The sequence below is a fragment of the Columba livia genome, chromosome 1 (assembly GCF_036013475.1).
Source record: "Columba livia isolate bColLiv1 breed racing homer chromosome 1, bColLiv1.pat.W.v2, whole genome shotgun sequence".
Classification (NCBI taxonomy): Eukaryota; Metazoa; Chordata; class Aves; order Columbiformes; family Columbidae; genus Columba; species Columba livia.
In genome coordinates, this window is record NC_088602.1 from 116396946 (window position 1) to 116457893 (window position 60948).

At 38.9% G+C, this 60948-nt stretch overlaps 2 long non-coding RNA genes across 4 annotated transcripts; one reads left to right on the forward strand and one right to left on the reverse strand.

The window, feature by feature from the left end:
• Nucleotides 1–28388: 28388 nt before the first annotated feature.
• LOC110358832 (uncharacterized) lies at nt 28389–45573 on the reverse strand. 3 transcript variants are annotated; one of them, XR_010474736.1, is made up of 3 exons: nt 43343–45573; nt 42625–42699; nt 28389–30468 (listed from the first exon to the last, which is right to left on the reverse strand). It is a non-coding gene; the product is annotated as an uncharacterized LOC110358832 (long non-coding RNA). The 3 variants fall into 3 exon arrangements; XR_010474737.1 differs by having other exon boundaries at nt 42605–42699; XR_010474735.1 differs by having other exon boundaries at nt 42625–45573.
• LOC110358833 (uncharacterized) lies at nt 35988–45696 on the forward strand. The gene is made up of 3 exons (XR_010474739.1): nt 35988–36060; nt 38283–38334; nt 45568–45696. It is a non-coding gene; the product is annotated as an uncharacterized LOC110358833 (long non-coding RNA).
• Nucleotides 45697–60948: the final 15252 nt, after the last annotated feature.

Here is a 60948-nt window from a genome sequence, read left to right on the forward strand (position 1 = left end):
TGCTATTGCAACATATTTCTATTCTATTGCATATTCTGAAATGCTGCCAAAGAAGAAAAATGGATAAATTGAGAAGTAGGCTGAAGGTATACTTCTGAGCATACTTGTGTGCTTAAAAATTGACATGAGAAAAACACAAACCCAGGAAAGAAAGTCCTTGATTCTCCTGAGACTTGTTTCCCCGTGAAGTATGCAAGAAGAGGTACTTGCAAACCCTGCAGCAGTGCTAAGATGCCAAGCATTTGATTTGAGATCATTACTTTGAACTGAGGAGGACTACACTGAAAAAAGGTAGTTTTGTGTAGCCCAGGAAATACGGTATTTCTTTTGCTAATAAAAGGCTAAAGGCCTTTTACTGGCTGTGTGAGCCCTCAGGACTGGGTTTTGTCAGGCTTGGTTAGCCTTGGCCAGAGCTTGCTTTTTTTATCTGTAACATCAGTTGTCTAATGATAAGGTAGCCGTCACCCAGTTACATTTAGTCTTGCTTAGCTTTGTGCAATTGTAACATGCCTATTATTACAATAAATCTGATATATTTCTGAAAGTGATGGTGATAACATGTAGCTACTCTATATAGCATGAACTGCTGATGACCCTGGAATAAGGATGCAGCATAGAGGACAAGCATGCAATGCTTGAAATTGTGAACACAGGCACAAAGGCTATAATCAAATCACCAGTGGTCGATCACTGATCATTAAACTAATGCATCCTTGGGAGCTAGGTAAAACCAGTTTTAGGGGTGACAAAGAAATCAAAGAACAAGTAGATTACACTATATGTAATGTACACTGTATTTAGTAAATTTGGATACAACGTGGAATTGGAGACTAATTAAGAAAAAAACAATGAATAAACTGCACTAGATTGTGTATTAAAATAGACACAAGTGGATGCCACTGTGAAGAGGAAGTAACTATCAATGTCATAGTCCTTTCAGCAAAGAGGAGGAAGAAGTCTCTCACTTCTAATATCATACTTCTCCAGCTGAGGGACTTAGGAGACTAATGGCTTTCTGCAACCCCCTCATTCAGACCAAAGCTGTCAGTCTTAAGACTCGGAGAAAGAGTGAGAATATAACAAAAAGTTTAATAGATATTGTGTCGTGCTATTAGACTTTTATGTATTTGATAGTTTAGAGTGATTTTTAGTGTCATCACTGAACTAATAACTATTCATTATACATTTATTAAATCCTAAAATATTTCAATTAGACTAATATAGAATTACCTGTTTCACAGATAAAGTATGTTTCCTTAGCCCACTTAAGCTGCATAGGATGTCATTGCAACATCATCACATTATTTCTTTCAAAATTCATGGCAGATGTGGGGTTTTCCTCTAAGTGAATCTTCCTGTTGAAACTGAAAGGGGTTCGTAGATTCAGTATTTTACAGGACAATCTATGGTATCAAACCATGTACTGGATGCACAAGATTTACATGGTTGAAACAGCAGAATCATATTTAGGCAATTCAGGTGCCTGATACCTGAGTTCAATGTATTTGTTTTCTTGCCCTGCTGATGACCTTTAGTCATAATCTGGCTTTTACTAGGGCTTCCTGGGTGAAACCTAGTCATGACTGGATCAATGTGACTGAGAATATCAGCATCAATGATCTCTTAATTTTTATTTTCTTTGCTAGATTTTTTCACCACCAATTGATTCAACTAGGAAAGTATTTTGGACTTTAGATAAGACACAAGACCTCAGCAAACAGCAGCTTTAACATGTTTTTCCAATGTTTCTTGATGCTTAAAATAATGAATAATTATGTATATAAGCAGGGAAATAAATAATAGTAAAGATGTGGCATTTTCACAGTAAGCTGCATCAGCATTATCATTACTAGACTACAATGTCCTACTCTGGCATAATATTTTAGATGTATATATTGTTAGCCAATATTTTGAAATTTAATCAGTTTTTTTGTCTGTCTGGCATTTTTTTTCTATACCACATACTTATGCCTGTTTATTTCCTTTTTGCAAGTTACTTTTTACCCAGTTAGTTGTCACACTGCTTTTCTTTTTTCTTATATTTAATGATAGTGTTTTGTAATAATCTAATTTAGTGGTAAATATTTGGCTTGGAACCAATATAATTGCTCTCCAGCTTTGGATAACTAGAGAGCATTTTGGGGAATAAGTTATGCATATAGCTTCAATTTAAGGAAACAGAAGAATCATTTGCAATGGATAATGACTGAAAAAGGCAAATTATATAAAAATAGACTTCAAACTTTCCTGTGAAATGGAACTGAAGCATTTAAAAAGAGCTATGACAGAAGAACACAGTATGTTATGAGAGGCATTATCAAATAAAACTAAGGTGTTAAAAGTGTTTTGGTTTTTTTTGTTTGGGGGGTTTTTTGATTGTTTGTTTGTTTTTGTGGTTTTTTTTTTTTTTTAGAACAAAAATTAACAGCACTGAAGCACTGGGCCTGCCATGGTGTTTGGCCACAGAAGGTGCTGCTTGAAATTACATTTTGGGGTGATGTCTTGGAGGTCTGGAGAGCTGAAACTGGCATCTATACCAAAAATGTATCAATAAAGCTGTTACATGTAGCGCATCCTAAAAGCCAAAGCCAGGAGCTTCTGAACAAAGGGAATAGCCTTTCATTATCTTGAAAAAAAATACATTAGCATGATTAAAACTTTGTGAGGTTGAGTAATAAAAGAGTAATTTCTTTTCCTTCCAGGGCAGCCTACCAGTGAGACGTCTCCCTTCTACAGTGCCACAAAAACAGTTACCTTCATGTAACCAAGGAAGATTTTGAAGGTTTAGAAGCCCATCAGACAGACATAAACTGACAGCTAGTGTTAGGGAACAGACAGACAGGAATAAAGTTATCATCTTTTTGCAGGGATAGAAGTGTAGTAACTGTAGTCAGGATGAGGAATCTCAAAATGCCACTTCAGAATCAGACCCTCACCCAGAGGGATGAAACAGCTGGTAGAAAACTAATGAGTTCCTGCTTTCAGACAAGACCTCACTGGAGACCAAAGGTCTGTTCTTTTTCTTTAGTTCAGCCTCAGTTAGTCTGTGATTTCCCTTTATTAGTTTTCCCTCAAAGTCTAACATGCTTCACAAGTACATTTCATGGGCCACATGCATAGCAGCTCATTAAACCTGGATCAATCATACCCATTCTTGCCTTTCCCAATCTCCATGATATCCACAGGCAAACATTTGGTGACTTTTTCCAGCATTACACTGTGCTTGGAGAGTAAAGTTCTTGAAAAAGTCAGCCTTTAGCTGGATTCAGCACAGGTGGCATTTAGGGCACAATACATCTCCTTGAAAAACATTAAGTTACAGTTACCTTGTAGTCAATACAGAACAGCAGTAAAAATTTCTGAAGTGTAATCTGTTATCCTAACAAAGACATTTACAGCAGATCAGATGAATCAAACTTTAGCAGCACTTGCAAAGGGTGCCTAGACTGGCTGCTCCACATGTGAATACACACTGTCAGAGGAATATTATCTTTTTGTCTGCAAAGACCCTTCTGCAGAGATTTCTCCTCATAACTGCAGAGGAAACAAAGGTGATCAACTCAGATTTGATGTTTAAAATTTAATTGTCGTGATTTAGGCAAATGAACCTCATTGAACTAGGTTTTGGGTCATAGACTATCCTTTGGCGACAAAAAATATGTGATTCTTTCTACTGACTGGAACACAGAATTTCACATAGGTAACTCATATTGCAGAGGTACATGCATAATTGGAAGAGGTCTGGCTTCACTGTCTCAATTATTTCTTCTGGTGAATCATAGGAACAAAAGTTTGGGATCATGTGACTTATTGACAAACCTTTTTAGAGATGTAGCACACACAGGTAATATTGTAGATGTTTCCACCTGCTGGTCAGTGTGCCAGATTTCATCTTTTCCAAACTTTCCAGCAGTACATTCTCATTTCTTTCTGTTCTATTACTTTATTATGTGAAATTGATTTCTAGTATTTCTTTCAAAGAAATGGTAAATAACTGCGACATAAAATTCTATGAACTTCAGCAGTAAGAGTAATCAATATTTAACTGATTTTGATTATTGAGTAATACTGATTATATTATTGATTACAGTAGTAGTAACAATGATTGCTGAGTAAAAAAAAAAACAAACTACAAATGTAGCCTATAGAGTAGCAAGGTCGTTCTTACTGCCAGAGGGTTTTAAATCACCATTTTTTCCTCAGTGTTTCAAACACATTCTGACATAATTTTCATTCAAATAATCCATCAATCTGTCATGTAGTTTTACAATATTCTAGTATATTTAGGGCTTTATCCACAGAAAACTATGATCTTCTAGATTTACCTAGAGCAAATGAGTTACAAAAAATCAAAAAGTCACAGTAATGAAAATAAAGATGAAAATTCTTACAAAGGAGAAACAGAGGAGACCATCAAGGGAACAATATGTTGGCCATACTCTCACATAAAACAAGTTGGCATGCAGAACACAATATGCATCTTACTGCAGAGTAACTTCTATTTCAGTAAGAGCAGCTTGAAAACCTGGACAGGGTTATTCAGTGACAGCACAGTCTGCAAAGCCGGTGTTTCACTGACATTGGTACTCTTGATGATGACATAGTTAGAGGTCTGCTGTCATCTCTCTTTTACTTTCTACTTTCAGCTGACAATCTTTCCCTAAAGAGAGTTGTGGTGTTTTGTTTTGTTTTGTTTTGTTTTTCCTAAATATCTTAATTCATTTGATATACTCCTCATTTAACTTCACAGGAGCTTACCTGATTTCCTTCAGAGGGGTGACAGAAGGAACTGCACACACTCTATGTTCAGTATCCCCTCCTTACCTAATTGTGCAGGGCAGTTTAGGACCCACAAAAACACAAGAATGATTATCCCAACTTGGCTTTTCTGACTAGAGTCAGGTTTTCATCTTGATTCCAGGCAAGATGAAGCATCATATCATACCTACTCCTAAATGGACTACACAAGGAAAACTGTTTCTATAAGGATGGTAGCTGTGCTTCCTACCTTTTTCTCCATACAACCTCACATGTGCACCTCAGTTGGACTCTCCAGTATGTAAAAGCAGTATGTAGAAGTCATGTAAAACAAGCTGTGATAAAAGGAGAATATACAAGAGCAGGATTTACAAACAGAAGAGCTGAAGAGGGATACATAATGGGGTAACATACCATTATGTGAGAAAAAAGCAGCTACAATAGCTTAGAAAAAGATGAGATAACCTGTTTCAGGTATATCATTGTAGAAGAAGATCCCCTACAGATAGAAAAAAAGAGGTTAAAGTAAGCTTCAGGAATTACCTACCTCTCTTTCTGCTGGAGAAAAGCAAACCTCAGACTGTTTTGCGATTTACAGATATCCATATTTCTGATGACTATTTCATAACTGTAAGGTATTTCAGATGGTTTGTATTCAGCAATACATATCAAATTACTCTAGTCCAACTAAAGACAAAGTGAAGTTATGTCCATCTATATAGTCAAAGTTGTTTATGAAAACCTGCAAATATCATCTTTTATTCGATTATATCTGTGTGACAAAATTCTAAACATACTTCAGCAACATGGTGATTATAAAAAACCCTACATTTGACCTGCATTTAGACTTATGTAATAAGTAGTTTTCTGACATATGCTCAAAGCTCTCAGGTAAGAATAATTTGCATGTCCCAGACAGAACTGCCTAAAAGTGGGCATGTCCACAACCCTGTAAGAAAAGTGGGACCAGATCAGTCCGAAGAGAACGACTCTGTGTACACCATGTAATCTTCTCTCTTACATTTTGAAATTCAGCATCTTCAGAAACCTATTTCACTCAGTCTGCTGCCTTCATCCGATAAAATGGTATAAAGGAAGACAAGAGGAAAATGTTGTTTCAGTCTCCCCAAGTTTTCCTATTTCCAAACGAATTCACCCAGTTCTTCCAAAAATGCATCTGAAGCTCACACTTGGTTGCAAGGGTTTTTGTGCTTTGTCCATTATCAGTTCTCAAAAGGTAATCCAAGTGGAGGGGAAAAAAAAAAAAAAAAAGGAAAAAAAAAGAACGAGGTAGGATTCCCGCTTCAGTGTTGACTGCAGCTCCAGACATTAATACAATTTGTTTCCAGAAGTGCTGAGCTCAGTGACCTTTTGCTTAGGGGTGAGGACAGAGCTGCTTCCCCAGACCAGCATCAATAAGGCTAAGGGTTTTCCAGTTTGTCTTCTGTATCCTACGCTAATACTTCTGACAGAAATGGAAGAGTAGGGCTAATTAAGTCAGCAAGACTGCATTAATCTAATGTTTCCTAATTGTCGTTTGACCAATCCGTGCCTGGCAGTTGAAACTCCACCCAAGGTGCAAGAAATAAAGGAAATTAAATAAAAAGCATTTATTCCATGCACCTGGTATTCTCGCATGTATTGCAGGCATTGTATTAAATGTTAGAACACAAAGGTGGTAAGGACCAGCAGAGGCTCTTACTTCAAAGTAACATGCATTGCTTCAGTTCATTATCAATATTTTAAAATAAAATTCCACAGGCTTAGATATCTTACCAGAGGTTTCATCATTTGGATACAGACCCCCCAATATTTTAATGCTATTGAATACACAAAAATAAGGTTATCTATCATTATAGTTTTGCATTATTCCATTTGTTTCCTGAGTTGTAGAAGATTTCAGATTCTGGAATGAGTAGTATAGAATGCCATTATGTTTCAAGAAAGCCAGTATCTGTAATATAAAGATCCAAGTTTTAATTACATATGACTACATTTAAATTAAAAAAAAAAAAAAAAAAAAAAAAAAAACCAAAAAAACATAAGTCCACTGTATTTAATAGAAATTGTGATTCCAGCAAGGTACAAAATCACCAATAAATCAAAAATTTTGGACAACGTCATATCTTTATCAGAAGTAAAGTCATAGGCCACTACTTTGAATACCAAAAAGGCATAGTTAAAAAGTATACATTTGAGATTATTTTTAATTTTGTTTGAATAAGTTTCATGTATTCAGCAGTATGGTAACTGTAGCTACTGATACACTTTTACAGAATGTAAAATTAAGTAATCTGCTTATCATGTGCAAGAAGATGAAAGGTGTGATAGAATTCAAAATAGAGGGATGTACAGATTGAGGGAGACTTTGTTTCCTTCCTCCAAATGGTTTTATTTTAGTGTTTTTACTTCTGATTTTCCTTTTGAAAAAAAAAAAAAAATAGAAATTGAAACCAATCCTTGTATGAAATTCATTTTTAAAGCTTGTATAGCAAACAAGCACATCTAGAATGGACAGAATGGAATAGTTAGTCACTGTAATGTAGGGATGAAAACACTGTTCTCTGTCTTATTTTTTGTTCTTAACATTTTTTGTAGTTCCTTATCTATTATTGTTGTTAACAGTTGAACCTATCTTGAAGTTTGTTGGGATTGTAACCCTACTACTAAGGAATCCCAGTTCAATAGATTGTCCTCTTTCAAAATGAATATGTGGACTGTCTCAAAGATAACTTAAAAGCAAATTTACACCTAAAGAAAGGGTTTGATAAAAAAAAAAATATGCACCTCACAATCTGAGGAAATTCCAGAATAAAGAGCACCCTTTTGTGTATATGAAAATGTTGACAATACACAAAAATTTAAAAATCTTATCATTTACAAGTACCTGGTATTCTGAACAATCTTAGAATAATTTAGAAAGTTACTGGATATAGGACAATTCGCCAAAAAGGGGAGACTAAATCCATCTCAACCTAGCAAATGTCTTATCTTGATTTTCCAGGAGACAACATCCTGAACCAGGAAAAAAATGACTGTGTATCCCTACTGTGCTTTGTAAATTACCGGCTTTAAAGGAAGGAAAAACCAAAACCAAAACACATGAAATGTAAAAGTGAATTTCTTTATTGTTCTCTTCTGAGATCAAATTTCACAGAATCCTGTGTTAACAATGTCTCATTTACTATTTTGAAACGGTGGGGTCTGCTAAGTATCTTGTTCTTAATTGTTTACTCAGTCCCATTTGTATTAATAATCAATAGATTCTAGAAAACAGTCATAAAGTCCAGCCCAAAATTGTCCCTTTTTTATGGTGCAAATTCTTCATGTGGATGATAGGAGACAAAAAACAACAACAACAACAACAACCAAAAAAACCCACCAAAACCTATTTTTGCAGGGGACAATGCCCAAATCTTTGCATTTTGCATGTATGAAAGGGAAAGTAACATGCAGTTTCATGGTGCTTTACCAAATGATAATCAAGCCCAGTTCCTCCAAAAAGTGGAACACCCTCTTTCCTCACCAGGAGGTGCATCCTTTGAAATCAGACCCACTGCCCAGGGTACTACAGCAAGCAGAAAGAACAAGCCACAGAATATGCAAGGTAAATAAACGTCTGCCAGGTGACACCGTTCTGCCTTTGAAGGTCTATTGCCCAGGGGGAGTTCCCCAAACGACACTGTCTTCTTCAGTCTTCCTCTCTCACACTTTCTCCCCAGCAAGAACAGCAAAAAATTTATTCGTAGAAGTAATGAATGAACCTGAAGTATGCCCTGCCGAGCTACGCAAAATTAAATAGGTCGAGGACTCGGGTGGCTGCAGGGTGACTGTGACACTGACATTTTTAAGCAGACTGTCTGTAGCACAGCAGCCCTGCCGTGCCATCCCAAAGATCAGCATTATGGGACGTCTTCATCAAATCACTGAGCATAATCGCATTTCCTTTTATAACTGCCATGGCTTCTTTCCTACATGCTCACTTGTCTCTCTTTTTCTTCTGCACTGTATTTATTGTTATTATTTTGCCTACAAGAAAGGAAAGGTTTCTGAAATACGGCTGTGTTGTGGGTTTTTTTCCTTTGCACAACAGCTCCCCCTAGTGTTCCTTCTCTTTTCCTCTATTTCCTGATGGAGGGGAAAAAATTTATATTCAATTTATACCTAGAATTTGATGAAAGGGCTTTCTTTGGACAGTCTTACGTGTTGTGAATACATGAATATCAAAGATCAATCTGACAAGAATTCTATCTAGAGACTTTATATTCGTTCAATGAATAAGCTTTATCGACAGTAACAAACAATTACAATGTGATTTAAAAGACAAATGTATTACTTAAACTGGCTTCCCTTAAAGAGATTCTTTGGGGGCTTTTCAATGCTTCAAAGAAATATATGTGATATTTTGGTAGAGACTGATTTACTGGTAGTTTATTTATTCGTCTTGTTCCACTAACAGCCATTACTGAGTATGCAAATACCTAAACAGACTAAATTTTGCTTGACCAGATTGGTTCATAGATATATGAGAAGACTAGGAATAGTAAAGTGTTGGATTAAGAAAATAAAACAACAACAACAACAACAACAACAACAAAACTAAAACACACACACACACACCTTGAACAAACTCCAGGCACAAACATACCAATTACTGGGACCATTAAGTAATGACAATCAAACAACAGAACAACACAGGCTATACAGGTATGGGAAAATGATTTAGGAAGAATTGTGAGAGATAGGAAGAAAGACAAAACAGCAGGTATAAGAGGCAAAATGTTAGAGAATGCACGATCAACCAGTTCAATAGACGTTAAAAGCAAGGAGGTCACTGCCATTACCCAGGTCAGTCTCTTGCACCAGGTACACCCTGGATCTGAAGGAGGTGGATTTCTTTGGTAAAGATCTTTAAAGTTCGTTGGACCTAAAGGATCAAGTTTTACATTCATTTCAATCGATTTAATCTTTTTTACACTTACTTTTCAAGTGTGTTATTAGAAAAAAAAAAAAAAAAAAGTCTTAGGAAGAGTTTCTCAAACTTAATCTTAAAAAAAATGTAAAAAGCACATCATATTCACTAGAACAGTGTTTAAGAATTATGGCCAAAATGTCTTACTTTTTTTTTTTTTTTGGCTACTTTTAGGAAATGTTGGGGATATTTTAACTACTAGATAAAAAGAAACCTAATGACTAATGCATTTTAATAAGATAACTTGTTTTAATTGTGGAAAATAAAAGCTTATTATTAAATCAAGATCTCTCCAAGTTCCTCAATTGCCAGTCAAAGCAACTAGTTCTTTTTACAAACTCCCATCACCATATATGCTGACATTTTGGGTCATGTCAATGTTGTTAGATCTTGCGATGTCGGTATGACATTTTAACATCACCCTGAAGAAAAATGCATGTGAGTCTTCAGAGACAGCTACACGAGAGCCTTTGAAATGAAATTTCTGGCCATCGTCTATCTGTAAACATAACTGCCTCCCAAAGATGCAAAGTCCTCAAAAAATGCTATTTAAATATATACATACACACACACATATCTCAGGACAGTCATTTTAGGGTAACTACAACTGTAAACTAAAATGCAAAAACAAACAAAAAAACAGACCTTGAAATGCCGGGAATTTGTGTATTTAGAGGATATAAAGTTAATGAGAAAATTCCCTGATGGTGGACACCATCAGGTTTTTGAGATTGGGTAGCACCCTGTCTTCCGGAACCAAAGACTTTGGTGAGCGACTTGCTGGTCCTTCTATGCTTTGAAACAGTACAAAAAAGGCAAGTTGACTACATTCAAAGATACATCTGCTCTAATGCAGAGGAGGGAAATTCAACCCACTATTTTTGAGAGAAGGAATCCCACTGCAATAAGGGGCACATCTGGAGTTTTTCAGTCTCCTTCAGAGCTACAACATTGCCAGATCTGTTGGTCTGTGGACAACATGGTACTGTGACACCACGCAGTACTGGCAGGGCAAGTGGGTGACTGCCTGCACCTGGGACAAGCCTTAGCAAAGAATTTGATTGTTTCTTCCATCTCTCCAAGCTCTGAGTAAGGAATATACCCCACAGTCAGAGTTTATATTGACTAAAAGTTTAAATTTAGATCTCAGTTCAAATCTACAGAAAAGATACAGATATTTGTAGCCGTATTAGAGAGATATATATAAACCTATGAAAAAAAAAAAAATATTGTTAGTTGTATTTTAGCAGTGAACTGAAAAAAATAAAATATATCCTCTATATATTTCGTTCTCTGCGGGGCTTCCCAGATGATATTTCTCCATCAGACAGGTTTCAGTTCTCACCAGGGACAAGAACACTTCTCAGTTCCTGTTTACATCTTTAGGTTTCTCACCTGCTTAGCTGCGTGCTGCAAATATGACTTTAGCTTGCACATTTTAATTACACAGGAAGCCAGTTCCCTCAGCACTTCATATTGCATCTGTCAGGCTGTGTGGTAAAAGGCTGATCCCCACACAGCATGATAGGGGGAAGACCCAGAGGCACAGAACTCTACGTGGTCAGCTGTATATATTTATATATATATACACACACATGCATATTATTCATGTGCGTATGCAGATGTGCCTGCTGGGGATACATGCTCAGCCTCAATGTTGGCTGGACCTGGGGACATGGGGCCGCAGCTGCCTCCCCTCTGCCAGACTACTGGCTTCAGCAGCCCCATGTCAGTATTTTATATTTTGCATCTTCAAAGCATTAACAGAGAAATCACATTCCTGTTAGGGAGGGTTTCTTATTTTACGGAGTCTTCAAATATCCACCAGCTTTCTTTTCCTGAGCAGATTTTGTTTGTATTCCTTTTCCACAGATTTGCCTCAGCCTTTTCAGTATGTACTTTAATACTAAGCTTAGCTGTGTGAGTGAAATAAAAATGGCTAACTTTGCACTTACTTTGTGAAGAGATCTATCTTCTTTTATTTTCTCTCATATTGGGATAGAAAAATCATTTTACATCAGTATATGAAAATGAGACATAGCAAAATAAGATCCAAGATGTCTGAGCAAGTTAACAAGTAAGACTATTCATTTCTTCATGCAGTGCTTAATCTACTAGACAGCAATTAATCCTGCAGTAAAAAATGAAAAAAAAAAAAAAGTTACCTATGTTGGAGTTCAACAAAAAACAGACTGTGTTTTGTTTTGTTTTTTTTTTAATGAATTATACTTTTTTACTGAGTTGCAGTGCATTTTGTGTAATCTTTTTATGAATCTGCATTTTCTGCAGTAGGAAAAAAGTTTGTTGAATTTACAACCAGCTGCAGCCAGAATAAATGCTGGTATGTGTCTCAGACCACCTAAGTAAACCAACACAACCAACACTTTTGCTTGCAGCTCCACATTTGGAAGTGTTCTGGCCATAACAATGTTGTGCAAAGTACTGCAAGAAGGATTTGTAAAAAATTTTGTGGACAATACCAAGATTCAAGAGAGCCTGACAACTGTACAGTTTGCTAGTGTTTCAGAGAAATTGTTTAAGCACAAATTGATTATTACCTTTCACCACACACAGCTTCTCATGGAACCAGTAATCATGAAGTAACACTCGCTGAAATGTGTTTTCAATATGATTTTGGACCTCTCTAAACTGAGTCTTGTCCCCATGAGTTCTGTTCTGGTAATACTGGAGGTTTCTGTGACACCATGAGCAACTGCTGGTGGGGTGTTTGCAGGGACTAACATCAGGCAGAGGTCTCAGGCTGTGTCTGCAACAGCAGCTGGGGCAGCATAGCAGGAACTGATCTGGTGTGTGAAAGTGTTGGCTCCCAGCATCTCTACCACCCTGCAGTTTGGAGGCTTTACTTCAGATCATTTCTAGTGTGCTTCTGTAGACTGAACACCTCCTGGCAGCTGGAGCACTCCTGGATCACATCTTTTGGGATAGTCTCAATTGAAGCCCTTTCCTTTCTGCAAAAGCATAGCAAGTAGGAATGATGAGGAAATGTATTTCCAAAGCATTCTGCTGACACAAACTACAATGCTTATGGAGACACAAGATTAAATGACCAGAATAGAGACATGAACAGGGAAAAGAAAAAAACTTATGTTAGTCTAGTTCCTCATACCATTGGAGGAGACTACAGAATCAGTCTCCTAATTTAGGAACTTAAACCAGATGCCCAAAGGTGATGCTGTAAGTATCCTTCCTGATCTCCCTGAGGGACCTGCTGTTCAATCAGGGTGAAAATACTTCCTTTTTTTCCCCTCTCTTTTTCTTTGTAGTCTGTTCACTTACTTGTTGGCATCATATTCTGAAGCTTCTAGGTAATACTTGTCACACATAAATGAGCCTAAAACAAAAGCAAAGTATTATCTCTCTTTCCTCTGTAGGTACATTAACACTCTTATATTTGATCATGGATACCTGCATTAGCTGTCAGCTGGGAACTTTTCTATCTTCAGAAAAGCATACCGCATCAGGTCTGGTTCAAATCTGATATCAACAAATCCCTGTAAACTTGCTTTTCTCTGAATGTAGAATTCTCCAAATCCCACTTCAGACAATATCCAGGATGAGCTGAGTAGAGCGAGGCTTTACACAGTTGGCTCCTATTGTTGCTAATGCTGCTGCTGGTGTTATCATCAGATGGGGCTTCTGGCTGAGCAGTTCCGTATTAGCTGCGTGAGTTTAATTTTACGTGTTCCCATAGACATCAAAGGACCAAAACTCACTTCTGGTTTTCAAACACATTATTTCATCAGGCAGCCAAGGATGGCACAGCAGTGTCCGTCTTGCAGCAGTTCGTGCAGTTCCACACACACTCACTGCATTGTCCACTTCATAATAAAAATAATAATTCCTGTGACATTTAAATAAGAAGATTTCTGCTGACAAGCTGCCTTGAGTATTTTCTGAAGGTGGGACTCTGTGTCCTACCCATGAGAAACGGACTAGTGCAAGGAAATGAGTCAGATGAAGCAGTACACACCAAAAAATGGTACAAGACGCTCCTGCATGCTTAGCACAGGTGCATGTTTCTGCCTTCATCTCACAGTAGGCAAGCATGCTGTGTGACTACTGGACTCAATACAAATAAGCAAAAATGATATCTGCAAAAATGATATCTACAAAAATGATCTGTAAAAAGAAGGCATCATTATATGAACAGGAAGCTAATAAACAATGTGCCAGTGAAAATGCATCAGAACAAACATCATTAAAACTAAGCTTTGTATAACCAATATTTTTGGGGATGTTTGTTGAATTGTTTCTAGATGCCTACCAACAGTGTCAGAATTAGGATATGTATACAAGAAAAACATGATGTCAGAATGATTTCACAGTAATTTCATGTATTTGAAGAGTAAAAATAACTGTAACTCTCATAACCTAAGAATTAAGAAAAAGCAAGGGAAGCTGTCTAGTACCTCATATAAATGTTTTGCTCCACCTAGAGAAATTAAACAGCAGCTGTAGCAAGCCAAATATCAGACAGATGTCTCTAGGATCTTCCTGAACTCTAACCTGCTGTTAAGTTTGGCACACCCAATAAAACTAAGGCATGACCAATGTGCAGCTATTTACCCTGAGAGAGTTATAAAAGACATAGCTGATTAATATAATTGTCTCATACCTCATTAGACAGCTAACTCTTTCTGTGCATTGAAGAATTTTTACAAAGTATGTTCTGGCACCACATCAGAGAATTACTTTCTAAATATAAAGCAGCATATAAACACAGTTAGCTTCCATTTTTATTGCTTCCCCCAAGGTCTGTTTTCAGTGTTTCTCCACACAATAAGAGGGAGTCATGGTACTTTACCTCTGCCCCTCTAATTGCCACTTCCTCCTCTAAACATACAAATTAACAATAGAACCAGAATAAAGGAGATGCTGTGTTTAAAATTGTGGCAGAATGCAACCCCCCTCCCTCCTCCAGTATGGCACATCTCCCTCTTTCTCTGCTACTTGAGGCTGACAGCTTCTTTTGTTTGGCCCAGAGCACCCTGGCTCCTGGGCCATTAGGAGAAGGGAGTGCCGAGGCACACTGAGCCGCGCCCAGTGTGGGGGATGTTTGGAGGCTTCAGGGGCACCCACAGCCAGTGTGGAGGGTGCAGAGAAGCTTCTAGAATGCCTACAGTCAGATCTGATCAGATAAAAACGGGACTCTCGTCGAGACTCCGCCCATTGCCGCGGGTCTCTCGGAGCACGAGCAAGATGCTGCCGCCGAGAGCCGCCCTCCCCAGGATGGAGACTCCACTTGCCTCGCCGCCACGGGTGTGAGTAAAACTTCTCACAGGAGTGCGAGTATATTTATACTTTTCGTGCACATATACACATATAACTTTCCGTGCTCCATATGAGCGCGTGTAAAATTAATCCTTGCAGAATCGCGGGTGTATTTTCTTTCTGTGCACATTTGCACAAGTACTTTATTTCCTCGCACAATCGCGAGTGGCCGCCGAGAGCCCCTCACACAATCGCAAGTGTATTTTCCTCCTGTGCTTCCACATAAGCACATGTAGGATTCCGTGCACGTTTGCACGTGTAAAATAACTCTCGCAGGACTGCGAGCGTATTATAAATTTACTCTCGCAGAATCGCGAGTGCACACTTTCCGTACTCACTACGAGTACGTGTATCTCTTTAAACATAATCCCGCACCGTGTTTAGGCAAGTGTGTACTCCTTCGGGACTCGGGGACGGCTCCGGCATTGTTTTGGGTGAAGCCACGTGCATGCACATTGTGGACCGCCTGTTGGTTATATCAGTGGCTGCCCCTCAAATAATTTTCCTCAACTGATATCCGAACCTGTATTTAAGTCACTTTTGGAGCGCTAAAACCCTGTTTTTCACCGGTTCAAGAAAAGTTGTTTTTGGACCTTGTTGTCCCTTAAATTGACCTGTGGGTTGCCTCCGTGACAAAAATGAAAACTGATTTTTATGTCCTGAATGAAAGAGGACACACTCAGTTTCAACACACAAAGAAAATATTTATTAAATCTAAGATTTTTAAAATAAAATTTTGAAATTTACAAATGAAGTCTCAAAACAAACTTGTACTATGGCATTTTTCTGTCTTTGGAATGAATTATTTACAAGTTTTTGTACAGATCTGGCAGACAAGTCTTTTGGAACATGTTATGAAACAAAGCCATGCATTAATATGAAAGAAAGAACTACAACAAGGATAACTTAGAGCCTTACTGGCTTATACCACCAAAATCACTTTTATCAACTCAACCTTTCCAAAAAAGTGTTCAAGTTAGATTTTGCTGAGAAAATTAAGATCACTGACGTCAATGATTTTTTCTGTAATTTGGCACTTAGTTTTCAATAGATGAAGTTGGGTAATCAGTGGATCTTGTCTAAAATAAGCTGCCATACACTTGAAATATGTCTTGAACTTATATTTTTAAAATTTAGAATAGTTAAGGATTTTCATAATCTGCACTGTTTTAAAGCTTTTTGTTCAAATTTAGCTGAATACTGAGCATCAAAAAATCAGTTCCTTTTGTACAGATGCAAACATCTTTTGCTGAATTTGCATAATGAGGTTTATTATTTCTGCATACGTTTTTTGGAAGCTTTTCTTGCCAGTGAAAGAAAATACCTACAAAATGTGAGAAAAAGCTTCATATTGTATAGACCGGACCTGAGTTATCCCACATTCTAGCTAAGTTTGTATTTGCATGTGCAGTTATGAGTTGGTACATAAAGGGATTTCAGCTTTGATATTCAGATAAGTACATCCTCTGTTGTTTTAAATTCAAGGAGATTTCAGTGAAATTCTGAGTTTTCCTAAAGGAGAAATAAACATATTGGACATACATGCTTCTGTGTTGCTGAACTTCCTAAAAAGTTTCATAAGTAGTCATGCAAAGTTATTATTTTTTTTTTTTTTACATCTATCTGCAGTCTTCTAAAATAGCAGACCCTAAATCTTAGCACTTCTCTGTGGGTCAGGACTCTGAACCATACTGCAACCTTTCAGTCTTGTCCATGAGTCTTCTGCAATTTTTCATTTAGTTACTGCAGGCGGTCTATCCTACCACAAGGGGGCACACAGGATACTGCTTGATAAATTTAAGAACTTGTGTAGATAATTAAAATTTCCTTTAGGCTGGTAAACTTGATTCTTAATGTTGAGTAGGTTAAAAGTAACATGGGGTTCAATTTAAAGAAAGCGGGCCACAAGTTATGATAGCCTTCCAATAGGTATCAGCTCCTTCACAGGAATACCAGAGGAAAAACCAAGAATCTAAATCTATATACTCCAGGAACGTTTCAGATTATATTTATTCAACTGCGAATAAGAAAGGCATTACTTTGTTAGAGACAATGGGCACATACTGGAACAAGACAATTTATTTTAAATAGTAGAAAAATCCTAGAGTGGCCAAACATTGCACCAGGTTGGCCCTGGAGGTTGTGGAATCTCCATGGTTGTAGATACTCAAACCCTGACTGGACAGAGGTCTGAGCAACCTGCTCCAGCAGACCCTGCTCTGAGGAGGGGGAAAAGAAAGAAATGATCCAATAGAAACATTAAAAAATTACATAATTTTGCTTTAATTTACAACTAAAATAGGTACGATGTTAAAAAATACTTCACCAAAAAAAAAAAAAAAAAAAATTGTGATTACATAATTTAAAATAGATAATTCCACCTGTTAAAATAGACACACTTTCAATTAAATTTAATCATGTCCTTTAATAATAAGTAATAAATATACAGACAGCAGCAGGAAAATAGTAGATATAATAATTTAATATTAATAAAATAATATAACTGTTGTGCTTACACACTTTTATATGGTCAGCTACAAATGGCTTCTCAGGCATTTGTAAAAAAAAAAAAAAAAAAAGAAAGAACTAAAGAACTAAAGAACCTAAGTCTTCTGTGTAAAATTAAATTGACCTGAAGATTTTAAGAGTAAGTATCATTGCCTGCTGTAGGTTTCCATTCTTATTTTGAATAACAGTCTTGTGCCTTAAATATTCTAGTGGCCTAAATATTCCTCTTTTATTAGAGGTGTGTAGCAGTAGGACAAGAGGTAAGAAGAATAGGTTTGACTTTCTGTCATGTTTCTGTTGGAAAAAATGTGTGATTCAATGTAACAAGAAAGAAGATGGATTAAATAAGTTATTTGCTTTTTTTTGAAGGTTCAGGACTACTGATGAGAGTAAGAAGCCCTCTGCTTTGGAAGAAATTTAAACTCTTGACTGAACTGCCAAATAAATTTTAAATACTTGAACTTATATGTTCTTTCCAGCTACCATATGGCTTTTCTTTCTGGAAGTGGGTAGTAAACTTGACTCTCACCGATGTTTTTGCAGCTTCATTAATCAAACAGGTCAATAGAATGGTATAATTTGTTTACATCCCCCTCAGGCAGTAACTACAGGTCAGTTCTCAAGCACTTCATCTAATTTCATTTATTTCAGTACTTTGGTTTTCTTTCTTTAAAACCGAGAAGAACAAACTGAAATTTAAAGTTTCCCCTCTTTTTTTTTTTTTTTTTCTGCCCCCATTCCGAACCCAGGGATTTCTACAGTTTCTTTCCTACGTCCAAAAATCTTCATTAGCAATTAAGCTATACACTAGTTTTTGGAGACTTAGGCAGACAACTAATGCCTGACATCCCTGGGAGACAGCTGATCAGGCACATAAAGGCTTGCTTTCCTCTGTGTGTGCCAGGCTTTATCAGATCAGGTGAGACCCGTGAAGCTTTGAAATTAGACTCTGTTACTCACACAGGCTTGTGCTATGCAGTTTAGGCATTCATTATAGTTCTAGCTGTCACCATCTGTCACTGCAAAGAGAGATAATATTTGACAAAACTCTTTACAATTCCAATTTTGATGATGCAGAAAATAGGAAGTAGATGGTATATCCCTCATATGATATATTAATTAAGCCATTTCCATTTAATTACAAGGTTTGTCTGTGTCTATATGCTTGTTTATACAATACATAGAATTTCGCTCTATTTGGGGACAATCTAATAAGATAAATTCACAAACTGGATCATTTCCATATCCAAAATTTTGCCATATGTTTCCGTTACAGTCAGATCCAAAGGCATTATTCAGTTCATTAAGGATCTTATTCCCCTTCTGCTTGGGAGGTATTTGCTTCCTTTACCCCCCTGGATCAGCAAAAACATTTATGCATTTTGTGTCTGCTGTCACCTAGTTCGGCTAGAGAGAGACATTTCTGTCATCCACCTTCCACATGCATTCCAAGCACTATAATTGATTAAGAAAATTATTTTCTTTCTTCTCATCATTTTAAAATATGAATAATAAGAAAAAGTTTGAATTTGTCACTTTATTTTCCTGATTTGCTGATGTTCTTGCTGCTTTATACATTGTCTCTTCATCTTACACCCTTAGATATGATTTAGCTAGATACTTTAGAATCCAAATACTCAAATTTTAAAATGCACTTGAATAAGAACAAAAAGAAATATAACAATCCTTTCTTTTTTTTAGTCCTAAGTGTGAATGCTCAGTATTTTGTCCTATATTAAATCTATCATGAATACAAATGTGTTTGTCACGAGAAGAAATTCTTGCAACACTTTACAAAGTGGCACGTATAAGGAAAATGTAGTAAAACTGCCCTCACATTGCTATTATAACCTCTATTTATTAAAAAGGTATAAAAATAACAGTCATATACATTAGCGTTTGAACACCAGTAAAAAGACAAATACTAGATGCCTAAATTATATTTTTCTCATTATAGTTTGTTGTATTTTTTCTCTCATATGGAAGAAAGGCAACTATAAAAGACAGAAACAACTGATACTATTTGACAGGTCTCTTCACATCCCCTGTTACATTAGTTTGGAAACAGAAGGTAGCTTTTGTAACTCAACTTCAGTAAAGCCCCTTACAGCTCCCAGCTGTACCGGTATGATCAAGCTTTCTGTGGGCAAGAAGGGGCTCCCTGGGCAATTGGTGGTGGCAACTGTGCTCTGCAGGTAAAGCTGGACCCACAGGAGAGCACAGCCGCATGTAGCGGACACGCTTTGTTTTAAATCACATATAATACATTATGTGCCTTCCACAGGGAACAATATTTCCTGAAAGCAATCCAATCAGACAAAGCAAGCAACTCCTAGATCAGGGGTATCAAACTCATTTTCACTGGGGCCACATCAGCCTTGCGGTTGCCTTCAAAGGGCCGAATGTAATTTTAGGGCTGTATATACAGGTGTTTGACACCCCTGCTCTAGATGAATCAGATCTCCTTATATTATCACACACTCAAGAAAGACTGAAGATACCAAGCTGCAGCTTTCAGCATATTGGGTTGAATTATTTGATCACAGGATATAGTCAAGGAAAAGCGCAGCTTCGACCAGTTTAATTCCAGCCTTAAGATGTTGTCAACCACTGTTTGGTGTTTATAACAATAAACTTGCAGAAACCAAGAAAAACGAAACTGAAAGATTCTGAGCGTTTTTTAGGTTTGAAGCAGGTTTTCTTTTTTGAAGACATTTGGCAGTGTTTAGTGACCTCTAGTGGACAGACTTACATTTGCATTTCTTCTAAATGAAAATTAGTGTTCTCTACGTATTTTCAGGAAAGACTGCAGTGCAATGTTATAAAAATCTGACCATTTGCCTAATTATTTCATAAACTAATCCCCAAATCCTGAACTTGCATGTCCCATTTGTGATTGTGAACCTGCTTAAACTGAAGAGTGAACACGAGCAAATTATTCTCCATAGACAGTCGACAAGATTAAAAAAAAACAAAAAACAAAAAACAAAAAACAAACATTAGACAGAATCATTAGCAAATGTAATAACAAAACCAGTTCATATGTGCTAAAAGAATGAAAAAACTCAGGCTTCTGGTCCCCAGTTTCTACAAATTGAAATGCATCATTGTAAAAATCCTGTTTTCTTAAATAAATTTTCTTTTCCAGGGTAAAAAAATCCATTTTGTAAGGAATTTCACCTTAAAAAATCATAGTCATCACACTGTCTTTGTCCCATGCGTATTTTTCTTCACTTATAGCACTAGCTGTAATGTAAACACTGTCAGTATAGCTTGGGAATGAATTATACAGTTTCCTTCAAATTCTTTTGTTAGAAATTACAGATTTTCCTTAGGCACTATATATATGGAGACTTCTACTCTCTACTCCTACTCCTTGATGGGTTTCTCTCCACCTCTTCCCAGGTGTAAGAAGTACCTTTCCTTCACCTGCAATCCACTACAGACACACCCTGGGGAGCTTGGGGTGAAAGATCAGGAAATTATCTCCCCTTTCTTCATTGTTATACCATAACCACTATATTATTGTTTGATTATTCAGGGTAGAAGCAATTATTCAGTTCCTATGGCTGATCTCAGAAGGTCACTTCTCTGATTGGGGGGTTTCATTTATTTCTTTATTATGACAGCCTGTGGTAGTTGGCAGAGTGCGCTTATAATTGTTGGAGTTAAGTTTAACTAGGAGCTGCAACTCTGAGAAAAAAAATAATATCATTCAGTCTTGGCAATATAATCAACAGTGGCAGTAAAATAATCAGCAAACCTAATTATCTCAAATTATCACTGTACTCTCTTAAGAAAGAAAAACGTGAGAGAGCAGAAAAGCAGATCAAAAATGACCACACTTTCTTCACAGAGGTGATAACAATGTTGTAGAGGCAATGGACAGCATACAGCAAGCAGTAAATTGTAAGGACCTCATAGTTAGTGAAGTCTGACTCATATTAGCCTCCTCATCACGCAATTCAGATCAGCACACTCTGGAGCATTTCTACCTCATTCAGCCATGGCTAGCTTCTTCTCAGATGTCTCTAGTCATTTGGCTTTCTTTGCTGAAAATAATAATTCTTTAAAAAAACCAATCTTTGATGCACCGCTTGACTGCAGCCTTTCCTGACAGGCCATGAAGGACCATTCAGAACATAAACTCCCCTGACAGGCAATAATCCAGGCTATTTCAGCAAGGGTAGGAGAGACGTTTTGATTCAGACTTCCAGTGAGCCATGCAGGGATGTCTCATTGTCTTTAATTCCTTCATTAAGACATCAGTCCAAGGTGGAAAAGCAGTGCAAATTTACAAGGTGAACCTTGCAAAACACCAAGTCACAAAACTGCTGCTGCACTACTTCTGGAAGTTTTCTGTGGAGAAGGAAGAGTTGTTGTAACAGCCTCCATCTACTCACTGGGTATCGAAGTAGGTGCTTTACACAGACCAGTTGCTTGTGTCTCTCCCATGTGCCCAGTGCTTTGAACTGTCCTCACCTTTGCTTCTGCTAAGCACTTCTGATGTTGAGGTGTTTTTCACTTTGGATGTAATACTAACGCAAGCAGTTTCCCTGCCAGCACAGCACTGTGACACTGAACCCTGCAACAATCTCTACCATTTTTTTCTCCCCAATAAACTCAGTCTATCCTGACATTGAGCAAAATATCTTCATATACACTTAATTTATCCAAACTTTTCTTTAGAGACTGTTTCGTGTTCAAGGACCCCTTATACCAGCATCACATAGGAAGACTAATTAACCCTTATGACGTTCTCAGGTGGAGACGATGCACAGTAGCATAGTAACAAATTTACTTCATTGGCAACAATGTGAAAATGTTGCAGTCTAACTAATATTCATTCTCTCCATTTATTTACTTCCATAGGTATATATAAAAATGCATGTACTACAAAGAACTGATTGCAAGTGTCTTCTTGATCTTTTACATCTGAGATTGCCCCAAATCTGAAGCAGGAATTTTAGCAGTAATTCCAAAGTTTCCCATATCTTTAACCGATATAAATTAAATCATTCACTGTTTAGAACTTACCAATCCTTTTGTGTTGGTAGCTCATCATATCTTTGGATTAAAGTAGATCGTTCAGTGGTTAATTTTGACCCATATTAGTTACTATTCATTTACTCCAACATTATTCTGTATTTCCTACCATATTCTGTAGCATTGTCCTTCCTCTCCTTTACTATAACAAACACTGGCTTTGCTCCTGCTGAGTCAGGCTTGCTAGTTAACCTTCTGGTCCCATATTGTGGAAACGGTAAGATCTCATGAATCACTGTTGATATTTGTTCCACTCAATAGGGTAAAAGGTTTCTTGAGTAAAGACGTGCCCTTGGCAGCCACAGACCAAATCACTGGGATGACCACTAGATCACTTTATTCCCTCCCTGGCAGGAGAGAACAAAAGGTTTGTAGCTCATCTTCCTGGGCTGTCTTGTTAACAAAGACAGGGTCGATATCTCCTATTGAAAAGACTTAGAAAAGAAAGTTGAGTACTCAGAATAATGCATCGAATGTATGGCTTGCTAGTAGCTGTAAGGTGAGGGTAGCTGGGCAAAACACATTGTAGTCTGTTTAATGTATAGAAAATCTGACAGGCAATAATCGATCTAACAACACTGATGTTAAACAGCAAATGGAAAAACATACCCACTATGACAAGTTAGGAAACACAGATGAAAATAAGACCATTATTTTCAGCACACAAATTAAGCCTGGTAAATGCATGCATACATTCTACAAGAAGACACTCTTCAGAGACTTGCAACAACCTACTCTACCCTCTGTGGACAGTTCAGAATTACTTTGATGACTGTATAGAATACTATGACTTTTAATTACTGTGACATTTGCCCATCCTGTGACTGAGCACTTAGAACTTATACATTTTAACGAAATAATGTGGAGACACTGGGGTCTAATAGATAGACCACTATACCAAGATTCTGAATTCAGTCCTCAGCTCTATCATTCCATCCACTCCTTTGAGTGGTCTTAGAAAATTTTCCTCACTTTTCCCTCTTTTACTTTCTCTGTTTATAAAAGCAAAATAATATTTATCTCCTCTGAAATGTCAGGCTTGCTGAGAGCCATGCATGCAATAACCTCAATGGAAGGCTGAACTAGCATATTGACAAGAATCACTTTGTGCTTTTTACCAAAAGGCTAAGGTATACTGTCATACAATCCAGTTCAGATCTATCCAGAGAGAAGGTCCAGAAGTGTTACCTACATCAAGCTGCTTGTCTAAAAGTTACAAAAGTGAAAAGAAGAGGTGTGAGAGTGCTGAGTGGTCTTAAAAATCAAACAAGAAGCTCCACACCCACACACCACCACCCCCCCAGAAAACAAACAAACAAACAAACAAACAAAAACAAAACCAAAACAAAACAAAATAAAAACTTATTTTACAAGCAGTCTATTTCTGTTACTATTTGCTGCATAATACCTGCAACATCTGCTGTAGGTCAATAGTGGTCTGTGTAGAGACACCCAAGGACAGGTTTTTGAAAGGGACAAAACACTCATAAGCAACACATTAGTCCTACAGTACTGCAGCTTCATGGGGCTGCCGAACCGGAATGAGTAGATGTAGTTTAAGAGCAGCAATAAAGCAAACCCAATACATGACAGCATTTCTGAGGACAACCTTGAGAAACAGTTTGTGTTTATGGATTCAAAAGACATTAACAGGGAATGCTTTTGGAGTGGTACAGTGCCATCAAGTCATCATTGGCTATGATGTCTGATCACACACACCTGGAAAGAAAGAGCCATTGCTGAATGCAACCACTTAAGTATAACATTTAGATCTCTGGAACAACTGATATAGTCTGACAAGATGTAAAAATCCCTTTACACTTCCAGAGGAAGACCTCACAAAATCTAATAAAGTGTTAGACAGTGCAGGCTTCTGAAGACATTAAAATAATAAATGTTCCCTAGCTAATCCAAACACAAGAAGCACGTGCACAGGAGACTGTTCACTCCTATGGCTGTCTGTGGAAAATGAGATTTTGCTTAAAGAAAAGGTAGCAGTTATTCCAATAGATTCAAGGTGTGACATCACGAGCAAATTTTATTCTACCAAACTTCAGATGCCAACATGAGAGAAATACGCACTTTAAGGGTGCAATTCATCTGAGCTGTTTTAAATGCCTGCCTAGATGAGATGAGAATATGTGAGATAAAGAGCACCCTGAAAGTGCATTTTTCTTTAACAGGTATTAAGGGAGTCTTGGGTGAGTTGCTCAGACTGCAGGTCTATATGGAAGACATCTGCATCTGATTAAGTAAATCTCACCCCATGAGACTGAACTTTAAGTAAAAAGACTTTTCTAAACCAAGCCAAGTGCAAAAGCACAATTCAAAAGAAACATCAAATAAACCAAAAGGTACAAATGATGTAGCAACATATAATAGATCCACTGTTCAAGCTCCCGAAATCCTGACATAACAGTTAACCACAGGAAAAGACTTGAAGAATTGTATGACAGCAAATAAGTGTTCTTCCATGTGTGTTAAGCAGGTTTTCTGAAGGATAGTTAAGTGACAGATGAAAACAGAAGACATATTTTGAAAAATATAGTATAGTAATACACTCTGCTCAGACAAGAGGCCAACTGCAAGCACTGCAAAAGAACCAAAAGTATTAAGTAACACGTTAATGATACTGCATAATAAATCAGGCACCTTTCTTTTAGTGACAACCCCTTTTCACAACTTTTCTGGGCGAACAGAGCCACCTGTATAAACAGTCAAAAACAACTGATAAACTGGGACACTGCATACCTGGTAATGTTTGGCCACTTCAACACATCTTCCTGGAGCCAGCAAAAGCACACCGCTAGGCTGAATGAAGGGTTATTTCTACTACCTGTGAAAATTGGACCAGCAGAGTGTTAACAGGAAAGACAGAGAACAGTTAAGATAATCCCAGAGTGAGCAGCTTTCTCGAACAGCTTGAAGGGAAGAGGAAAGATCGGAGGCTGTACACAGATGAGTAAGTGTGGGTCTAAGCAGCAAGCAGGCCTATAAATAAGAGCACAAACACTAAGGTTTTATGAGATGTCTTGTATGAGGCAGCTACAGCCACAAGCAGTAATGGAAATAAAATCAGAGACTTCATAGATAAAAGCAAACACCTGGTGTACATGTATAAGCAAAGCTAAAGCTAGAACTGTTAGGACACAGATGGGACAATAGGAGATCAGAACTGATGTACATAAACAACAGCAAGGACTGAGTCAGCAAGATCCCACTCAGTACAAGCATATGCAGTAACAGTGCAGACTAAGACTGTGTTTAACACCAGCAGTACAAACAGGAGAGGCCATACTGGCTAGAAAAAGCAGCACAGATGAAGGACTGTGCAGCAGACTAACATCTACACACCTCGCAACTTCTGCCCTCCCAAAAGTAACTAGTTGTTTGCAAACAAGCATTACTAAAAACAATAGCTGTCAATATGAAACAGAGAAATCATCGTGATGTGTAAAGATTGAATTCCCAGTAGTAGAAAGAAATCATTTCAAAGAGAAACCACGTGGCCATTCTGCATACATCAGTATAGCGGTCCATGGCATCAGTAATTTTCCTAAAATAAGTTGCTTTTGTGTTTATGGAGTTTTGTTTGTTTGTTTGTTTGTTTGTTTGTTTGTTTTGGTGGTTTTGTGTCATTTCGGGGGGGGGAGGAGGTGTTTTTTTGGTAGTGTTGTTCTGTTTTGCTTTGATTTGCTTTGTGGTTTTTTTGTTGGTTTGTTTTTGTGTGGTGTTTTTTTTTTTTTGGGGGGGGGGAAATTGTGTGTTTCATTGTTGTTGTTTGGTTTTGGTTTTGTGTTTTTTGGGGTTTTTTTTCCAGCATGGAATTGCCTCTTGCTTTAACCCAGAATGCAGTTCATGAGGCACAATGTAACAGTGAATCTTGCAGATCAAACAAACATGACTGTTTTCAATGTATAAACAACAGCATGCAAAAAGGAGGAATGTGAACTCAGGTCTCCCAGATGATCTGTTAAACTACTGAGCCTTTACTTTAAATAGGCCTGGAGGTCACATCAGTTCAGTTCATCCAGGACAGAGGAATGAGAACAGGCCACAACTACCAGCTAAAAGTGTTTAAAACAGTCAGAGAATTACTAATTATATTTTATTTCTGGCAGCAGCACCTTTCCTCCAGAGCAGACTGAGTTTGTCCACCTGTAGCCAGTAATTACAGCCTGTTTTCATTGCCTCACACTAAGCAACCTACAATGCTACAAGTCTCCTCAAGGAGTTTGCAACTCAATGTGTCTGCAACATCCCTTAGGGAAGTCGTGACACTGCTCAAGGCAATTAACATTATCTTCTTCCTTCAAGTTGCAACTCTTGGAAAGACATTTTGCTCTAACCATCTTTTCCTTTAGGAATCTAGACAAGAAGCAGCAAAAGCGATATTGGAAAAGAAAGGGGAGGGGTGTCCATGCCACACTAACAGGCTTGGTATAGGGTCAAATTGGCAATAACTTCAGATAAGAGCTTTTCTTCACAAGCAGTAGGGTTTCCTACCCTGCTTACTGGATCAAATAAATAACAATGGACTGGTAAAGTCTCATTAACCCTCTTTCTCCACAACAAATTCCACAACTGGACTGGTAGGAGAAACAGATGTTCAAATACTAAATCTCTTAACAGCAGGGCCATCAGAGCTTACTGATGCCTGTGATATTTTATTTTAGTTCTTATAAATTCTGGCCAAGCATTTGCCAGCTACTATGTGAACTCCACACACTTGTTACTCACTGTAACCAGTTCCTTTTTTGTCCTGCTCATAGCTCATTCCTTTAAATCTGCATAAAGGCAATACAAGGGTTCATCAGTAACTGTTATCTGAGCAATGACATTATAAGCAGCTGCTTCTCTTCCATTCATGAGATGCTTACTTTGCGAATCTGATATAGGCCAGGAGATGGAGTCCCAGACAATTATACAGGAATTACAAGTTTCTTGACTAGCAGGGAAAATTCCCTGACACAGGAAAATTTAAGAGATTCAAAATCTTTGTTCCATTGTATTTGGGTACAGAATATATGAAGGTTTCCTTGAAGATTTCCTTGGATGCCCTCTCATGTTTTATAGGCGAACAGGCCTGCTACTTCCAGCCAAAAAAAGTTATGTCCCTTCAGCATATGAGTGACTGAATTATTTTGTCACTTACCACAAGTTGTAGATAACTATCCAAACAGAAAAATTGCATGTCCTTGATACTTGCCTTAGCAGGAGGCCTTGTGTCTCAGTAGTATTAGGTTTACTTAAGATGAATTCATTTGTCCTTATCATTGCAACTTCTAGAAGGTTGTGGAAGGTACATAGACACTTTATATTATGGCCAAGGGACCCCAGAACACTCAGGAGAACAGCAAAATTTGTTTGAAGTGAAACACCTGTTTTCTTCCATCTTCAGAGATGACCTACCCCATGGATTAGGCTACTAGCCTGATAAAGCTGTTCTTCCCAGAATATGTTTACCTTCTACTTATATCAGTCCTGCTGACAACTGCGTTGTGGTATTTAAAATGGATAAGTGTTTTAAGAATGGCAATGGGTTTGGGAGTTCACGCCTGAAACAACCAGAATGCTTGTCTCTTGTATGACCCAGACAGACAGAAACTCTGGTGAATCACAGCTCTCCCAGCAGCAGAGTCAGTTGGCAGTTATGTAGCTGCATACTGTGTCTCCTTCTGGATCCTTCTGGATGCTCTCTTCTGTTCCCATCTTCTGAAAAATAAAACATTCTGTAGAAAAGTGGCAAAATTCTTATTGCCAAGTTATTGGACATAGTGACCTGATAGAGTCTGAAAATGATGCATAATTCTGGATCTGTGAAGCTCATATTTATTAAAAAGAAAGAGACAAACACAATTTATGCAACATGATAAATGATCTGCTGCTTAGTGGAGATAAATAACCAGCCACCTATTCTATGAAACACTGTGACATTTGTGTGCTTTTTTATTAACATAATCAAGATGAAAAATCCATCCGTTGTTGAACTTCTCTCCTTCTCAGCTTTGGATCGTCCTTCCAAAGGTAAATGAAGCATTCCAGCTACAGGTCCCTCAGGTGTTGTATCATAATTTATGGGTTCCATGCAGAAAGATTTTAATAAAGTTCAGAATAAAATAGCTACGCAGAACTGAACACATATTTTCCTTTCGTTTCAATGTAATACTTTTCAGAAACTGCATTTAGATAGCATATTCCTATCCAATTGATAGCCATGGTACCAGCAGTCGAAAATGTTGTTTTAGAAATTGGAATAGTGCATTTATCAGAAATTGCTTCACAGAAGAAACCGAACACACAAATGTACTCCGAGAGAAATTTCAGAAAATGCAAATGCTAAAAACATTTGAAATAGATTTCCAAGCCTTGAGATCTTTTCTTTATACACTTTTTATGCAGTGGTGTGCACAGGAACAGTCAGCATTTGAAGGTCGGGGTTAGAAAGTGGAATCTTTCTTTTTTTATTGGTGAACATTTGCTCGCTGAAACACTGCCTTTGACTCATTGGTTTTTTATCAGTGTGAATAAGTAATTTACAATTTGATCTCATCTGAATGAGTCACGTATCTTTCATGAAGTAAAAGCTTTCTGAAACAAATCATTACAGGAACTGTCACATTATCAGCATAGACTGAAGTATACCGGTCATCTGGTAGCATATCTGTAATTTGTCAAAAAAGTTGGTTCTGCAATTTCCCAAGGTTATTCATTTGAACAGTATTTACAGGGCACTGATCAAAACTGCTCTTTAGCAAGGAGATAGTAGGCTGTGCATATACTCCCAGCAAAAGAGTGGTATTCTGCTTGTAAGTGCTATTACTACTCAAACCCTGAAGTTAATTAAGACTAAACACCACACACACCATTTGGCATGATTCAAATTACCATTTGAATATTTTATACAAATATTGTACTTTTACCAAAGCACTTTATTAAACATCTTCAAGTGGTCTGCTCTTCTCCTTTTCTTTCAACCCTTTACTTAACTTTACATTTATTGCTAACTTTTTTTTTCCATCTTACTTATACAATCTCATTCATTGTCTTTCTTCCCCTCTAACTTAAGTTCTGTAAACAAAAATTTACAGCTTTCTACCATTTCTTACTTTTTTTGTTGTTGTTCTGGATGAGCCTTAATAATCCCAAATAGGGGTTATTTTGTAATTTGTTGTGATATTTTATGAACTTTCTTGGATACCTGTTATTATACTTAACTTACTTTTCTTCATACATTTTTCTTGTCTTCACACAATACTATGCATCTTCCTAGTATCCAATCAAGTCTGCATTCTGAAGACTTCTTGCAACACTCAGTCACTCCTTCTCCAACAGTTGTCTAACTCCTCCTGTTCATGACAGACTCGTAATTCTGCACTCATGGTGGGTTTACTATCTTTTCCGCAGTGCTAATAAATGATACCCATCCCTAGTCTGACTTTGAACACACTTTCTTGGAGTCAGCTACATGTATCACTTCCTTGTGAATCTTCAGCTTTACAGAAACTAATTTCCTCTTCTCAAGTTATTTTGGGGTTAATTAAGAAACAAGGAGTTTTTGTGGGGTTTTTTTACTGATTTTCAGATACTGAAGGCTCAGAAGTCCAGTCAAAGCCACTAGAAGCTGTGGGGATTCAGCATTTCAGCATCTCTGTCAGTCCCTGAAAAAAAGTGTTTGGCAACATGTCAATTCATCACTTATAAGGTCTAGTATTTTATCATGAATAATGGCTGCTTAAATGCCTTTTTAGACCATTGATTCATCACTTTTCACAAAGCAGTTTCTCACTTCTTTTCCATTTACTCCTTTCCTCTTCTTCAGTCACTCCATTTGTCTTCATCCCTCATTCCAGCCGCAGGTCGAGACTCTGGACACCACAGAAGAGGCGCTTCTGCCAAGATTGAAAAAACCCATTATTAAATCTTTAATCCTGATTCCCTCTTCTCCTCCCCTTTCCTGGCTGTCATGCTTGAGACTCTTCCTGCAAGATAATTTGCTCTACTGCACTAGTAGAAAAATATTTTAAGGTCATGCTAGTCTGTGAGCCCTTGTTGCGACTCTTACCATGGAGACTACAGGGACTGTCTTTCTCTTGAGCAAGGGAAAAGAATATATGCTTGCAATATAATTGGGTTTTTTATATACTAGGTTGCATCTCGCTTTACTGTGTTAATCTCTGCAACTTCACAAACCTCTCCTTAGCAATCAATAAGTGCTGAACAATGTGGTACTTGCAAGGCCTTAACGTGTCTTTTCCATTCACTACATGGTTTTAGTTAAATAATTTCTTTAGTATTTTTAAAAGCTTTATCTCTGCTCCAGCTGGATCCATCTTCCTGGTTTTTAAGCCTCCATGCAAATCCAGAGTGTTTGATATTATACAGACAAGCAACCTTTCAGCCTCATTTCTATCCTGCTGGTTTTCCTTTTATGTGGGAAATTATTTTCACATAATCTCCAAAAGATGCTTAGAAAAAGATAGAAAGATTCTCAAAGTCAGTATTACACTGCTTATTTCTTTGATGTTTGTTACTTCTTTCTCTGAGCACTCCTACAGAAATGATGAAAAACCTTTTGACTCTGCAGCAGGAACCTAACCCAAAAGAAGCCTGTGAAGCCCAGCTACGCAACACAGCCCAGCTCAGAGTCCTCCTCCAGCTCTGTTTGAAGCGATGTAAAATGATCCAGAATTCCCCAATTCTATAATACACAGTCGGAGTAACAGAGAAGGGGAATGCACGGAAGGGAAAGCGTCGTCCTTTTGGGACGTCCCTTTTCCAGTGTTCATTGCACCGACCGAGCCCCTGAACCCGGCCCCAGCAGAGGGCGCTGCTGCTCCCGCGGAGCCGGCGGCCGGACACGCCAGCGGTGTCGCGGTGAATTGAGGTAACGTCGTCGATAACTGCGACAAAACCCTTACATATTAGATGTAAGAAAAAAAAAAACCACCAGGTAACAGAAAAGAGAGGTGTCTGAGGGCCTTCATAGTCCGCTTTTCTACAGATTGGAAAGCAGCAATTCAGAGTGGGCACTAAAATATTAATAAAGTATTTGTGAATATATATTGTAAGTTTAAAGCTCAAAATAGACTGGAGTTTTCTAGACGAGCATGAATTTTACCTCAATGAGACAAGTTAAGTAGCTTACTGTGTATGGTTCACACCACAGTTCACACTAACATAATAACACAAATGAGGAAGGTTTTTTCTTTTTTTTTTTTTTTTTTAGCAAGATCTCTAATTGCAGGTCCGTGTTCTCTTCTGTGATGTGGAGATAGAGACAAACAGATACAAAAATGGAAAACGTCTTTACCAATCAGCAAGTTGTTTTTACAGGCAGGAAGATACCAAATCCTCCAAAGTCCAACACCACGAAGGTAGGTAACGTGCTTATCCACAAAACTCTGAAGCAAGTGTGATAAGCTTGGTCAAACAATATTATTAGTTAGGCTTGGGATTTCACAGCTGTGTGCTCCCTCACTTTATAACAAGACCACAGAAATGACCTTTCACACTGTGTCTAGCCCCACATCTTTTTTCCACCAATGCATAGTGGTAGATGGAAAAACATTAAAATTTTTAGAACACAGAAAGCACAGGGGACTCATGCAGATGGTGGAGGAGCCAACTAGGAGAGGTGCACTGCTGGATCTCATCCTCACTAACAAGGAGGGTCTGGTCGAAGCAGTAAAGGTTGAGGGCTGCCTGGGTTGCAGTGACCACGAGATGGTGGAGTTCAGCATCTTGGGTGGCAGGAACAGAATAGCAAGTAGAATTGCAACCCTGGACTTTAGCAAGGCTAACTTTGGCCTTTTCAAGCAATTGCTAGGGGAAATCCCATGGGCAAGACTGCTTGAAGGTAAAGGGGCCCAAGATAGCTGGATTGCATTCAGAGATTGTTTCTTCCACGCTCAGGATCAGAGCATCCCCACACGTAGGAAGTCAAGGAAGGGAGGCAGGAGGCCTGCATGGTTGAATAGGGATCTGTTGGGTATGCTCAAGCAGAAAAGGAGAGTTTACAGGTCATGGAAGCAGGGGCTGGCCACTTGGGAAGAATATAAGGCTGCTGTTAGAGGATGTAGGAAGGCAGCTAGGATAGCCAAGGCCTCCTTAGAATTACAGCTGGCGAGAGGGGTCAAGGACAGCAAAAAGAACTTTTTCAAATACATAGCAGATAAAACTAATACCAGAGGCAATGTAGGCCCACTGATAAACGGGGTGGGTGCCCTGGTGGCAGAAGATACAGAGAAGGCAGAATTACTGAATGCCTTCTTTGTCTCAGTCTACTCTGCCGGAGGCTGTCCTGGGGAGCCCTGTACCCCTGAGACCCCGGATGAAGCCAGGTCAATGGAGGAGTTTGCTTTAGTTGATGAGGACTGGGTTAGGGAGCAATTAAATAGTCTGGACATCCATAAATCCATGGGTCCAGATGGGATGCATCCGCGGGTAAGTCATGCTTGACCAACCTCATAGGCTTTTATGAGAATGTAACAAGGTGGATGCACGATGGCAGAGCGGTGGATGTGGTCTACCTTGACTTCAGTAAAGCCTTTGACACAGTCTCCCACAGCATCCTCACAGCTAAGTTGAGGAGGTGTGGTCTAGACAATAGAGTAGTGAGGTGGGTTGCAAACTGGCTTAAGGAGAGAAGCCAGAGAGTGGTAGTCAATGGTGCGGAGTGTAGTTGGAGGCCAGTATCTAGTGGAGTGCCTCAGGGGTCAGTACTGGGGCCAATATTATTCAATATATTCATTAACGATTTGGACGAGGGAATTGAGTGTACTATCAGCAAGTTTGCTGATGACACTAAGCTGGGAGGAGTGGCTGACACACCAGAAGGCTGTGCTGCCATCCAGCGGGACCTGGACAGGCTGGAGAGTTGGGAGGGGAATAACCTAATGAAATTTAACAAGGGAAAGTGTAGAGTCCTGCATCTGGGCAGGAACAACCCCAGGTTCCAGTATAGGTTGGGAAATTACATATTAGAGAGCAGTGTAGGGGAAAGGGACCTGGGGGTCCTGGTGGACAACAGGATGACCATGAGCCAGTACTGTGCCCTTGTGGCCAGGAAGGCCAATGGCATCCTGGGATGTATTACAAGGGGGGTGGCTAGTAGATCGAGAGAGGTTCTCCTTCCCCTCTACTCCGCCAGGTGAGACCACATCTGGAATATTGTGTCCAGTTCTGGGCCCCTCAGTTCAAGAAGGACAGGGGACTGCTGGAGAGGGTCCAGCGTAGGGCAACGAAGATGATTAAGGGAGTGGAGCACCTCCCTTATGAAGAAAGGCTGAGGGAGCTGTGTCTCTTTAGTTTGGAGAAGAGGAGACTAAGGGGGGACCTTATTAATGTTTATAAATATATGAAGGGTGAGTGCCATGAGGATGGAGCCAGGCTCTTCTCGGTGGCAAACAATGATAGGACAAGGGGTAATGGGATCAAGCTGGAACACAAGAGGTTCCGCTTAAATTTGAGAAAAAACTTTTCTCAGTAAGGGTGACAGAGCACTGGAACAGGCTGCCCAGGGAGGTTGTGGAGTCTCCTTCTCTGGAGACATTCAAAACCCACCTGGACATGTTCCTGTGTGACCTCACTTAGGTGTTCCTGCTCCAGCAGGGCAATTGGACTAGATGATCTTTTGAGGTCCCTTCCAATCCCAAACATACTGTGATACTGTGATACTGTGACTCTTTCTGTCACTTTGTCTACCATCTCTCAGCAGCCAGATATTTAGGGAATTCCTGAGCCAGGGGGTCTGACTGGACTATTTTCCCGAACAGCCATTCGTAGATCTATTTTCAGCAAATTTTTAACTCCTTTTCAGCTACCTAAGCTTTTGAACTTCATAACATTCTGCAGCAGTCAGTTCCATCAGTTAATTATTTGTTGAAAGAAATACTGCTTCCTTTGTGTTAAATCTGCTGCCTGATATGTTAATATATTATAGTACTAATGCCTTCTCTAGGTACTAGAACATCAAGTACCTCTCCTGTAATCAATTGAGAGAAAGATGTCACAATTATTTTGCTTGCTTACACAACTTCTGACTCACAAATAATTTTCCCACATTTGTTGACACTGGGTATCAAATACCAGATTCAAACCCATTTTCATTTTACTCATACCACACTACATATCATGTTGATCTGAATCATCGGATTGTAAGTAATCCCTTATAGCATAAAGATACAGAGATGATCAGCCTATTTATGAGTTTGGAGCAGTTGCTTTTCTCTTTTTTTTTTCTTTTTCTTGCTGTGAAATATCCAGCATTAATTATGAAGAGAAAGAGCACAGTAGAGTAAATTACATTTGTTCTGTTTCTCTGAGCCCATTCCCATATTCCTGTATTATTTTTTATTTGGACCTCAATATATTAAAAGTATGACTTATCATGGACAAAACATACAATTGCCAGCATGAAGGATGCTATAGTTTTAATTAGCCATTACCTGCAGACTATTTCACTTACATGCAGATATCTAAACAAAAGCAGTAACTAGATCTAAAAACCAGCGACATGAAAAGACTGGCGGCTTTAAGACACCCTTCATTATTTTTTTTTACATTTCCCTACCATTACACAATTTTATATTATGCCTTGTAGTTCAGAGAACTTTCCCAGTCCCGACCCTTTATGGTGTTCTTTTCAGTGCACACCGTCACACCACCCACCCACAACTCCTCTCACTTTTCCTGCTTCTGTAATTGCAGACAAAGCACTATTGTATTTTGTTACCAGAACAAAGACATCATCTATACTTAAAATTGCATCAAACTCTTGGCTGATCAAACAATAAAACTATATATTAACATCAGCTGATGTTGCTCTGTAACAGTTGTGCAGCACAAGTGAATCAAGGGCTAATATATTACAGATGACTTTGATAATTAACTCCCTTAAGAAACTCATTTTCATCTGGAGACAGCAACAATAGCTCCCCAAAAGGAAGAAAAAAGTCAATTTTTCCTTTACAAATTACCTGTTGTTGCAGGACAAACTTGCAATTAGTCCATGCAAGTAATAAACATGATTTTAAGGAACAGGTTGTATCTCTTTGTGTTACATTGATTTCAAGACCATAAAGGCAAGTAAAAATTCCCAGGCTCTTTGACATTATTAAGAAAAATAGTGTATCGATTTGTTTAGTTTGTGGTAGGGTTTGATGGGACAGAAACACTGCAGGATCTAAGATGACAAGGCTTTACTTCCTGATTATGCAGGATGGATTATGGGGAAAACTATGCAGATGTCAAGTCCTTGTTGTGAAACTCCAGGCAATTCACTTGATGGGAGTTCTCCTAACAAAACAAGAGGTTATGTTCAGAGTTGTGAAACTTGGGTGGGGCTATAAATGAAGTATTCAGCCAGATGATATACTTGGTAGTCAGCATCTTAAATTATTCCAAGAAAATGAGTCCATGCCAACTGAAAGAGGAAAATAAGAGTTCGGTCTTGGCTCCCTACAAATGGGGTATACTGGTTGGTAAGTACCCTAGCGCAAGGAATGGAGAAGACCTAATAGGGGTCATAGACTTCATCTTTGCTGTCCATTATCTTTACAGACTGTTGCTCCGTGTTCTCCAGCTCAGTAATCTCTAATGCAGCTACATGGGGGCAGAGCCCTTGCTACTGTACTAAAGATCCAGTGCAGTGCCATTTCCCTGTTCCTGTGTGAGGCATTCCTCAAAATGAGAAATAACTATAGCAAAAAATCTCTCCATAGCCAGGAGATGAACATTTCCTGGAAAAATGCATTATGATTATTTTCATCAGACCCCAGGTCTTTCTCTGGATTTTCTTCTTCCTCTTTCTGTCCATCTGGTAGACACTTGGCCTTTTAAACCACTCAAACCTCACACATCAAAACTGATACTCAGTCAGCATATGCTATCAGCAGTTCTGGAGCTAGTGACTCCCTGCTTCACTTACTGCTAAGCTGGGGAGTCAACATGAATGGCCTGAATCTTCAGTGATCACGTGACTATATTTAGCTTATCTCTGCCAAGATGAAGAGTTCTTAAATTGCTGTAAATTGAGTCTCAGACTTGTAGGATCAAGAAGGGGACAACAGCTCTTGCCCATTACCCAGTGGATGTCTCCTGCAGAGTCAGGCCATTCTGCTGGTTGACCACCATCCTTTTCCTTCTTCATGCTGTTTCCTTCTTCCCATCCAAACTTCTGTTCTGCTCATCTGTCATTGTTCTTTCTCCCTGTGCAATACTGAGTTTGACTGTGCTGCAAACCTGATGGCTTTCTTGCATGAACAGATGAACTGAGAGGGAGGGAACTGAGGGACTAGTGCAGCTGAGACTTGTGCTCTTCTAGTGAACATGGGGAGCAGGACAGGTCTCAGGTTCTGTCATATGGGCTTTCTGTGCAGCACGATTCCCCCAATGCCTGCCTGAGCAAAGGTTCCTAGAAAAAAAGACTTCAGAGTAATCTGTGCATGTCAGTGTTGCTTGCAAGTGTGTAGTTTCTTATTTTTATTTTTGTTATTTCAGCTCTTCTTTAAAAAACTATTTTAAAATAATTAAGGGCAAAATAAAATTAGGGCTAACTGAAAACTTTATTTTTATTTTGATTTGTTCTTTGAAGAATGACTGTTCCCTTGGTTTTGTATGTTCATTTGACTTACGGTTGTAAAAGAGGATAGACTTCTCAAAACATACTTATTAGCACCATGTCAACATTCTAAAATCAGTATTCTCATTACCTTTTTGGTAGAACTGGCTGAATAATATTAATTAAATGATGCATGAGAAAATTTATTTTAAAAAGCTCAAACTCTGTGAAGTTCTTTTCTTCAGTTTCACTTTGCCAGAAGTAGAAGTGGGGAAACTTTGAGTACATCTGCAAAATATTTCTATAGTTTTCAATGAAATGTTTTGTTTGGGGACAAACTGCCCTAGGATATTTGGACAAAATATTTTCTGAGACTATAAATGCATTTTTTGTTAAAAAAAAAAAAGAAAAAAAGAGACTCAGTTTTGCCTAAATCTGCCAAAGCCTTGCTAAGTGTGTTTTTATTTTATTTTATTAATCTGTCTTGCCATTATATTTCTGTAAAACATTTTCTACATCTGATGCCTTTGGACAATGTCACTTATATTCACTGTAAAAATTCACTTTCAAAGCAATCCTTTTGGCAACAGAGAGGAAAATGCTATCATTGGTAGAGGAGTGCTGTATCATATTACAAATGTTCACTCCTATTAGGCTTTTTACTGTTGAGAACTAGAAACACTCACAAATTGTCAAGAAAGATACAGAAACACATTTGATATACCTAGCAGAGCTAACAAGCTAAGGCTGCTTCATAACCAGCTGTAAAAGCATGTGGAAAGCTAATCCAATCTCCCAGCTTTGGGTGAGCTTGTGAGAGCATTTCATTCAAATTACTGGCAAGTCTTTGCTTTCACACGTTTCTCACGATTCTCCTGGGAGTCAAAAGTTGCAATGTCTGATGTAGACTCTGAGCTGGAAATGGATGTAAGATAACAAAAAATATCTTCAAAATCAAAAGAAAGGGAAAGGAGAGAAGGGAAAGAGTACAGAAAAGGAGATAGAAAAGGAGAAAGAAGAGAAAATAAGAAAGAAGGGAAAAGGAGAAAACAGAAAAGGGAAAGGGGAAAGCAGAAAAGGAACCCATTATGGAACAGAAGACAAAAAGAAGGTATAATACCTGCTTCTCTATGTTTTTTTCAGAATCAATCCCATATGGAAGGACTAGTGTTCAGCAAAGTCTCTGCCTAAATATGTAAGTTTGCCAAAGTAAGGTTGAACAGTTTGCTTCCAAGAGCAGAGACAAGCAAATATGATGGTTTGCAATGAACAGGAGCACAGAAAGACTAAAAGAGAGCGATGGTACCTGCTACAGGATAAGTAAAATAGAGCTGAAAAGGCTTGGGGGCTGCAAAGATCGGAGAGAGGACACTAGCTCTAGAAGAAGGGAGGACTCCCCCAAGAACTGGGGACTGTGCTCAGGTAGGGATAGGAAGGAAATGTTGCTGGCAGCAACTTGGAGAAAGTGGCTACATGTGGGCAGGGGTATGTGGCATAAGTAATGGATTCCTGGATGGAAAGGTCAAGGATGGGAAGCAGTTATGGGGCTGGAGCACCTGACATGGAACAGGAATGGGTCATCTTAATACTCACATAGATACACATATATGTCTAAGTGGAATCCCTGTTTTGGGTTTAGAGGTGCAAACAGGGCCACTCTTCTTGTCATCACACTTGGCAGCAAGGATACTTTTGTGTGCTCAAAATGGGCAGAGCCCAGTGCTATCATACACAGTGTCCTGGGCGTCATTATCTTTTAGTCCACACATCCTAATAGGGCAGTCCTTACAAACGAGCTTCATAAAATGAAAGTAGTGGGAGAGTTGAAGAACACCAGGGATTAAACATATGACATAAAGTAAACAAACACCAAATTTAAAAAGTCGGATTTGGCTTGTGAGTTTAAAAAAGAGCAAGACATTAGAGTGGTTATAGGAAACGAGGAGAGGAGAGGAGAGGAGAGGAGAGGAGAGGAGAGGAGAGGAGAGGAGAGGAGAGGAGAGGAGAGGAGAGGAGAGGAGAGGAGAGGAGAGGAGAGGAGAGGAGAGGAGAGGAGAGGAGAGGAGAGGAGAGGAGAGGAGAGGGGAAGAGAAGTGAGGAGAGGCATCAGAAATCTGCAGGAGATTAGGGAGATGTGTTTGGGAGGGCACCTGTATTTCAGTCATTATGAGGGTGTGGAGATACAGGCTGGAGACCACTTTTTCTCTTCACTTTTCTTACCCAGCTAGTTAGCTTATAGCCCTTACAGGTCCCTCTTTTTATAAGAGCAAAGTAACTGCTCATACTATTCCTTTGACATGCACAGCTAATCTCACAGTTGGTGACACTGGTGTTCTTGGGGATCTCTTCCTCTGTAGCATATGTGCCTCTTCTCTGAAATGTAAAGTCAGAGAAAGTAGACGTGGAAGAAAGAAGAGGGGGATATCTGCTTGAGGGTAGGAAGGCTCTACAGAGGGATCTGGACTGGCTGGATCATTGGTCTGAAGCCAAGTGTATGAGGTTCAAGAAGGCCAAGTGCCAGATCCTGTTCTTGGATCACAACAACCCCATGCAATGCTAAAGGCTTGGGTAAGAGCAGCTGGAAAACTGCCTGGTGGAGAAGGACCTTGGGGTGATGATCGACAGCCAGCTAAACATAAGTCGACAGTGTGCCCAGGTAGCCAAGAAGGCCAACAGCATCCTGGCTTGTATCGGAAATAGTGTGGCCAGCAGGACTAGGGAAGTGATCGTCCCCCTGTACTCGATGCTGATGAGGTCGTACCTCAAATACTATGTTCAGTTTTTGGCCCCTCACTACAAGAAAGACACTGAGGTGCTGGAGAGAGTTCAGAGAAGGGCAACAAGGCTGATGAGGGGTCTGGAGCACAAGTCTAATGAGGAGTGGTTGGAGGATCTGGGGCTGTTTAGCCTGGAGAAAAGGAGGCTGAGGGGAGACCTTATTGCTGTCCACAACTACCTGAAAGTTGTAGCATGGAGGGGGTTGGTCTCTTCTCCCAAGTAACAAGTGATAGGACAAGCGGAAATGGCCTCAAGTTGCACCAGGGGAGGATTAGATCAAATATTTTGAAAAATTCTTCACAGAAAGAGTTGTCAGGCATTGGAACAGTCTGGTCAGGGAAATGATGGAGTCGCCATCCCTGGAGGTGTTTAAAAGGTGTGTAGATGTGGTGCTTAGGGACACAATTTAGTGGTGGACTTGTCAGTGCTAGATTAACAGTTGGACTTGATGATCTTAAGGTGATCTTAAGGTCTTTTCCAACTTAAAAGATTCTATGATTATATGAACTACAGGGAAAATAATGCTGTCAGGGACAGGATATAGGAGAGGAATCATTTTACGTTCTGAAAAAATTTTAGTTACTTGACTACTTGATAGAACTAAGAGAACTAATTCCTATTCATTAGTCCTCCCAGGGAGGAAGAATGCTAAATTTATACCACTGTATTTTTACTTAAGTAAGAAAATCATGCTTTGATACAACTTTCTACATCCTTATAGATGAATAAAAATGCAAACACCTGAAGCAGTGCAGGGAAAGAATAAATGTGAAGGTATTTGTGGAAGACATGTAAGCTTAAAGTTCAGTTATTTGCCATGTAATTCCCTTAGACCAGATTCTGCTTTCAGGCACTCTGATCTGCATTTCCACATCCATCTCCTGAGAGACAGAACAATCCTTCAGATAGTAGGTTCAAAATGCAAAGACAAGTTGGATGAATCGATGAATGAGCAGGTATTTTTCCAGATGGATTTTTAGCTACTATATGTTGGGCCATAACCAAATCTACTCAGGGAAGAAACAGGTAAGATATTTCACTCAAGATGGGCTACTGAGATACAGTAGTTGAAAGCTGAAATCCCCCCCACCTCAGCCAGTAAATACATACTCCCTTTAAGTGTGCGGTAATATGACTTTAAATCCACTATGTAACACCTGACATACTTCTTTTCTTTCTGAAATACAATGTTAAGTAAAATACATAGCAGAAGAAAAGCATTAATATAGATCATTCAAAAGAGAGAACTTTTTAGGATGCGAATGACTTTATTAGACCTTGGGTTTCTGTTGTTGGTTTTCCCTTGCCTTCTTCCTTGCTATTAATAAAAGTATAAAAATTAAAAGCAGAACTCAGATGTGAGAAGTAGGCAAACAAAACTAAAATGACTTTGCTTAAACTTTACTGTGTTTAAGAGACCAGAGAAACAAAAAAGTTCCTTTACTCGTCCTGTCTGTAACTCCAGTCAGGCTCAGGATAGAAGCAGCACCATCTTCAGGCAGAGACAGACAGACAAATTGACAGAGACAACCTCTTTGACTGGCTTTGCTTGTGCTGGGACACTGGGAAGTTTTGCTGGGCACTGTGTTGCTATGAGGACCCAAGGCTGTGACTCCTGCAGGAATGCTGCCCCTGGAGAAGCACTCTTCGCTAGCGCTGCTTCTCCCTTTGCCATGGCCAGAGTCCACCAGCCTGGCTCCCCAGAGCTTTCCTTGTAGTTTCCATCCAGCTTGGCTCTCACCCACAGTCATCATCTCTCAGCTCACACCTGGGCTAACACTCCTCCTCAGCTTTCATATATCCCTTTGCTGAAGAGCAGGAGAAGGGCCAGACACAGTGAACATCAGAGAAACCCTGACCTGTTTGCTATGCAGAAATGCTTGCTAGAACACAGAGGCAAAGCTATAGCAGCTTCACAATGACTTTTTCCTCTTTTCTACAAAATAGAGAGGGGAAGATTACCGTTTGTTTCATTTTTTGCTTTGTTTCCATCTTTTCTTCCATGGAAAAACCATGCTAGGATCTGTACATGCTGTACCTGACACAAAGCTTTAAAATACAGGATTTGCCTTTTTGTCAACAGTGATGCAGGCTCTGGTACAGAGAATGAAGAAAATATTGCCACCTGAATCTGCTCCAGCCACTCACAGCACCATAACTGATGTTCATGGAATGACATAATTGCCACAAATAATTATAAAAACACCTTTAATATATAGAATGGTTGGACTTGATGAACCTGAGGGTCTTTTCCAAATGAAATGATTCTATGATTCTATGAAGCATTGGTTGTCTTAAACTTTCATTTCTACATAGGTTTTTTTAGCTGTGACTCTATGTAAGACAAATATGAAAAATGTGATGGAAAGTATAGAATTGTCTGTAGACTTGGAGAGAAATACAATAAAGAGATTAAATAAAGCTCATGTTTCAGATAGTCATCTTACGTGTTTCTCAGAATTATTGAGAAATAAGTAAGATTAAATGTAGTTACATAAGAGTTATATAAAACACAGAACTGAGATGAAATTCACACTGCTTTTAAACATATTGAGCATTTTTTCTCCTTCTCTCAGCTTTTTATAAGCCAATGACCCTATGTGTTTTTTTTTCACACAGTTTGGACTGTTTGACTACATTTTATGTCCAACTGATATCTAAAAGTGGTGCAAAAGTTAACAGCTTACCTTGTCATTCATTTTATTACCTTGTCATATTGTCATATTATTAGCATTTTCATGCTAGTATTTCTGACACGGCCTTTGGCTTTGCCCATGGCTTTCTGAAAAACAAGAGAATTTTTAGGGATTTGTTTTGTCTCCTACAATCCTGAACTTCTTAGAGTGAGACTCACCTGAAACCATCTGGCAAGTTACAATCACAAAGAGGTTTCAGTTAGACACCTTAAGCTTTTGTAGGGCTTTTCAGCTTTTGCAGAGGTTTTCTTTCAGCAGTCATCTCACCTGCATAATTGACTAAAGACTTAGTTAAGAAACTCCAAGGACTGCTGCAAGACCAGCTAGGTTTCCGTTAGCTGAGATTATGATATAGATCTTGAAGGCTAGTAGTTATCGATTGTTTCTGTGGAATGAGGTTTCATGGCGGTTTAAAGACTGCCAAAGAGGAATCTAGAGCAGAGTTAAGAGGTTTGTCTGAGTAGATGGAACCTATGTATATACAAAAGAAAGAAAAATATCTTCAGAGAACCCTAGTTAGGTTATAAGCTCTAGCACTCAAAAGCCACAGAATGGCAAAATAATGTATCTGCTACACTGCAGTTTCTACTTCCCTAGTCATATATGTTATTTTTTTCTCCCTCCAGTAAATGTCTATGCTTTTCAGTGTGCAGGCTGAACTGGTTTACGTCTTGTGCTCCTGCTCCTTCCTCTCCTCTGCTTCAAGTACATGAGCCAGGATCTGCTTACCTGCCAAGATCAGTTGCAGCCAACTTGTGATATCTGATGCCACTGCTGATCTGTTCTCTTTCCACATCTTGTTTATTATCCATTGTCCAAAATGTGCCCACACCCTGTATAATGCATGTGATTCAAGGCCTTCCCTAGATACAAAATTATTATTTTCCTCCTGGGCTTTCCTGTAGCCTTCTGTAGTTGCCAAGTGATGCACAAACACCAATTAAGTTATTTTCACAACACATCAGTGAGACAGCAAGGTATTATTATACCCAATTTAGATGTGGAGAACTAAGGTATGAGAAACTGTGGTTCCACATGTAAGCTAGCAACATCTGTAACTACATAAGCTTGGACAATCCTTGGAACGGGGCTGACCTATTAGCTAAATAAGGTAGGGTTACTGCAGAAAATAGTATTTGATCATGCAATTAAAGACTAAGTCATACTACAAGCACCTGATAGGGTCAAGAGGAACATTACTCAATCAGCTGTAATTCTGATATTTCCTAATCTTTCCAGCTTAATTTCTGCTCTTTAGTTATGTTAATGCAGCTAATATTTTCAAACTGTAGGATTAACAACCCACAAAATCAGAAAAAAAGGAAATTTCATTAGATGTCATTATCCTGATTTTCGTGTGAGTTGTCAGAAGGGTGTGAGCCTGCAGCCTCACAGTGTAGTCCTACAGTACCCAGGCTGCCACTGGCTGTGCTTCTGTGGAGGTGTAGACTCACCTGCTGTGTCTGAAAATGAAATCTGGGGGGAAAACAACTACACAGTTTCTTTTCTCCATTATCAGTAAAGAATCAATGAGCACCCACAGTAGATAGGTGCTATGAAACCACAACCTAAAGTATTATAGTAGCAGTCTTATATTTCTTTTTTTGTGGATGAGCATTAGTTCCAGAGATACTGTTTTATCAGCAGGTTTCATGGGATTTTTGTAACACCAGAGATTCAGATATGGTCAGTTTTATTCCCAGCTTTGAAAAGAATGGTATTGATGTTCTCAGTCTCCCAAATATGACCCTCGATGTTGCACTTGCACCTTGGGCTCTGTTGATTGTATACATTTTGAGCTGCTTCTAAAAGCTTCTTAATAAAACACTGCAGAGTGCTTTCTTTATTTGTAATTCATTAAACTGAAAAGCAGAATTCTCAGGAAGGAGAGTTAAGGTGGTTAGAGTTGGATCTAATCCTCTGGCAATTTCACTGAGAAACGATTCATAAAGCCCTTTAATTTGAAGACTTGGCTGGGTTCTTCTGCTGGAGTGGCTCATCAGGTTTTCAAAGGATTAAATGTCCTATTTCAAAAGTTGTTGGATGTCTTGGAGCAATACTCTCTTGTGGAGAGCTATAAAGGGGGAAATAGTGAAACCCAAAATGGCAGTTTGGGCCTCCTATATGTGTGAGATCAAAACACAGATATTGAGTTATTTTAAAACATTTCTCCTCCTAGTTTGCTTATGTTTATAGTTAAGTTTTGTGAAAACAGTACTATACTGCTTGCAGACTCCTAAGAGAAAAGCCCACATCTTTCTTATTGCCTCCACAAACCACTTTTCTTAGATTTTGAACACAGTCAAATGTCTAGAAATTCTAACCTGGGTTTCAGAAGACATGTTCATGGTAACACTGTCTATCCAGTTCTCATACTGAGTTCTTTCTTCAAGCACAAGGAAGAAAGGTCAACAGCATTTATTGCTGTGTAGGTATGTACATCTATAACAATACATTATGCATAAGACTTTTCAAGCACTATTATTATTTATAGACATACTAGGGGCCATATTTTATTCCTTAGCTTTTGTCTCAATAATGGTCAAACTTCTGTGGCTTCAGTTTGAAAAATAATCCCATTCTAGGATCAAGCCATCCTCAGAAATACACAAATGATTCAGATTTGGCAAATTTAGAAGGAAATTAAAACATACACAGAAAAAAAGGAAAAGCAAGGCAAGCCAAGAAATTGTAAGGCTTACCTTTAATAACAGTTTATTAATCTTAATGAATCTTCTTGTAGAAACAGATAGTTCGCTTAAGTGAGTAATTTATAGGATTAACCTGTTACAAGAAAACTAGTTCATTTAGGAAACAGAACATTTGGGAAAAGAAGTCCTTTTAATGTGTTGAGTTATGGAAGGCTTTGCTCCGTATTTAGACAAATTGCACATTTCTCATCAACTTAGTACCTTGGCAAAGCACACACATTAACCACTGCTCTCTTTTCCTAGGACTCAGCATTATATTGCCTGAGGAGATGTCTACTGGGAATACTTTCAAATGAACTTCTACAGACAAAGGAATATCTGCTCTTGAGAAAGCAAAATGAAGTGCTCATCAGCAATCTGTTGGTGAAAAATTAGTTCAAAAAGTTAGTATAACATGATCAGTACTATTATTGTAGCACATATTCTAGTAGTAATGCTTAACACAATTGGAATGAATTGCTATATCTCTTTTTTCTTTATTAACAGAAAGTATCAGTCTAACAAAGCAATGATTTAGAGTTGGTTTAAAATTAATTGCAACAAATATCTACCTGCATATTAAAACTATATATTTATTCTGTGTACTGAAATATATTTCATTTGTTTATAGATTCATAGTAGTCTTTTATTAAAAAAAATCGCAAAAGAAATAATTATATAAGAAAAAATGCTTCTGGTTATTTACTAATTTATTCCTCAGGGAATGTATTTTATTCCTTGTCACTGCTCTTGTTATCTTTAACAACTTCTGTGATTTCATTGTGTGTTTAGTTCATCATTTGGACAGGTGGCATGAGTCCACTCTTCCAATATGCAAGAATTCATTTGCATTTTTATTTTGTCACAAGACAATGAAAGCAATGAGTTCTATCTAGACTAGAAGCTTTTTTTTACCTTTTAGTTTGAAACCTTTAATCTACTCATTCCCCTTGGCAGCCAGGTGGAGGAGACTTTAACGATATCTAGATCAGTCATATACATACTTTGTGCGCATCAGCATTGTGACTCAGTGTACCAGCCTACCCTATGATTTGTGCCATGCTAGTAACACATCCTGTTGATCCATTGGCTGCATTATGCAAGACCAGCCTGAAAAGGGGAGCTGGATGGTCTCTAAACATACAGGAGTATAGGAAAAATACAGGAAAATATAAGAAAAATTATTAACATTTATTACTATTATTTATGTTTGTTTGGGGTTTTTTTCTATGCAGAAAAGTATGTTTTCTTAGGGCTATTTCACCTTCATCTTTTCTCATACTCATATGGCTGAGAAAATCCAGGAAAACCTGCCAGCAGCTGGAGCTGTAGGTTTGTGCAGTAGCTCACACATTAAAAGTCCTGGAAATACCTGTTGTCATTCTTTTTATTCTAAAATAACTTTCTCAGTCTTATATGTTTAAAAAAGAAATTGAGTAAAACTGAAGTAACACTAAATCTTAAAATAGTTACTTTTAAAAGGTTAGCTTAGAAGGATTTTCCTGTTTAATTTGCTTTGTTTTCAGACAGTGACGGTAAGTCTCCTCCATAGCAATATTTGTCCTATGAGCATAGAATCCTCAAGGGTTTATCAGGTGTGCTCCCACTCTAGCGCAGATGCTGATATATACACACCATGGAGATAAAAGGGAAACACATCTGATGGCACACCAGAGGCAACATCTGATTGTTTCAAATTCCTCTTCCCAAAGAATGACCACCTCTTTCCAGTTCTGATAGACCACATCTTGCACATGCTCCATATGGGTTTGGTCTCGTCATGGCACTGTGCACACCTATAAAATGCTCAGTGCTGTTAAATCCTGCTGAAGTCATTGGGAACTGAAGTGCACTTTGTTTCTAAGCATGATCAAAGCCTGGCCAAAGGGGGGCCCAAACTGGTGGTCAAACTCATTATTAAGACTCAGGCATGAATAATATCTATGAAAGTTAGAGGTGCAGCCAAAATACAGTTTCAGACACACAATATGAGTGTTTTCCTTCACATGCAGTCTTGTCAGTTCTCAGTTATTCAGGGCTGTCCTCATTTAAGTCTAGCTCAGCAAAATAACTGAGGCAAGTGTTTAAATTTAGGTATGTGAATATTCACGCTCAAATCACATTGAAATGTGTACTATTACTGTCCCTTATTATTAGGATTTATTCTCTCCTCTTTCCTTTCTTATCTAAATTCTCATTCCCCTCTCCTGAGACCCACAGAACAAGCTCTGAAAGCCTTTGAGAGCTTTCCCAGACTGAGAATTCTCAGGAACATCTGTGTGCATTTCTAGCTTTGTCCCTTCTGCAAACAATTTCACAAATAAAATCTTATTCATATGATTTGGGGGGAGGGGGAGGAAGAGTTGAAGAGTTAAGGGGCCAGTAAAGTGACAAGATACAGTTTCACACTTTTTTTTCTTGTTTTTCTTTTTTTCAAATCTATTATTTTTGTACAACTATTCTAGTCCATTTTTACCAGAATTTCCTACTGATTTTTTAACATATACTGCTTAATTTCAGCTACAGGCTTCTCAATGCCATTAGGTTATTTAAGACTATTTTGATTTTAATGTGTCAGTGTAAATCAACAGCAAACTAAAGATTGGACTTACTAGTGCTTCTTAATCTTTACCCTAAGTCTTTTATTTCCCATATTTACAGATTTTTTTTTTAAGTGAGAAAACTAATCTTTACTTTGTCTCTAGGAGGATTCTGCAGCTTGGCAATTAATTTACAAGTTATGAAGTTGACTACAAGCCCTTGGGGTGCTCTGATCCCACACTGAACAGAGCAGAGCTTTCCAAAATAAGCTTGCTAACGTCAGAACCTCTCGTTGCTAAGAGAAGAAGTGTGTGGAGCCTGGTAAAAACACATTGTTTCAACAAATCCATTTGAACTGGCAGCCAACTGGTCTAAAGAAAATTGAAGTAGTTTTAAGCAATACATACCAGACTGTTACATCAGCTTGTTTTAGCGGAGCAAGAAAAAAGTACAAGGGTGTTGAAGAAAATAACAGGGCTGGTGGTGGGGAAACACATATCCTCTACTTACAGAGACTGCAGAATGTAAATGTGTTCTATCAGTCAAAAAACTAATGGAGGTGAGTATAACCTACCCCAGGCTAATAATGCACAGTATGTGTAAGTTCGCAAAAGAATTTCCAATTAAGCTTCTTTTTATTACCACACTAACCAAGGCTCCACTACTGCATGGTACATTACTTTTAAGAATTGAACAGTAATTTAGAGCAGAGGTAGGCATTCCCATCCTGACTAGGAGGAATGCTACACAGCATTGACCCTCCTCTAGGAACAGCATATAAGTTCATAAGGCAATCCACACCTCACAATACATACAATTCACAATCAGCTATTGACTACCTGGATGGATCTCTTTTTGGAAGGTTCACAAGCTTTACAAATAAATGGTAGCTATCACACATTTGGTAATGCATTACAACTTGCTAATCCTCACTGGGTGTCACAGGAAAGTAATTTAGGGTTCTGCTTGATGCAGAACAATGTTTAGATTTCTTAGAGAGAAGTGTGACTTAAAAGAGTTCAGTGGCAGGTTCACTCTATTATTTACTACACAGGGGAAATAAGTCAAGCCAAATGCTGCTTAACTTCTCTCCAGGTTCCTGTACCCGTTCACGAAACAAACTTTCAGGCATCTTCCCTCCCTGATAACTGTTCACTCCAGGGGGATGTGTCTTGGAGCTCCCAAGACAAACTTTCAGACGAGACTGTATTAGTCACAGTGCAAACTGTCAGGATACTTCTCTCCCTGATAACCGTCCACTTTGAAATCTGTATTTTAGAACTCCAGTAGCAAACTTTCAGGTGAGACCCAGTAAACAAATGCAGAGCAGACTTTCAGGAGACAAAATTCTTAGAAAAATAAAAAGTTAATGGAGTAGAAGAGCAGGAGGGCTGGCTCAAGCTGGGTACCTGCACAGAGGTCTGCCCCAGCATAGAAAACTACAAGCTTTTATACCTTTACAGACCATTCACACCAAGATTCAGTCCAATAGTAATATTTCGCCACCAGGTCCTTTGCTCCCCATTGGACCCCTTTTCTCTGACTCCACGTGGGCCTTTGTTTTGTTCAGTTGTAGACATTGTTTTTGGCCCATATCCTTGAAGGTGCTGTTTTGTCTGGATAAATCCTTTCTTCTCAGCGAAGTGCTTTGCACATGTCTGTAATGTCTCCATGTTAACCTTGGATCGTTGTTTTCCCAATCAGTTCCATTTTTTCCAGCAAAATGCAAGCTAGACTTTATCTTGCAGGCCTTTAGTGTATTCTGCAGTTGCTTTTGGTAAATACAAGCTTAAAATTTTAGCAAATCTAGTCTACCAAGTAACATGAATCAAAGAGTTTATTAAAAATCATACGACCTTATATCTCTAAATAATCCATTACATTTGGTGTGCACACACTTAAGCTAAATGCTTAATATTGAACTTGAATTGGGCTCATTCACTGACCTGTGGGTAGTAAAACCATTGCCATACAACTCACTTACTTAGCAGGGAGAGCTCAGAGTGGGCTCACCCAGGCTGTCATATTTATGGAATGAAGTGGCTGACTTGTAGTCAAATTGCATACAGTAGGAAAAGTCTGCATGAGACTCCCTGCACCCACAAGCCACCGGCGTTCAGTGCCGTTCTGCTTCCCTGTGGGTCACCTGGCAGGAGTCCTTGGCCTGTCTGTGGCTCAGGCCTTTACCTCCTCTGGAGCCTGGAACAAACTGCTGCTGGTTTGGCTGGGGGAGGAGGGCAAATGCATCCACCACACTGGGTGATGAGAGAAAGCAGATCTATGGCTCCACAGGGTAAAAACTGTCAGTGAGTTTCAGAATGAGCTATCTACCTTAACAGGCAAACCACTACATATGTATGGTGGATTCATTTATCACCTGTTTTGTATAAATCACTTACATGTTAGTGGGACTGGTTTGATTTTTCTTCACAAAATTATCGTGTGTCAAAAATACTGAAAGTTCAAAAGCACAAGAAGAACTGGTTTTGGTGGTTTGTGTATCTTAACTTTGAATATTTTTTTTCTTCATTATTACATTTTAATTCCCTTTAAATCACTGCAGGATGAAATGTCATGTTTTAATAACCAGTTTTCACAGCCTTTGTGAATTCACATGCATTTATACCAAAATCATTCTCTTTTAAATCTCTTAAGTAAGAAGAAAATACTTGTGTTCAAAAGAGGTAAAGAATCTTTCTGCTTTTGGAAAACAGGTCTTCATTCAAAATCTTATGTTGTAGAGTACTTTTCATTGGCTTAGGAGAGTTGAGAATCAAGTTACTGATTAATGCCTCTATCTTATGGAAAACATACAACCGACTTCAGGGAAATTCTCTGACTTTGTGGTATCTCTGCCCTGCTTATATATGTGATTGTGATAATTGCTATGAGGAAAAGTCTTTTAAATAACATAAATAATAAAGAAACATTTTTGCTGTAATCAGTCAGCCAATATTGGAAGGAATAAGCAGTTCCGCAAAACCCTGAACTAATTTCCCTTTGAGTCAGTAGAAAGACTTGGGATTTCATGGTGGTCTTGTCATTGATTGCAACAGACATTGAAGTAGAACTTTCTGCTCTCTGGGCCACATTTGTGTTCCTGCTTACTGTGGGGTTCTACTGATTTTAACACTGGGCACCAAACTCTACTTTGGTTTTCTCAGAGTTATCATTAAACTAATTAATTAGCATTAACTCTGTGAGATCCTGTGGTGGAAGACTCCAGGTTAGAATAATACACTGTTAATGCTATTATTTTGCATGAACAATTGGAAAATAGTTGTCTCTTAAATACGAGTTTACTTCAACCATGATCTTTTGCAATCAGTTGCAGCATATATCTGAATCAGACTCTAGTTATATATAGATTTCAAAGGCAAAATTTTCACAGTGTTTTATTTCAAATTCTTATATACAAGACCTTGAAGGTGAAATGTACACTTACTCAATCACAAGGCAAAGATTTAATGTCCCTCTAATTAGAAACATGACCAGTTCTGTTAATTTACCTGAAGGAGGAAAGGTTGTGCAATCGAGTGAGCATTAATTTGGGCCTCGGGAGATTGCCACTCAGCTTCTTGCTTTTCCAGTTACCTTTTCTGTGACTTTGTATGAGTTGCATCTACCCAGATTCTGAAAGTTATTTCATTATCTGCCATTAAAATCTCATTCAATCTCAGTCAGCTGCCTAAATCACAGAACTAAATATAACCCTACAAAAACAACCAGGGATTTGTCTCAGAATATTCCTTACTCCACTTAAAAAGACCATCTACATCTGTTGCATTACTTACAGACATTTGCTTAGTATTGCCACCTGTCTGACCTGCTTTAATACATAGTTAATTAAGGAAATTTCTTGATTTCTCTTAAAAAGCTATTCCAATACTTAGTAATCCTTAGATGGACTTCTGTGTATCAGAACTGAAATCATTCCATGCCTTACTGCCTCACTTAGAAAATGAGGTGACTTTTATTATTTAACTGAACTGTTGAAAGAATAAAAATACTTTCATCTGAGAAAGTTATAATTACCAAGTTTAGGTGCTGAAGTCAATGTATTCCACATTCGAAAAGCTTGCTTGAATACCTAATCAAAACTAAGCACTGCAATTTGGCAAATTTACAAACAGTACATACAAAATAACTATCTGAAACATTCAAAAATAGATAAGCTACACAGTTTTTTGAGTAAATGAAATTCTGTTGACAACAACAAACATATTTTTACAAAGTATAAGAGATTATATTCCTTCACAGAAATTTTAAGGAAAAAAAAGGACTAATTAATTGCTTTATTTCATTGTGTTATCTTCACCAACTCCTGTTACAGAAGTAGAATGTGAAAATACTATATGCAAGGAATGCACCCCAAAGAAAGTACACTCTTCCTACTCATCAAAGTACAGTGATATAATTCATTTCAAAATTTATCTCTGTAAAAATATGACAGATGCTGGTGAACATGAAGTTTCAAAAGAAGACATACTGACATATTTCTAATTTTTTTTAACTTCAAAGTTCAGAATTCATATCTGCAATAAAAAGTTCATTTTTCTGATACAGAATATGGTTTGTAAATGTCAATTTTATTTCTATGAAAAATAAATAAATAGCTATCAAAATTGAAATTCAGGATTTTCAAACAATCAAAATGAAGTATTTGGTTGGTCAGTTACAATTTTCTGTTTGACTACTGGATCATGAAAATGTGTGGAACGTTGATTCATTGTTTTGGTGGAAACACTTTAGACTTGAATACTCAAGTATGGGAGAGGATTTCTTCCTATTTATCTTTCCTAATAACAGATAATATTTGTTTCTTTGGTGGTTTTTTTTCAGGAAATATCAGGTTGGGTTGTTTGGCAACTGCCATTCAAATAACAGTTTAAGCTTAAAGAGCCTATTGCACAAATTTTGGAAAAGTCATCGCTTCATCTTTGCCAACCTTCCCTTTCCCTCAACAGATTTTTAAAGCTGACACATTTTTTCACATGTGAGTTAACAAGGAAGGTTTTTCTTTGTTCCTTGCAGAATTTTATAATAGAGATTATCAGTTTCTGAGAGATACAATTGAACATGTATTCTGGACTCAGTTTGCTCAGTTGAAAAAAATCAACTGCTTAAAATTGTTATTCTTGGGGAACAATAGCTATTCCTTTTCTTCTGCATCTTTACACATTTTCACGTCAACTGAAAATCTCGCATGTCCAATGTCAATATTGTAATTGGTTTTCTTAAGACCAGAGTAAGGAATCAACAATCAAAACAACACCCAACCAGCCAAACAAAAAAAATCATAACCTCAGAGTTTTCTGTTTGGATGTCATCAACAAGTATTCCAAATCACAGCCAAATGTTTTGAAATGCTCTCACTGTTGAAACATATACTTTTGCAGTAGGTGGATTTCTTGTAAAGTCACTCCAACCCTGTTCTGTTTGGCCAGTTGCTCTTGATGAGGGGTTATTTCATTTTTCTGTGTTGCACCACATTTTGTGTAAATCACATGCATGTACAAACTTGCATTGCACTCACCCACGAGCCCAGCTGCTCATGAATAACTTCATTGTGAAGTAATTCAGCAAACCCTGAATACCATGCAGACAAAAAGCATCACTGCAGGGGAGTCTGATGCTTGGTCATATTTTGAATTGTAGTAAGGAACATTGTTATCTTACGTATTCTCATGGCAGCAGAAGAACTGTGTTCCTCTGAGCCTCTGTTGTGTGAGCAGTACACCCTGTCACAGCCTGCATTTTCCTCTAGTTCCCAGAAATGTGTGCACATGTATGTTTGTGAGTGGATGTATGCAAGGAGTTCATACAGTAATAATCTGCGCTATTACTAGTTAAATCACCATTGTACAGTGGTGATTATTAGTGATAAATAGCATGTACAACTGAAGGTTTGGGGTTTTTTTTAATGTTATTGTCGCTTATTCTGTTGTTGTGTTTTCCTGTCCATGTATTTGGTATAAGTTTTATTTAAGGTTTTGTTGGTTTTTTTTTTAGTCCCCTAATGCCTATAAGTCTGTTGCTGTGTCACCACTGATACCTCTGAAGTAGATTGGATAGGATGCTAAATGCTACCCGAGCAGAACTATCATGTATCACTTTCATTTTGTGGTCATGTTGCAGAACTGTAAATAACTTCATCAAAGCCAGTATGCACCTCTATGTCACATGATATCTTAGAGTATTGCAGTGTTCACAAGGTATGAAATTACAAACCACAATAATGGGTAATTACGGCTGGTAAAAAACTGTGACCCATATGACTAAAATTTGTATATTTACAAAAAGCAAGGAGTATGTGTGGAATGACATTTTCTACCTGAGCCATGTCTGCTGCTTAGCAGGATCTGTCTGTGCCTTCAGGATGGTAGATCACTGGTCTGTCAGCCAAGGACTAGTCTGAAAGATCTGTGCTGTTTACTGGTATTTTTAAGAAAAGACTGTGCAGCTGATTTTCATTGAAGAAAACGGTATCTGTCCATTGACACAAATCGCAAAACAGAATTAGGTCTAAGAATATATCAAAACAATTTAAGAGCAAAGACATTTCAAGGAAATTGCAGAGTATTTGAGTTCTGAACTTTCAGCAAGTGAAAATACTTTAAAAAAATAAAATACATGTTAAGGGATGGAAATACGCAATATAATTTAACTGTCATATATGCCAAAGCCACAGACGTTTGCAGTGTAGAGATAATGCTGCATGTTTGCAACTCAAAATTGACCAGCTACTGGCTTCACAGTGTACCTGATTTCTGCCAAGGAAGTACAGTTAATGTAAAGCTCAAATGGGTCATACAACACAAATATGTGTAAGAATTTAATGTAAAACATTATTTTAAAATATTTAATGAAAATAAATATAGACTACAAAATTTGGAATTTTCGGGTTGGAAAACCACTTCTTTGCCACACCTTCAGAAGGGGAAAACCCTATCCCATTTCCTGTCCTAATTCCTGTTTCAACTTGCACAGCATGTTTAGTTCCAACGATTGCACTACTTAGCAGATACATTCCTGCCCAAGAAACCCAGTCAAGTGTTGAGATAATATCTTTATTTAAATTATAAGATAAAAATAGTGCCACATACATATTTTTGGGTAGTACTTCTCTCCACGATATTAGGAGCTAGATATCTATCTCTGTAACAGTGATTCAAAGAAACAAGCCACAACTCTAAAATCCTGTGGCGAAAACACACATTATACCGTCTTTGAATCACAGAATGGTTGAGGTTGGAAGGGACATTTTATGGTTACCTAGTCCAACCCTTCTGCTCAGGCAGAACACCTACAGTCAGTTACCCAGGACTGTGTCCAGAAAAGATTTAAGTATCTCTGAGAATGGAGACTCCACAATCTCTCTGAGCAACCTGCGCGAGTGCTCTGACACCCTCACAACAAAAAAGTGTTTGCTGTTGTTCAGAGGGAACCTCCTGCATTTCATGTTGTGTTCCTCGCCTCCAGTCCTGTCACTGGGCAACACTGAAAAGGGTCTGGTTCTGTCTTCTTTACAACCTCCCTTCAGGTAAACATATGCATTAAGTCCCAGTTCAATTTCGTGTATTACAATGATTAGCTCAAACCTGTTTCAGCATTGGCTCAATGTTTAGACAGCTGCACTAGGTAGCAGACAACTGTTGTAATACCTAAAACATGGACATCTGTCCTTAGCAAGTTGAGTCCAGATAGTGCTAAATATGCAGGAATTTTTTATTTTATTTTTAATATTACAAATAATCCTGAGAGCTCCCCTACTTGCTTTCTGAGGTAGTCAGCAGAAAAGCTGACTATCAGTTTAAAGACGGGCCTGTCCCTGTGTGTCCATGAACTCCAGAGTAGTGGCAAAGTAGCCTGAATATGTCTGTACCCACCCATAGAGTTATGACTTCAAACATAGTTAGGACACAATACATAGAAAAAGCTAAATATGTCTGACGGGGCACTTCAGCATTTACCCACACCAGCAAGGAAACTGCCTGAAGTTGCCTGGTAGGACACGTTAAGCCCATCCACTGTGGGGGATTCAAACTGGAGCCATCTTTTGGCCTTTGCCCACAAACTAGGAGGGGTCATGCTTCAAAAACAGCAGGAAGACGTCATTTAGCCACGCATATCACCATCCAGATTGTTTAATACCCTAGTGGTTAACATACTCAGACGAGGTGTGAGATTCTTGTCTTTTATCAGTGATGTCTTCTTCCAGAAAAATGTAAAGCTACCCAAATACAGGATTGACTAAGAGGGAGCTCACTTCATCTCTGCATTGTAGCTAGACCACTACAAAGCTAAGGGATAAGAGTAATTACTTTTCTTCACAACTGTTTCATGGTACTATTATTAATAATAAAAATTATATTATGTTTTAAGTACATTAATCATGTACTATTGACTAAATCTGCTAGTCAATCTACCTCTATTCTTTGTTCCTTCTTCACCAAATGCATTCTGAAATGCTTCTATGCAGTCAGAACATAAATTGCTGAATGAGTTATATAGAAGATATAGTTTATAAAACATAACTCATAAACACATAAATATTGAAATGAATGTGCTTATTTTGAAGTACCAATGCAATTAAGTCCTGACGTTGTTGTATACAGCCTTGGGAATCATAGCATCAGTTATCATTAATCAGAGGAAAGAATACAATAAATACTAATCTGTATGAAGAAAAATAATCTGTTCATTTCTGTCCACTAGCAAAGTAAGACACAGTGGGAACACAAGTCATTTACATTTATAAGATGTATATGTTCATATATCCAGACAACTTAGCATTTTAACTAGACTTTGACTGATTAAACATAATGCCCCAGTGATAAGCTGAAGCCACAAAGCCTATACTCTGAAAATTTATGCATGGTATCTATATAAAATATTTTTTTATATTTTATATATAAGGACACTGGGAGACTAAGCCTTAATAAACTATTTCTCCAAAGAACTCTGCTGCTTATGAAATACATGCCACATTCTCTAAATACATTTTTTCTCAAATGTTTTATTACTCTCTGTCACTCCAGTTGGTGGGGGACAGTGAGAGTGGGGCTTAGATCTTGCTAGTTCTTGGAGCTGACTATGAACACTTCAGTGGAAGCAGTTGCTGTTCAATCTGTGTTACTTCTTCTAGCCACATAGTATGATTTATGCATTGTGAATGGAACAACTCATAGCCCCTTTTTGCTTGAATTTTATACCTTCAGGTATAAAAAAGACTCCTCAAACATCAGTGCAAACGATTTTAACACTTATGGCAACCACAGCTGACTATGCAGGTATTCACACACACAAATAACAGAAGTTTTCTGTCAAATACCCAGTGAACAGTTCTACAGTACAGTAACACTTCCATCTATTAAGCAAAGTCATAACATAAAATTTCTCTCAAGTTTTCTCTGATATCCCTGAAAAATTTGTGGAAGAAAATATGGATTACAAACATTTTCACAGACCATTTTCCTTGTTGATTCAGTGTTAACATGGTTCCAGTTGGTCTAGAAATGTATGGTTATATCCAGAATCCCTTTAAAAAGAAATATTTTTTTGGCTGTACTAACTTTTAAGCCAGTGTTTTACAGTGTCACAGAGGCACCCCGTAGGTTAATTTAAGGGACAACAAGGTCCAAAAACAACTTTTATTAGACCGGCGAGGAACAGGGTTTTAGCACTCCAAAAGTGACTTAAATACAGGTTCGGATATCAGTTGAGGAAAATTATTGAGGCAGCAACCACTAATACAACAGGCGGTCCACAGTGTGCATGCACGTGGCTTCACCCAAAAATGCCGGAGCCGTCCCTGTGTCCCGGAGAAATACACACTTGCCTAAACACGGTGCGGGATTATTTCTTAAGAGATACGCGCACTCGTAGTGAGTACGGGAAGTGTACACTCGCGATTGTGCGAGGGTAAATTTATAATACACCCGCAATCCTGCGAGAGTTATTTTACTTACACGTGCAAATGTGCACGGAATCCTACACGTGCTTATGTGGAAGCACGGGAGGAAAATACACTCGCGATTGTGCGAGGGGCTCTCGGCGGCCACTCGCGATTGTGCGAGGAAATAAAGTATTTGTGCAAATGTGCACGGAAAGAAAATACACCCGCGATTCTGTGAGGATTAATTTTACACGCGCTCATATGGAGCGCGGAAAGTTATACGTGTGTATGTGCATGAAAAGTATAAATATACTCGCAATCCTGCGAGAAGTTTTACTTACACACGTGGCGGCGAGGCAAGCGGAGTCTCCATCCCAGGGAGGGGGCTCTCCTGGCGGCAGCATCTTGCTCGTGCTCTGAGAGACCCGCGGCAATGGGCGGAGTCTCGACGAGAGTCCCGTTTTTATACTGGCTGATCAGATCTGACTGTAGGCACTCTAGAAGCTTCTCTGCACCCCCACACTGGCTGTGGGTGCCCCTGAAGCCTCCAAACATCCCCCACACTGGGCGCGGCTCAGTGTGCCTCGGCACTCCCTTTCTCCTAATGGCCCTGGCCAGGGTGCTCTGGGGCCAAACAAAAGAAGCTGTTAGCCTCAAGTAGCAGAGAAAGAGGGAGATGTGCCCACTCCTTCCATACTGAAGGAGGGAGAGGGAGAGGGAGAGAGGGGGGGGTTGCATTCTGCCACATACAGTTTTCCCATGAAGTGTTGTATGGATGTGCTTCATACTCTGGTTCTGCAGTCATAAACAGAAAAAGGAAAATAAGCACTTAAAAATCCATGGATTATGGATATATTCCTGTGAGCTTTCTGCTGTCCCTTGGTCCAACTGTAGTCCGTTTACTAGATCATGGCACTTAGTCTAATCTCAGTTTAAAAATCTCCAGGGACGGCGAGTCCACCACCTCCCTGGGCAGGCCATTCCAATGCCTGACCACTCTCTCTGTAAAGAATTTCTTTCTAATATCCAGCCTAAATTTCCCCTGGCAGAGTTTAAGCCCATGCCCCCTTGTCCTATTGCTAACTGCCTGGGAGAAGAGACCAATCCCCACCTGGCTACAACATCCCTTCAGGTAGTTATAGAGAGTGATGAGGTCACCTCTAAGCCTCCTCTTCTCTAGACTAAACAACCCCAGCTCCCTCAGCCTCTCCCCATAGGTCTTATGTTCAAGTCCCTTTACCAGTCGTGTTGCTCTTCTCTGGACCTGCTTCAGCACTCAATGTCTTTCCTGAACTGAGGGGCCCAGAACTGAACACAATACTCCAGGTGTGGCCTCACCAATGCAGAGTACAGGGGAAGGATCACTTCCCTTGTCCTGCTGACCACGCTATTTTTGATACAGGACAGGATACCGTTGGCCCTCTTGGCCACCTGGGCACACTGTTGGCTCATGTTGAGCTTCCTGTCAATTAGTACCCCCAGGTCCCTTTCTGTCTGACTGCTCTCCAGCCACTCTGCGCCCAGCCTGTAGCGCTGCAGGGGGTTGTTGTGACCAAAGTGCAGCACCCGGCACTTGGCCTTATTGAACTTCATCCCATTGGAATCAGCCCATTTTTCCAGTCTATCCAGATCCCTCTGCAGAGCCCTCCTGCCTTCCAGCAGGTCAACACTCCCTCCCAACTTGGTGTCATCAGCAAATTTACTGATGATGGTCTCAATCCCCTCATCTAAATCGTCAATAAAGATGTTAAACAGGACTGGACCCAACACTGACCCCTGGGGAACACCACTAGTGACTGGCCGCCAGCTGGATGCAGCCCCATTCACCAGCACTCTCTGGGCCCGGCCCTCCAGCCAGTTCTTAACCCAGCGTAGAGTACACTTGTCCAAGCCATGGGCTACCAGCTTTTGCAGGAGTATATTATGGAAGACAGTGTCAAAGGCCTTGCTGAAGTCCAGATAGACCACATCCACGGCTTTCCCCTCATCCACCAGGTGAGTCACCTGATCATAAAAGGAGATCAGGTTGGTCAGACAGGACCTGCCCCTCCTAAACCCATGCTGGCTGGGTCTGATCCCTTGTCCATCCTGAAGGTGCTGTGTGATTCCATTCAGGATGATCTGCTCCATAACCCTGCCAGGCACCGAGGTCAGGCTGACAGGCCTGTAGTTGCCAGGGTCAGCTCTGCAGCCCTTTTTGTGGACTGGGGTAACATTGGCCAATTTCCAATCATATGGGACCTCCCCAGTGAGCCAGGACTGTTGGAAGATGATGGAGAGCGGCTTGGCAAGTTCTTCTGCTAGCTCCCTCATCACCCTAGGATGGATCTCATCTGGTCCCATAGACTTGTGAGGATCCAGATGGCTCAGTAAATCACCAACTATTTCCTCCTGGAATACAAGGGGCCTATTTGGCTTCCTATCTCTGTCAACCACCTCCAGAGATGAGTTGCCCTGAGGGCCACCTGTCTTACTGGTGAAAATTGAGGCAAAGTAGGTATTAAGTACCTCAGCTTTCTCCTCATCTTTGTTAACTATATTTCCCTCAAAGTCCAACAGAGAATGGAGGTTTTCCTTGCCCATCCTTTTGTTATTAACATATTTGAAGAAGGACTTTTTATTATCCCTGACAGAATTGGCCAAGTTAACTTCAAATCGTACTTTTGTTTCCCTGATTTTTTTTCTGCACGATCTAGCTATTTCCATAAATTCTTCATAAGTAGCCAGGCCTTCTTTCCACAGTCGGTAAAGTCTCTTTTTATTTCTGATTTCATTCAGAATCTCCCTGTTTAGCCAAGCCGGTTGTCTTCCCCGCCGGCTAGCCTTTCAGCACACTGGTATAGCCTGTTCCTGTGCACTCAAAACCACCTGCTTGAAGCAAGCCCAACCCTCCTGGGCCCCCTTGTTTTTAAGCATTGTTTCCCAGGGTATGCTCTGAACTAGACTTCTGAATAGGCAAAAATCTGCCCTCCGGAAGTCCAGCGTAGAGGTTTTGTTAATAGTTCTCGCTGCATCTCTGAGTATTGAAAATTCTATTATTTCATGGTTGCTATGCCCCAGGCGGCCTCCAACCACTACATCTCCCACCAGCCCTTCTCTGTTTGTAAACAGTAGGTCTAGCGGGGTCTTGCCCCTGGTAGGCTCATTTACCAGCTGATGAAGGAAATTGTCCTCTATACACTCTAGGAACTTCCTAGACTGCCTCT